The 72,089-nt window shown below is 38.1% G+C and overlaps 3 pseudogenes; all 3 read right to left on the bottom strand.

Annotated features, from left to right (window-relative positions):
* Positions 1-8,418: 8,418 nt before the first annotated feature.
* On the bottom strand, positions 8,419-10,412 carry LOC131900930 (transcription initiation factor TFIID subunit 4-like; annotated as a pseudogene).
* A 2,085-nt stretch (positions 10,413-12,497) lies between these two features.
* Positions 12,498-37,611, bottom strand: LOC131900931 (zinc finger protein 120-like; annotated as a pseudogene).
* A 22,931-nt stretch (positions 37,612-60,542) lies between these two features.
* Positions 60,543-67,914, bottom strand: LOC131900933 (zinc finger protein 431-like; annotated as a pseudogene).
* Positions 67,915-72,089: the final 4,175 nt, after the last annotated feature.

The following is a 72,089-nucleotide window of genomic DNA, read 5'->3' on the forward strand; positions in this document are numbered from 1 at the left end:
ACTAAAATAACATTTTTCTAAAAAAATTTTTGTGTAGAAACTCTGGATTTTGAGTTACTTCCAAGTTGCTGAGCCATAATGAGACTAGAGTGCTCCAATTAATAAATACTTTTTTCTGGGCTGGAGAAATGGCTTAGAAGAGCACTGACTGCTCTTCCAGAGGTCCTGAGTTCAATTCCCAGCAACCACATGGTGGCTCACAACCATCTGTAATAAGGTCTGGTGCCCTCTTCTGGTCATACATGCTGTATACATAATAAATAAATCTTTAAAAAAAATACTTTTTTCTGCATAATTTGACTTCTTTGTATGGGTCCCATTTTCTAGTTCCAGTATTATATTTCGAACATGTATGAGGTTGTTTGCTTGTGAACACATGAGCATGGATATGTACATGTGCTTTATAGAAAACATTCTTGATTGTTCATCTTATTAACTGAGTCAAGATAAACACACAGCTGATCAAGATAGCTAATCTTTCTGTCTTTCAACATTCTCTGTTGGTATCCATGTGTAGTGGGTAGCCATTTTCTCCTTGATCTGGAAGTTTCAATGCCCATTGAGCCTTTGGTAACTGTCATGCCTACAAGGCGGGGCAAAAGAGGACCTTGATGACTGGAGATCCCGATGCGCTGTCACTCTTGGTTCCTGGACCCTGGACGCTGGAGGTAGACTGAGCAGAGTTCTCCAGAGACCACCACCAGACTGCGCCACTCCTTTCCTAGACCCTACCACCTACCTATCCCTTCATTTGTAAGTTACACCAATAAATAAACCTCCCTTTTAACTACGTGGAGTGGCCTTAATAATTTCACCAATGTCCATGTCTCTGCTTGTAAGATCTGAATTGCAGGCTGGCCACCACACCTGGCATTTATTTGGGTTATGGTAATTTGTACTCTGCTACTTTGTAATTTCATTTGTTCCATTTCCCATTGCACTTATATAAGTCTACTCACTTGTTGCCTTTTCAATTTTTCCCAGGCTTGATACACATTACTTCTAACACTACAAAGTTTATCAACTTCCCCATTTCTGTCTAAACATTTTTGGACTATTTCCATTATCCTAATTTTAATGAAGTCAGACACCCCTTAATTGTTAATTGTTGTTTCACTGCTTGATGAGAACATCTTGATTTAGTTTTGCTGAGTCAACTGACATTGTTTCCTCTTCCTTTTAATTTTAAAACTTTCCTTATGTTTGATGTACATGAGTCTTCTCTGGTAACCTCTATTTTTTTTTTCATTCTCTACACTTTGTTTATAACTAGCATGCATTGCCAAAGATTTATTAATGACATTTTCTTACATTGTGCATATTATTGATTATCCTCCTTTTAATGGCTCCCTCTTCTTTTTGCTCAGGAGCCTGTAATACTTTGGAGTTCCTTCTAAATCCTTAGTATTTTCTGTATTCCTTTTCCATTCTCTTTCCAATCACTTCCTTTGAGAATTCTTCTTTCCATTTGACAGAATATTTTCTAAGTTCATGAAGTATACTAAATATCTTCCCTCATATCCACATGCATATATAAATGAAAGTAAAACATCCATATGTGATAGTCAAAAGTTATTCAGTTTTTGGAAAAACAGTCATGCTTTTTAAGAAAATTATTTTCAATTGTGATGATTCCCCTACAACTTTCATGATTTAAGTTTTCATCAATGGTGAGTGAATTGCATTGCTTACATCACATTTTTAATCATTTTCTGTGGAGAAATTTATTAATAACAGGAATATTTTCTTCCCTCTAGGGGCTTAAAGAAACTTCATGTAACATTTTTGGTGATGAAAGAGTAAAGTGTAGTCTAAATATATGTTATGGAATTCCTAAAAATAATATATGTCCTGTTAAAGTACAAATATTTTCCAACAAACTCCTTTAGAACAAAGAAAAATGAAACATAAAAATGAAAAGTAATTCATCAAGTATTAGTAAATAAAAAGCTGAAGAAAGGGAGGACTGTACAAGCTGGAAGGTCAAGTTCATTATGGGGAACCCACAGACACAGCTAAACTGAGCTTGTGGGAACTCAGATACTCTGAACAAATGGTTAGGGAGCCTACATGGAACCATCATAGACTCTCTGCTTGTGTGTGTGACAGTTGTATAATTTGGTCTGTTTGTAAGGCACCTAGCAGTGGGATCTTTACCTGTCCCTGGTGCTTAGCTGGCATTTGGGAACCTGTTCTCCATGCTGGATTACCTTGTCCAGCCTTGATGCAGGGAGAGGAACTAAAATCAGACTTAACTTTATGTGCCAGGCTTTGATCAAGCCCATGAGAGGCTTGTCTCTTTCTGAATGGAGATGGAGCAGGAGTGAGGAGGGAGGTGGGGTAGATGGACAGGCAGGAGAGAAAGTGTGAGGAGAGGAGAGAAAAGAAACTGTGTTCAGTATGTACAATAAATAAAAAATGAAAATAAAATAAATCATTTACAAATTTTTAAGAGGATAAAGAAGAACAAATCGTTGTTTTGAGTATGGTGGTATCTTAAAAATGAGAGACAGTATAATTCACTCTGTGAATCTACTAAAAATCAAACAAAATCACCACCCTGGGTTTAGTATATGGTCTTACTTCATTGAGGCTAATATGTTCTGCTGTTTGGAATTAATGAAAATATTTGAGTGATGATGCATGGGTGCAGGTGTCTCCAACTCTTCCATCTTTCCTTCATTACAAATATTGTGCAAATTTAGCTCAGACCTCCTTTTCTCTAACAACCCAAGTGGCACTTTTGGGCAACTAACATAGAACAAATGGTTTTTCCTCATACTTGCTTCAAGCTGTGATGCAATTTACCTAGCTATGGAGTACTCTTCTGCCCTGCCAGAAATGAAGACATAAGAAAACAAAGGCAGTTTTATTTTAGTGACTCATAGACTCTCTTACATAACAACTTGTCAGATTGTAGTTTGTGCTCATTTATGATAAAGTTGTAACTTGTCACCTAACCACTAATAAAGAAATATTTTGAGCACTTAAATTCACTTTCTGACTTATTCCAGGCCATATGTGACCCCACTACCTTTATTCATTCCCCTTTTGGGTGCAAATGAAGCTGACTCAATGTTCTTATGGGGACCTTGAAAGCTTTTGCATTATATTGTAAAAGAGTGGCTACTGCTGAGGTTGTAGACTGGTTCTGTGACAGGACTGGCAGAATTTTGTCACAGAAGAATAAAGTGGGTAGAACAAAGAGCTCAGTATGCTTAGAGTTTTTTCCCTCAGATTATTCTCGCTGATGGTAGCAACTCTTCTGCAGACCCTGGGAAGGAGACTGTTGGAGATTGGACCCCTAATAGTTTCCATTAATGAGGCATTTAATGTTTATGATATTCCCTTCTATTAAACTTTTTAACATTAACATTGTTAAATTTTGTTGACAATACAGCACACATTAGGAGTACATCATCAACCCATAGACTTGTATTCTGGAAAGAGACACATGAGGATTTTGAGTTGAAATGTATCCCTGAATCATTCCTGACATCCAAGTCAGGATGAATAACAAACAACAAAATCTCAAGGGTATATGTGAAAATATGAAAAACAAAACCAGCAACAACTACCCACCACCTTTCATAGATAACCTTACTTGAAAAGTATGATCACACACTGACTGATATTTAAATAAACAATAGACCACTGAGATGAATAGGATCTCATTCTATCCATTACAGCAGAAAAACACCTATCACTAAGTAAAAGCACAATAGTAGATGAACAAAAGCCACAGAAGCGATATAAAGATCAAAAAATAAACTTCACTAAATGGATTTGCCATACATAGAGCGTACTTGAGTATCTACCTCAAATGTTCCAAAATAGAAATCACAATGCAGTGATCTCAACCATATGTCTTGGGTGAACATGGTAAGTAATTTACTTCCTCCAAGGCTACAATGAAAAAGAAATGAAATGTACTTTTTTTTTGAAGCTGAAGACAGACAACTGTGGTATCAAAAATCTTTACCAAATGATTTACACAAATAGGGTTCTTCTCTTGTATGAGTTTGTCCCCATTTTCTGACTTCAAAATGATAGAAATAGTTTTTAAAATATTTACAACACTAGAGGCATAGCTGAGCAGTTAAGAAATGTTCATTCCCATGACCAAGGTCTGATTTTTGACAATTTCCTGTAATTCCTGCTACAAGAAGATCCAAGTGTTTAATGTTCTCACCTGCTACCCTAGGTGGAGGAGCCTTCTCATTTCAATCATCAATCTTGATGTTGTCAAGATTCTTTAGTTCTTTATTATCCTGAGTGAGTCGAACATGGTATGACAAACATGGTATGTACTCACTTATAAGTAAATATAAGTAGTTCAGTAAAGTACAATCACAGTAATCACAGTTAATCTCAGTGCAATCCATAGATGCTGTGGGGCTAAATAAGAAACAATGGCTTTAGGAGAGATTTTCGTCTCTCCCTTGGAAGAGGAAATAGATTACATTTTTTGGGTGCACAGATGGCAAGTTGGGATGGGAACAGCAAGGATCAGGTGAATAAGGAAGAGACAAAGGGGGGGGGTAAGGTAACTGGAATAGGGGAGCTTTTAGCAGGGGTTATGAAAATAGTGCAATATAAACAACCTGGAACCTGTGTTGGGAGATGGCTCATTGTTTAAGAGCACCAACTGCTCTTTGAGAGGTCCTGAGTTCAATTTCCGGCAGCAACATGGTGGCTCACAACCACTTGTAATGAGATCTGGTACCCTCCTCTGCCCTGCAGGGACACATGTGGATAGAATACAGGATAGATAATAAGTAAATATAAAAAAAAACTTGAAACCTATAAGGGTAACCCCAGTTAGGACTCCAAACAATTAAGAATATGGAGTAACTATATAAGGCTCCAGTGATGGAACTGGCACACCAAGCCAACCACAGAACATTCAACTGTCACTTGACCTGCCTACAAGGTATGCTAGGTCAAGGGTGCCAGGCCACCAGCACATGAAGTTTTCACACTCCCTCAATTCCAATCAGGCTTGTCTGTCTTCATTCCCAACACTTCAATTAGTAAATGCTTAGAAATTACAAAAATCACTCCTCCTTCTATAATCAGGTGCTTTTTTTAAATAATGGTGACTTCAGCAGCTTATTATCTACCCTGTTTTCCCCAGTAGTGTGCACAATAAACTATTCCTTCTATTCTGGTCTGAAGGTTGAAACCATGCTCCAAATTCAAGTCCTTTTCCTTTTACAACAATGGATATTAAATTAGATGACTCACAAGAGTAGTTTTTAAAACCTAGAGGTGATATGATCATTCAATTTAAGATTTTGCAGCTGCAATATAGAGGACAGTAAGATCACTGCCCTGGAGAGCAACACACTGGAACCACAGCCATTTGTGTCAACATAAGAGAGCTTGTGTCAGAATCATTTTTCTAAAAAGATTAAAATGCAGGTGTCCTAGAATCAATATGCCTCCCAAGGGAGAAAACACTGCACACAATTAAGAGATTAATAAGGAAGAATATCGTTAATGATAGCATGCATCCATCTCTGGCTAATGCTCAAAGACGAGCCAGCCCAGAAGAGATCTTGCATTCCACATATTCTGTCTTCCTAGTGATATTTGGATTCAGGTTCCAGATTACACTTTGAGTAATTGAAATTGGGACCAAATAATGCATCTCCACCCACATAGACAGATGGAAGACTTACACAGCAAAAACATTTCCAAGACTATTTCTTAAATAACCCAGTGATACAAAACAGTATGATCTTCTTCAGTGACAGGGTTCTGAGGTGAATGGGATGAGAAAGAGAGGACAAGTATAAGGCAGAAAAGATAAAAGTTTGTGTCGGGAGGTCTTGTACAATCTATGTCTCATGTCAACTAAGCTTTTTTAAAGGATTTATTTACTTATATATTTATTATTATTAGTAGTAGTATTGTTATTTATTTATTTATTTATTTATTTATTTATTTATTTATTTATTATGCAGCATACAGTATCCTGCCTGCATGTATGCATGCAGACCAGAAGATGGCACCACATCCTCTTATATTATAGAGGGTTGTGAGCCACTATGTAGTTGCTGGGAATTGAACTCAGGACCTCTTGAAGAGTAGTAGCCAGTGCACTTAACTTCTAAGCCATCTCTCCAGCCTCAACTAAGCTTCTTAAAAGAATAACACCTTGTATACTACTTCCAGGAGGGAAATTAAAGAAAATGGATGACTTTTATGAAGTCAGCAGAAACTATCACACAATGGCATAAATTCATGGTCTGAAGCAACCCCACCACAAAAACCCTAGCCGTAGACATTACCAGCTCTCCAAAGCATATTTATGGCTTTAGGGGAGGAGCCTTTCTGTTGTCAACACATCAGACCCTTAGGGAAAGCTCCCAAGGACTAGGTTCTAGGTTTTAACTACCTTCCCAAGAATTTTCCTCCTCCCTGCCTGAGGGCATAAAGGAAAGCCTTGCTTCATCAGGAAACTCTGTAACACAATAGTGTATTCCATTTCTTTCTTGCTAGCTTGCTTTTTTTTTTTTGAGACAGGGATTCTCCATGTAGTTTTTGGTGCCTGTTCTGGATCTCGATCTGTAGACCAGCATGGCCTTGAAATCAGAGATCCACCTGGCTAGGATTTAGGCATGCACCACCACCACCCATCTCTACATTTCTTTTTTTCCTTTTCTTTTCTTTCTTTCTTTTTCTTTTAAAGACATGTTTTCACTGTGTAGCTTTGGAACCTCTCCTAGAACTCACTACCTAGACCAGGCTGGCCTCAAACACAGAGATCTGCCTGCCTCTGCCTCTCAAGTGAGTGCTGGGATTAAAGGTGTGTACCACCACCACCACCACCACCACCACCACCACAAACGTAGTGTTTTACTTTTCAAATGTTTGTCACTTGGTGTCATTTTGCCCATGTGGCAGAACTATGCCTTTCTAAAGAAGAAATTGGAACTTTATGGCATGCCAGGACTTAAGGTTGGTTTGGAACCTGTAATGCCTCAATGCGCAGCTTGTTAGATATTCTTTGATATAGGATTAGGCCTAGTGGCTGGTTGTAAATGAGCAGTGTGTCCTTCGCAATGCTTTGGAGCCAAATGTCTGGACAATCCTGGTGAACAAATGTGTACCCTATTTTCCTAATCTCTAACAGGCCTGGCTAGAATATACTCATTTTTTTTTCAGATAAATTTGTTTTTAATAAAGGAGTTAATTTTCTTTCAATCCTTTATAAAACAATAGCAATTAAAAACTTCATTTTTGAAAGTAAAATATTTACAAATGAATGAGTAACTCTGCAAAATTTATGTTAAAAAATGGAAAGACAGGGATTTCCAAAAAGATGAAATGAAAAGTGTAACAGTTCTCAGGTGTTGGTAAAAAAATACTGATCAGTGTTCAGTTCACATGTGCAAATTAAAGTCTAACATGAGAATCCACACGGAGAAAGCCAAATTATTTACATTCATAAAAGTAGTATCAATAGACAATTTAATACAATAACCTCTGAGAATATAAAAAACCAATTAGTTTATTTGTAAAAAAGGGGCTTTGCCCTGGACACCTGTAAGGTTGGCCACAGCTTGCATACAGTCTCTTAGCAAAATAATTATAGTTTACATTGCCATTTCATGTTATGTGCCAAAAATTACGTACAATTGCTGACAAAATACACCAACCATTTCCAACACTGGATCCACACTGGGAAACAGTCTGTTGTTGATTTGTCTCAACTCTGATTTATTTCATCTAAGTTTTCATTCTGAGCTAAAAACACAGTGCAAGTAAAATATATTTATGCTGAAAAGGTTCTCATTTCCTTCCACTTTACAGCTTCCAAACTGCAGCAAATAAATTGCACTTGTACAGATGCTACATTCCAGCCTCCACTAGCAGAAATGCAACCCTGCTTGGAGGTTGTGTTCCTGGGGAATTTCATATAGAAGGGAGGTAAGGGAAAGGGTGGGCAGGGGTTGGTAGTCTAAAAATCAGTTTGCTTCACCAACTGACTGCTACAACAACAGTAAAGTCAGTGAAATGAGGTCATTGGCTGCAGATGTACACCTAGTGGGTGAGTCAGAGTGAACTGAACCAAAATGAACACAGAATGAGCAACTGCTAATTATATGCTAAGCGCTTCCTTCCATCAGTCTTTAAATATGGCTTGTTTGGCAAGAAGGCCACTCAGTCGAGGATGAGCTCCGGTGAGCTGTCCTGTAAGAGCATCCACAGGCCTTTGTATTCTATCTACTGAGGACATGCTTTCTGCCACACTGAAGAGCTGATTTAGAAACAGGAGTATAAAACTGCTCCATTGTAAAGAGGTGGCTGTTTTTAAACAATATCTCGTTTGCTTCTTACAAAAAGGCGTAATCTGCAAATATATAAAAAAGTCCGCAGGCATCCCAGCAGAAACAACGAGTCATCCTGTTATTTAAGGAATGCTTTGTAGAGCAACAGTGAATGCCTTGTCTCACGCTCATTTTCTAAACAAAATATGAGGTCCCTGAGGTTGACCCGCGTGATACTTTGCCGAGTGAACTGTCTGGGGGTTCCCACACCAGAGCTGCCTGGGAGCGCTGCGCCTGGGCCTGAGCCCTCTGCCCCTGATCCAGGCCTGGCACAGTCCACTTTCCTCTTTTTCCTGAGCCTGATCGCCACCAGTGCTGTGAGGTTGGCATCTCACTGTCACATCTGTGCCAGCTCCTGCTGCTGCATCTCTTTTGCTTTCTGCTTCAACCTCAATTGCTCTGGGTCTTCTTGTCTGGACTGAGATTTTGCTTCCCGCATCAACATCTCCCCTCCTGCTCATCTTTCCTCTGCTTTTCAATCTGATCAAGCTGTTCAAAGAATTTGAGCTGAGCCTAGACATCACTCACTTGCTCATATCTGTCGTCATCCTTATAAAAGAAGTTTTTCTGCTGAGCTGTTTCAGATATTTTTTCTACAAGATTCTGCAGCCTTTGCTGTGTGGCATGAGACACATGAACGTAACTAACTACATGTGGATGCAGTTCCGTGATGCCGTGCTTTTTACCTATTTCCAGTATCCTCCTCTGCAAAGGTGTGGGGAGGAGGAAGGTGTTGTCTTTACAGGCTCCTTTATAGTGTCCCCACCAACTCAGAGTTTGTAGCCAATATTCTTGCACTTTCTTCAGACAGATTTACTCCAGCCATTGACACAACATCATTGATGTCATCATCATCCAGAAAGGTGCCTCCCCCTGACTCCTTGAGCTTGTTTTTCTGTGCAGCGGCTGCTTGTGCAGATACAGTAGAAGAGGCTTTGGTTCCTGGTAACACGGTGGGTTTCACCACAGGTACTGGCTGCAGCTGGTTCAGTTGGATCCGCTGTGATGTGGGGAGCATGATCTGGTTGTGAGGCTGCCAAAATGCGACCATGGGTGCCTGCGTCAAGGTCACCTGCGGGGGCCGGATCAAGGCTCCAGGCTTCGGGGGCAGCTGGATCACCAGTGGTGTAGGTGGTGCTTGCTTGCCAGTGCAACCTGTGTGGCCTGCATGAGGCTGATGACCTGGGGCTAGAGGATACTGGCCACTGAGGCAGCTGTTTTCCCAGCTGTGCGCTGCACGGAGCTGCTCAGCACCACAGCCATGAGTGCATTGGTTGCCTGTGAGGCAGGTGGCTGTTGCTGCTGGTTCTGCTGGATAAAGGCCGCAAAGTCTGGGGTCAGCTGTCTCAGGCAGGTAGCTCCTTTTCAGGAAAGGTACAAGGGAAGGTTGAGGTGAAGGGTTCAGTTCTTGATATAACCTGCTAGTGAAATCTTCTGTTTCAGTTTTCCCATCCAGCAAGTTTTGTACTAATTCTTTCACATTAGCCACTGTCTCTGTAGACTTTTCACCAGAGGAAGCCAGTTTTATTAATGTAGATAGAAAACTTTTACATTTCTTCCCATTTTCCATAGTATCCATGGCCACTGTGGAGGTGGTGCTGGCCCCAGGGACTGTTTGTTGAGGTGTCCCTGTCTGAACAGCTGTGAGAGTTCTGAGTGAGGCTGTCTGTGCAGAACCACCCAGAACAAGCTGAGGCTGTACCCCAGGAGACCACTGAAGGGTTGAAGTGGGCTGTACCATCATCTGGGCCTGAGACACCTGCTTAATGATGGTAGTTGGGGTCCCCTGCTGTGCAATAATAGGTGTTCCTGGAGATGCACGGTGGAAATCTGGACAGGTGGAGCACCTTTGGAGGTTGCAGGATGGGGTACCATGGTGCTCTGAGGCTGGGCGTGGGCATGGGCCTGCATCTGGTCCAGGGCTTGCTGAGTTATCATTAACAACTGCCCCTTCTCACTCCACATGAAGATCATTTCTGGGGGCAACTGGATGTTCTGAATGTTGGTCAGGTACTGTGGCGGCGGCTGCTGTCATGGGGTCAGTACGGTGGGCGTCATTGTGGCCCCAGATAAGTTTTATTTGCTAGAGAACAAACAAAATATTATCACAGATGTTTGTTCTGTGACATCACATTGAGATCAGGTGAACTGAATATACTTTTTGTCTAGTGGTCACAAGGAATTCAGACAACCAGGAAAGAAAGCAGGAACCAGATCACAACCAAGAGTGTATGTCTTTTTCCTATCAGAAAGCTAGGTGATGGCTTCATTTCTTTAGGAGATTTAGTCCTAAAATTCAGAGCAAACTTTTAGCAAAAAATAATAATAAAGATTAGTCTTCATGGAAAGTTGAATGTTTTAAGCATAGTTGATCTAGGAAGGAAAGTATTTGCAAGCACTATTTTTAGCCAGGACATCTTCCTTCATGGGCAGATGTAAACAAAACAAAACACTGCATTATTCAAGGTTCTCTGCAGGAACAGGACTGGTAGAATGAACCTGCCATGTATGTAGAAAGCAGATTTATTAGAATGTCTCACAAGCTATGTTAGAGCTAGTCCAATAATGCTGCCTAACATAGAAATATGAAGAGTCCAGTAGTTATTCATTCCATGAGGCAGGACATCTCAGCTGGTCTTCAGTATACACCCAAATTCTAAGGAAGTAGCCTCTAATGCTAGTAAAGAATAAAGTTGGTATCCAGATCTTGGACAATCAGGGAAAGAAAGAACTTCTTTCTTTAATATCCTTTATATATGTAGGTTGACACCAAGAGTTGCTATCCAGATTAAAGGTGCATCTTATTCTTTGTTGTGAAAGGACCAAGCAGACATCATAACAAGCTACTCAGTTTTCTTTCAGAGATCAGACATCAAATTCAATTCCTTGAGACTTAAGCAAGCAGTTCCTGGGAGGGCTATGACTTAATCCAGTAGCTCCCTTTTTGCATATACTCTGACTGCTCAACAAGGTTCATTCAGTTATTTACTGTCTGGTACCTCTCACCAACTTAGAGCTTTGTGCATGTGTTATTGTTTTGTGCAAGGCCAGCCAGGCTCCATGGCAGCTCACAGACAGAGCCTGGGCCAGTGAGTCAGCTCCCACAGTCAGTATGTGCAAGGCCAGCCAGCCCCCAAGGGAGCTCAGTGACAGAGCCTGGGAATTAGTCAGGCATGCCCAAAAATGATAACTGTATTCCCCAACCAGTAAATTCAGATTTTCTCCATTATGAATTTGTCCATGTAACAGAAATCAAGCATGGAGACATGAAGTCAGAGAAATAAATCATATTCAGTCTGGAAAATCATTTGGGAATATTTAAGAAATGCTACCCTGCTAGAAGAAATCTGTCACTGGGGATTGGCCTGAGAGTTCACATCTGCATACCACTTCCAATTTACATATTCTGCTTCTTGCTGCAGTACAAGAATATGAATTCTTAGCCTCCTGCTTTAGCTGTCATGTCTGACACTTTTTTCCATGCCACTTTTACAGGGTTCATATATTGCTCTGGAACCAAGGGCCAAATTAAACCCTTTTCTAAGGTCACTTAGATACGATCCATTATTAAGGCAACAGAAAAGCCATGATACACATCTGTAAAATTTTAAACCAGAATTTATTATTTCATTATTTGAAAAGAAGTATGAAATCTAAGAGGGTTATCTTATCATTTAATTTAAAAGTCTTTTGTCCATATTAGTTTACAGGTGTAAATACAATAAAAAGAGATATTGTAATGCTTGAACAGATTATTTACACATTTTAAATTTTTTTCCAAAATAATTAATCTTGTGTAATTGAATTTAAGTATGTTGGCTGAAGATCATACCAATTCATATATATTCAGATTTGCTTTGGTATTAGTTTTTTTTTCAGATCTTCAACATCTAATGTTATATTCAAAGGCTTTATCAATTAAAGACCAATTACACACTAAAAGTTTTACAGTTATGAGTTTGCCGTGTTTTCACTAGGCATTACCACATTGATAATATTAATAGGGTTTCTCTTCAGTATGTATTTTTATGTATTTCAAGATGACTGGGCTGTGCAAAGTCTTTACCACACTGTATAAATTCATAGGGATTCTCTTAATTATGTCTTCTTTCATGAAATTGAAGAGCATTGTGATGAGCAAAAGCTTTACCACACTTATTACAAATGTATGGTTTCACCTCCAGTATGTGTTCTTTCATGCAACTGAAGAGCAGTGTGACGAACAAAGGCTTTACCACACTGATTGCATTCATAGGGTTTCTCTCCAGTATGTTTTCTTTCATGCCTTTGAAGATTACTGCGATAAGCAAAAGCTTTACCACACCTATTACAATCAAAGGGTTTCTCTCCAGTATGTGTTCTTTCATGCCCTTGAAGGTGATTATGATGAGCAAAAGCTTTACCACATTGATCACATAAATATGGTTTCTCTCCAGTATGTGTTCTTTTATGCATTTGAAGATTACTGTGACGAACAAAGGCTTTCCCACATTGATTACATTCATAGGGTTTCTCTCCAGTATGTGCTGTTTTATGTACTTGAAGATGACTGACCTGTGCAAAGGCTTTACCACACTGATTACATTCATATGATTTCTTTCCAGTATGTGTTCTTTTATGCAATTGAAGAGTAGTGTGATAAGCAAAGGCTTTACCACATTGATTACATTCATAGGGTTTCTCTCCAGTATGTGTTCTTTCATGCCTTTGAAGAGCATTGTGATAAGCAAAGGCTTTTCCACATTGTTTACATTCATAGGGTTTCTCTCCAGTATGTGTTCTTTGATGCCCTTGAAGATTACTATAACGAGCAAAGGCTTTCCCACACTGATTACATTCATAGGGTTTCTGTCCAGTATGTGTTATTTCATGCCTTTGAAGAGTACTGTGATAAGCAAAAGCTTTACCACACTGATTACATTCATAGGCTTTCTCTCCAGTATGTGTTCTTTCATGCAATTTAAGAGCACTGTGATAAGCAAAGGCTTTACCACATTGATTACATTCATAGGGCTTCTTTCCAATATGTGTTCTTTTATCAAATTGAAGAATTTTCTGATGGGCAAAGGCTTTGCCACCTAGATTACATCCATAACGTTTTTTAACAGTATGTGTTGTTTCATGCTTTTGAAGACAACTGTCTTGTGCAAAGGCTTTACTGCATTGATTGTATTCATAGGGTTGCTCTCCAGTATGTGTGCTTTCATGCCTTGGAGGATCATTGTGATTTACAAAGGCTTTACCACACTGACTATGTTCAGATGATTTCTCTGTAGTATGACTTCTTTCATGCCTGCAAGGATAATTGAAACATTTAATAGCTTTGCCACATTCATTACATTGTAGAGACTTTATATATGCATGGATTAATTTTACAATTTTGTGTGAATAGAAAGAGTTATGTTATCTTAAGGTTTTAATATGCTGTTTACACTCATGTTATTTCCCTTCGTTAAGGATGTCTTTGCATATTTGAACATGCCTGTGATAGTAAAATACTTTACTACCTGGCTCATATTTACGGCATCATTTATCTAAGAGATTTTTCACATATTTGAAGAGAACTGGGAGAATTCGGACATTTACCTCACTTATAGTATTGATAAATTTTCCTATACTGTGAGTAATGCTACATTTTCAGAGTGAACCAGGGGAAACAGAAGCATTTACACAGGCCTAGTACTCATAGATCTTTTCTGTGTTGTGTTTGTTGATCTGTTCCAAGTTAATCTGGAAAACCAACTGTTAGTAAATTTGAATCTCAGTCAAAAAGTTTACTCAACATGGGGCTACTACATGTCTTATAATTGTTCTGAGATTGACAGATATACATTACTCCTTTCCATATCCTTATGTTCATATGGCTGGTATCCAAAGTGACATGTGCTATAACTATAAAAGAAAGAATAATGAGAAGGTTTCCCCATTTTATTTACAGTTGGTCTTTCTTTCCCTGATCAACATGTGATACACGAATTAATATTTCTCTAAAACAACCTCCACTTAATTTTTGATGCTAACTACCTATCTAATTAAAATTAGCAAAGACAAAATAACTTTTTGAGTAACAATGCTTTTACTATGTACTATTTGCTTATCAAAAGTTTGTGTACATATTCTTATAATACATTCAGTGTGTATACGTTTCGTAATTTGAGTAGTATGAAACTAAATGGACTGTCACTTGTAAAGCATAGCTCTGATGAAGCTATTATTCAAACGATGATTTCTGTTAAGGCATTGGTTCCTTGTATTCCTTCTTAAAAGAATCACTTTTAAACACAATTCACTTACCTGCCATTGAGGTATATGTGTTTATGAGCATGTAATGATCATCAATGCATTTTAAGCAGTGATTATTTACAATGTTACACTTACTTAAAACTTCCATATAAGTTAAATATATCTAGAGGCCCATTTGTATCAGCTTGCACAATAAAATTACCTTCCATGTTTTTGAGAACTTTGACAATGTTCTTCAACTTCAAGATCTTCCCAATTGTAGCCTAAAATATCAAATAAGGAAATATATGAAATATTACAGGAAACTGAAAAGTTTGCATTGCTAACTTCAGTGATCCTTAGAACCAAGCTTTTTTTATGCACCTCATTCTCAATCAGAATTACAGAAGAGCATTAACAACCAAGAAACTGTTGTCCCCTCATTTAAAGTGTGAAGAAAAATTTACAGTATTACCTATATCAGTGAGTTTCATATAGGTCTCCAGCATCACATCTTTGTAGAGATTCCTCTGTGCCAGATCCAACAATGCCCATTCTTCATGAGTGATGTCAATATGCACATCACTATATGTCACTGTATTCTAAAATATGCCATATATAAATATGCCATCCACATGTATAAAATAAAAAGTATGATACAACATAGTAAATGTGTGCTTATTTGACAATATAGTCATACAATTCTGGTGATTGTTACATGCATTCTGTAACTCAGATATTTCAATGAAATCATCAAGTTACTTTACAAAGAAACTGAATAGGAGGTATACTTCTATTATTTCTAATGCTTTGAACAGGATATCACCTTGCAAGAGAAATGCCTATTAACAGATATAGGGAAACAAGCAAACACTTCAACAGTACTGAGCACACATCAGAGATATTGTATGAACAATTAACTACAAAGAAGATTTGTAAACTGAGTGTAAAGGCTCATGCCTTTAATCCCAGAAATTAGAAGTTAGAGGTAGGTATATGTGCTTCTGAGTTAAAAGTTAGCCCATTCTATCCAATCAGTTATAGTACAGCAAGAAGTAAATATTAAGAACCCATCTGCACTGAAAATTTCCATTCAAAAAAACAAAAAGTTAAGATGGATTCAGAGATTTTTTTTTTACTGAAGTTCCTACAAAGAGTTTGGCATTTACTCCAGTTCTGTATTCATCTTCCAGAAACCTGAATTGCTCCAATTTATACCGTAATTTAATGAGTCTTACTAAAAGAAACTGTGCATTTAAGCAGTTACAAAGAGAAAGAAGGTAACATTAGTAATATCAATGATGATCATAAATAATCAACACAGGGAAGGAGAGTTGGCTCAGAAGTTAAAGATCTCTTAGTGGTCTTGAATATAAATGGGCTGAATTGTCAGTACTTATATGGGAGAATCACACAACTGTTCGTTATTCCAAGCTTGTGGGTTCTAAGACTCTCTTTGGACTACTGTTAGAACAGGCATACGTGTGATACATATTCATGTATATAGACAAAAGAATCATATTCACTAAAAAACATAAAAAAATACAACAAGCAAGAAGTATGTCACACAATTGTAGTCTAATGGCTCAGAAGGCCCAGAAACTACATCCTGGAAGAGAACGGTATCTTCTGCTGAATTTCAAAATTGAAACTGGGGGGTAAAGTTCTGCAAAACAACACATGCTTGACATGTACAAAAACATATAATCTAGGACCATCACCCAATTTTATATATATATATATATATATATATATATATATATATATATATATATCCTGGAATGTTAAACAACCTTTAATTTCAGCATGTGGGAGAAAGAGTCAGGTGAATCTCTGAGTTGGAGGCTAACCTGGTTTATAGAGTTACTTTTAGCAGAGTCAGGTCTACTCAGCAAAAACTTTTCTTCAGAAGCAAAAATAGAAACAACAAAATTAAAAAAATTCAGGCAAGCAAAATGTCTTAGCATTGAATTCCAATTCTATCAATTGTATTTTATGTGATTTAGTGATACTATCTATACTGGTCATGAAGTCATGGCAGCGCAAGAAGGAAGCTGGCTGATTCATTTCAACCATAAAATGGTAGAAACTTAGAAAAGGAAATGGGTTGAGGCTATAAAAACACATATTACAACCCCCAATGATATATTTTATCCAGTGAGGTTGGACAAGCACCCCAAAGAAAGTAACCAAGGAGCGACACATGTTCAAATAACTCATCCTATCTGGGAGCTTTTTATTTGGTTGACTAGATTCTCACCCAGGTCACTATAGGCTCAAGGGTCATCCATGAAGAAAATGCATTTAGTCACTTCAATGATTCTCATAGTCTACAACAACCCCTACACTGTTGAAATGTCCAAAGTCTCTTTTGACACTCAAGACAAATTCTTGACTCTGGCATCTTCTAAAATCATTAAATAATTTAAATATTTCCAACATGTACATGGCACAGAAAACCCATTACCATCCTGTAGCTAGAGTTTTACTGCCTAGCCCACAGTCAGGACAAATCTCTCTCACCTGCCAGTCCCACAGCCGCTCAAACCCGACCAAGTAAACACAGAGACTTATATTGCTTACAAACTGTATGGCCATGGCAGGCTTCTTGCTAACTGTTCTTACAGCTTAAATTAACCCATTTCCATTAATGTATACCTTGCCACATGGCTCGTGGCTTACCGGCATCTTCACATGCTGGTTGTCATTGTGGCGGCTGGCAGTGTCTCTCTGACTCAGCCTTCCACTTCCCAGCTTTATTCTCCTCCTTGTCCCGCCTATACTTCCTGCCTAGCCAATGGCCAGTGTTTTATTTATTGACTAATTAGCAACACATTTGCCATACAGAACATCCCCAGTGCTGTGTGGATGAGTCAGAGAGACACTGCCAGCCGCCACAATGACAACCAGCATGTGAAGATGCCGGTAAGCCACGAGCCATGTGGCAAGGTATAGATTAATGGAAATGGATTAATTTAAGCTGTATAAACAGTTAGCAAGAAGCCTGCCACAGCCATACAGTTTGTAACCAGTATAAGTCTCTGTGTTTACTTGGTCGGGTTTGAGCGGCTATGGGACTGGCAGGTGAGAGAGATTTGTCCTGACTGTGGGCCAGGCAGGAAAACTCCAGCTAAAAATGGCGTCCAACGTGGTGGCAAGAGTTTCCACCTAAAACCTGAGAAAAGATTCTAAAACAGAGCTAAAAACAGCTTCTTAATTGTCTCTCTCAAATGAGCAGCAGCTGCCAGTTTGAGCTACTTGTGGGTTCCTAGCGTACATCTTATGGCGGGAATGAGGCCTCTGCAAGTGGCACATTAAGCTGTGTGGTGGATTTGGCCTTTATTAGTACAAAACAAAAAAAGAGGTTTCTGGGCTACACTCTGCTTGGATAAAAACATAGACCCACGATAGCTCCCAGAGCTGGCAGTAAACGTAGCCATGTTGGGAAGCTGAGGTGGGCAGAGCCAGCAGCCACAGCTGCTGCAGTTTAAAGCAATAGATTCACAATAAGACAGATTCAGGTGTAATAGTTTATAATGTGTGTAAAAATGTACGTAGGCTTGAAAGAGAAAGAAAAAGGAATATATACAGGTATATAAAGAAATAGTTTTTAAAAATAAAGTCTTTAAAGAGACAGTAAAGGTAGTATAAAAAATAAGCCATGTAAAAATTAATATTACACAGAGAATCTGGATTGTGTTGTCTTTGGGATTTTTAACTGCAGAAAAACATTTGATTGTAAAAGCTGTTGAGTTATGCCAAAATGTATATTTTAAAGATACCTTGACTTCAAAATTTGGATATAAGGATATGTTGCTTTGGAAAGGAGACTCTGCTTTTGTTCCCACAGAAAGCCAGAAGCTATGGATTTGTTCAAGATTAAGATACATCAGGTTTGACCAGCCAAGACCACCTGAAAGGTCTTTGATGACATCATGGTTCAGATGATCCAACATTCAGAACGATTTCAAGGCAACTGGCTCAGATGATACAGCCTCATGGACTACTCCATGATCCTAAAATTTTGTTTGTTTTCCGATAAGATACAGCGTCCCCCTCCAGCAGGAAGTAGTAAGAGAAGCTACGCCCAAATTCCCAAATTATATGTAATTTTACTTTGTTAAGGGTAAAATCTTCCTTTTTGAAAAAAAAAAAGGGGGGGAAGTGCTGTGGGATGTTCTGTATGGCAAATGTGTTGCTAATTAGTCAATAAATAAAACACTGATTGGCCATTGGCTAGGCAGGAAGTGTAGGTGGGACAAGGAGGAGAATAAAGCTGGGAAGTGGAAAGCTGAGTCAGAGATACACTGCCAGCCGCCACAATGACAACCAGCATGTGAAGATGCCGGTAAGCCACGAGCCATGTGGCAAGGTATAGATTAATGGAAATGGGTTAATTTAAGCTGTAAGAACAGTTAGCAAGAAGCCTGCCACAGCCATACAGTTTGTAACCAGTATAAGTCTCTGTGTTTACTTGGTCGGGTTTGAGCAGCTGTGGGACTGGCAGGTGAGAGAGATTTGTCCTGACTGTGGGCCAGGCAGGAAAACTCTAGCTATACCATCCCAAAGGAGAGGAAGTAAGACACAGTGAGGAAAGATTGGACCAAGGGAAGACTGAAACCCAGCAGGGCAACCATTGAATCTGGTAGCTCTATGTCAGAGACATGAGGCTTCATTTTCAAAGGACTTAGATGGCTCTCTCTCTACAACTTCCCATACATTTCTCTCTAGTTACTTCCACTCCATATATGCAGCTAGCTCTCCACGTAAGATGTCTCATAGCTTAAATATCTCAACATCTTATGGTCTCAAAATACAACTCAGGCTTCATCCTCATAGTATCATGCAATGAAGTTAGACAGTCTGCTCACTGGAGCTCTTATCATACCAAACACAGATGCCTACAACAGAGCTGACCTGAAAATGCAGACTAAAAATGTATAATCTTAAATTTTACATCATTCTGGTGTACAGAACCAGTTCAACATCAATCATTCCCCCAAATTTGGTTACTAAGTTGTGATGGCCTCTGCCATGCTTGGACCAGAGATGCAGCAGTCTTTGAATAAAGTTGCTTCCTAAGAATGGCAATCACTTTGCCTAATCCCTTCATTAACTGAGGGCATATAAGGATGGATTCTTACCCCAGGGGTACCTACCTAGGCTTCTGATATAGAGTAAGGGCCTTCTTTTAAATGGTGATAATCTCCTTGAACATTCCTGACTTTGTTCAGCATTTGATTACCTTCTGCAAATTCATAGTGCTGTTTTTCTTTACAGCCCATAGACTTTTCATTTATTTATATCCACTTCTTGATTTTTTTAATGTAGGACTGAATGAATCATAAGTAATATCTATCCAAGAAAGTCAATATTCCATGTAAAAAAACAGCCCCATTATTTTTTTAATTCTGCCTTACTCAATTTCTTGAGAGCATGGGAAAATAAGAAAAGTAAAAGTCCAAACTATCACATACATGTCCTCTATTTTAATTCCCACTGAAATCCTTTGACCTCAACCTCCACTGTTTGCAGTACTTTAACAGTATTTTATTCTCAGCACTACAAGAATAACCAATTAAGTTCTATATGCAGCTTTATATGTCTTTTGCCATCTAAATTTTGATATGTTCAACATTCCCCCTAAAGTCATCATTCCCACCACCTTTGAACCACAAAATCACTTTTGGTTTACCACATTCTGTTATAACTTGCTTTTTTTTTCTCTGATTCAATTCTCTACACAAAAGCACCTCAGGTAACAAAGCTGCTTATATGGCTCATTCTACCAGACCACAATCCATCATTGTGGGTTTTTGGATAGAAATTCAATCTAGCAACTGAAGGTAAAAACCATGAGGAATAATTGTTTCCAGGCTTTCTCTCTGACATGGTTATTGTCTCATGACAAGCTTACTGTCTTATGTATTGCAGGCCAAATTTCTTAGGGATGCTGCATGCTCAGTGGAAGGCCATCATCTGGAAATCATCAATCAACAAAATCTGTGAAAAACTTAGCAACTAGCTACTCTGAATGGGGCACATCCTCAACAGATGTTCCCAAAGGTGTCTGTGGTCTCTGAAATGTTGACATCTGGAAGTAACTAGGACACAGAAACAATAATATATGAATTTAAACTTAAACCCAATGAATCACCTACATCAATAATTTAAATAGCAAAAAAATTGATAATGATAACAAGTAGCAACACAGATACACCAAGAAATGAAGAAATACAAGTTTCTAAGATCAAGAAGAAAAAATAAAATTGTTCCTCCACATAAAGTCTCCAAATCAAAAACCTGAGAAATTCCTAACATAATATAGCAATTTTCCATACAATAAAAATAACTGAAGTTCTATCATTTGCCAGAGAAACAATATAAGTATATCATAACTAATAATAAAAAAAACTCGCAGCAAACAGATGGTACTATTGATAATAGGAGACAGAAAGACCGACCTACAAATATAATATTGTCCCTTGAAAAAAGTTACAAGTATCTAATGAAAATCAAAAATCAGAGAAATCACTGAGCGCCACTTACCCTGGTCACTCCAGTTCCTTTGTCACCAATAAGAGAAAAATGGGTTGGGTGAGGAGAATGTTCCACCAAAATTGGAATCATTCATTTGAAGCCTGATATTTCTACATTGTAGAAAATAGTTTTGGTTACTATTGCTATTTCATTCTCCTTTTATAAGGAAAAGGATGTCTGTTAGAAAATTTAAAAACAATTTTGTTTTCTATGATTAAAGATTAGATGTAGACCTGTATCAGATTAAGGAAATAAATAATTTTAAAACAAATTAAAATAATAGATTTTTAAATAATCATTGTGTGATTCTATTATATACTTCAACCAACCCAATTACCTCTAATTGCTTTATAAGTCTTAAGAGCTTTTGCAAACAAGTCTAGACACATTTTCTGTGTATATTTGTATATATAAGAAAGAATATTTTCCATGTGTGTATAGGTGACACAGCAAAGACCATGTCAGATCCATTGGATCTGGAATAGCAGCCTCCCAACTTGGGTGCTGATATCTGGACTCCCACAAAAAGAATAATTGCTGAGTGATATTTGCAGCCCACATACTTCCAACAAACTAAATGCTTTTTACAGATTAGCCACAATAGAAGCCTAAATATGAAAATAAGTAAATAAATGATCCTTGGGATCCTAATGAATCTGTATTAAGATGTTGGGAATGGGACCAGGAAGACTATCCACAGACCTCACCCACTCTCATGGTTCCAATACTCAGAGTTGCCCTGATGGCTGAAACAGAACTTCAGCTATAGCCTCTCCTCTTCCATTTCATGTCTCATGTGGATTTCAAAGACCATCTCCACTTACCCTTTCCTACACTTCTCATACCTAAGTCCCATCACCCAACTGGGGCAGATACCCTCTGGTCAATTACTCATCAAATCTTCCAGAAGACCAGCTAGGATATCTGCAGCTCAACCACATTGTCTCTTACTCCACACCTGATTTTAAAAGTTGCTCCTATCAGTGGAGTAGAATTCCAGAGGCATCATCCCCTCTTTCTTCTGCATGCCTCCAGTGCATCTGAAGATCATCACTCCTGGGTTCCTCTTCCCCCAGTTTACAATACCACCAAGCATTCTCCCTTAAACACACAAGCCAAGACAGCAGGGAAAAAGGCAACGGTCATTTAACATGCATTCAGAAACTCCAGAGAAAAAACACAAAACCAGGAACAAAACTCCCATGCAAAAAAGATGAACTTAGAAACCAGCACCTAAATCTATTACCACCCTAAACCTAGATGCCTGGCAGTGAAACATAATTAATAACAGGCAGGGAACTATGTCACCACCAGAATCCAGCTATCCTACCAGAGCTGGCCAAAAATACTCAAAAATAGTTGAAAAATAGTTTAAGGGGAAAAGTCCTTAAAACCAAATATATGTAGATGATACAGGCCCTTGAAAATGAATAAACACCTTACATAAATTCATGAAAGCACAAACAAACATACAATGGGAGGAAACCCATAAACTCCTCCAAGAAAGCTAGGAAAGCACAAACAAGTGGAGTAAACCAAACAACTTAAGTAAAGCCAAGAAAATCAAGCAAATTATCAAAGGAAACAAATACAACTGTTTAAGACCTGAAAATGTAAATAAAAACACTTAAAAAACAGAAACTGAGGGAATCCCAAAAATGAAAACTTCAGGATTACAAAGAGGGATTACAGAGGCAAGGCTGACCAATAGAATAGAGAAATGAAAGAGAGAATCTCAGGCACTGGGGATACAAGAGAAAAAATGGATACATCAGTCAAAGAAAAAGTTAAATATAAAAATTTCTTGATGCTAAACAACTAAGAAATCTGGGACATTATGCAGAGACCAAACCTATGAATGACAGGAATAGACAAAAGGCAAAAAACCCAAACAAACCAAGAAACACACTTAAACACCAAGGATGGAGATTACTAAAAGGTAAAAGGCTGGGAAACATATTTAAAGCAATTGGAACTAAGAAGCAGGCTTGTGTAGCAATTTTATTATCTACCAAATTAAACTTCAAACAAAAATTATTCTAAAGACATAGGAAGAACACTCATTATTTGTCAAAGAAAAATCCACCAATATGACATTTCAATATTAATACCTATGCCCCCAACAAAAGGCCATCCAATTTTGTAAAAGAAACACTTAAACAGATTAAATGGCACAGTGACACTTTCAACACAGCTGTTGACTATAGGGCTAATCGAGGCTGGCGTTTCTCTCACCCTCCACTTCACTGCTCACCCAGTGCCTCAATTTCCCATTAGGACTATACTCCAACACTCCCAGATATCCTTCTGCCTCTCACCTGAGTGGATTTGTTACAGGGTCCATACTGCAAGAAATGAGCAATCGAGTATGTGATGTAATTATACCTGTGCTCACTTAACTATTGATTTGGATGCAATTGAGAGATAAAACACCACAAATTTACAGAAGTTTAAGGGAAAGGATGGCATCAACTGGAGGGACACTTTTAATCCCAAGACCCGGGGAAAGAGCCATCTCCATGGGTTGAGGCCAGAACAGGTCTGTCTGAGGCCAACCCAGGGAGCAGCTGCTGATCTCGTGAAACTCAACAAATTGGAGGTTTTGGTGAGATTATCCTACTAAACAACCTGCTCAGCTGAGATTCATTCAGGAGAGGATTCAGAACCCTACATTCTGCAGTCTGAGGAAACAAGACCAGCTGAGGAGTTGACAAATGAGCAAAACATGACCTGAGAACACAAAAGAAGGTGCTGCCCAGCCACTGAACCAGATCACCAAAATCATAAGCCTACACTACAACAACTGGGAACAGGTAAGCACCCATCCCTAGACCATGAGATCAGGTCTCTAGCTCCTAGTCCCTAGCTATCAGAGTCCCAGGAACTGGACAGCTACCTTTCCTTGCTCCCCCAATAAAAAAAAAAAACATGAATCTAACAACCACTAAAACCATAAGCACACCCTGCACTAACTTGGAAAAAGTGGTCCCTGAGACAAAAACAAATAACACTGATTGGATTAAGCTGCTCCCCCAAATAAAAGAGCCCAACAGCACTGATTTAACCAAGAACTCCTAGTGGACCAAGACTAACAATTAGAATAAGAGAGGCATCTTCAGACACAGACACAAACCTACACTGAGCAGAGGAAGTGATGAGTAGATGCCAGTGCAAAATACGGGCAACAACTTAAAGACCTATATGACAACATCAGAAGCTAACGATTCTACATTTGCAAAACTAAACATACCAAGACAGAAGAATCAGCAGAAATGAATCCTAAAAATGACTTTAAGAAGATGATAGAGGCCCTTAAAGAGGAAATAAAAAACTCCCTTAAAGAGAAAATAAAAAGTTCCCTTGAAGAAATGGAAGAAAGAACAAACAAAAATTTGGAAAAAAATCAAAGAAAGTCAAGAAAAAGTAATTAAACAGATGAAGAAAACAATTCAAGATTTGAAATTTGAAATTGAGACAATAAAGAAAACATAAACTGAGGGAATGCTGGAAATAGAAATCCTGACTAAATGACAGGAGCTACAGAAGCAAGCATAACCAACCGAATGTAAGAGATGGAACAGAGAATCTCTGACACTGAAGACACAATAGAGAAAATAGATTTGTCACTCAAAAAAAAAAAAACACTAAAGCCAAAAAAATCATAACACAAAACGTCCAAGAAATTTGGGAAACCATGAAAAGACCAAACCTAAGAATAGTAGGGATAGAAGAAGCAGAAGAATACCAACTCAAAGGGACAGAAAATACATTCAACAAAATCATAGAAGAAAACTTTCCTAACCTAAAGAAAGTAATACCTATGAAGATACAAGAAGCTTACAGAATGCTGAATAGGTTGGATCAAAAAAAAAAGTCCCCTCACCACATAACAATCAAAACACTAAACGTTCAGAACAAAGAAAAAATATTAAGAGCTGCACAGGAAAAAGACAAAATAACATAAAAAGGGAGACCCACTAGAATAACATCAGACTTCTCAACAGAGCCTATGAAAGGTAGAAGGTCCTGGTCAAATGTTATGCAGAAACTAAGAGACCATGGATGGCAACAAAGACTATTATACCCAAGAAAACTCTCAATCACCATAGACTTAGTAAACAAAATATTCTATGATAAAACCAGATTTAAACAATACCTATATACAAATCCAGCCCTACAGAAAGCACTAGAAGGAAAAATACAACCTAAAGAAATTAAACACACCAGTGAAAACTCAGGCAATAGATAATCCCACATGAAAAAATACCAAAGAATGAAAATGCAACATGACCACAAAAAAAAAAACAGGAATTAACAATCACTGGTCCATTAATATCAATAGTCTCAACTCACCTATAAATAGACACAGACTAACAGAATGGATAAGAAAACAGGATCCATCCATCTGCTGCACACAAGAAACACACCTTAAATTCAAAGACAGACATTACCTCAGAGTAAAGGGCTTGGAAAAGGCTTTCCAAAAAAATGGACCTAAGACACAAGCTGGTGTAGCTATCCTAATATCTAATAAAGTAGACTTCAAACTAAAATCAATTGAAAGAGATCAGGATGGACATTACACATTTATCACAGGAAAAATCCACCAAGATGAAGTCTCAATTCTGAACTTTTATTCCCCATATACAAAGACACCCACATTCAAAAGAAACATTACTAAAGCTTAAAATGCACGTCAAATCCCACACATTAGTAGTAGGAGATTTCAACACACCATTCTCACCAAAGACAGATCTACCAGACTGAAACTTAACAAAGAAATAAAGGACCTAACAGATGTTATGACTCAAAAGGAATTAATAAATGTCTGCAGAACATTCTATCCTAACACAAAAGAATATACCTTCTTCTCAGAAATCCATGGAACCTTCTCAAAAATTGACCACATGCTTGGTCACAAAACATATCTCAACAGATATAAAAATAATGGAATAACTTCCTGTATCATATTAGACCACCATGCCTTAAAGTCAGACTTCAACAACAACAAAAATTATAGAAAGTCTATAATCTCATGGAAATTGAATAATGCCCAGCTGAAACACCAATGGGTCAAGGAAAAAATAAAGTAAGGAATAAAAGACTTCCTAGAATTCAATGAAAATGAAAGTACATCATACCCAAACTTATGGGAACACTATGAAAGCAGTGCTAAGAGGAAAATCCATAGCTCTAAATGCACACATAATGAAGATGGAGAAATCTCATACCAATGACTTAACAGCACAACTGAAAGCTCTAGAACAAAAAGAAACAAACTCACCCAGGAGGAATAGATGCTAGAAAAAACAAATTGAGGGCTGAAATCAATGAAATAGAAACCAAGAGAACAACAACAACAACAACAAAAATGAAACAAAGAGTTGGATCTTTGAAAAAATCAACAAGACAGACAAACTCCTAACCAAAATAACCAAAAGGCAAAGAGAGGGCACCCAAATTAAGAAAATCAGAAATGAAAAGGGAGACATAACAACAGACAACAAGGAAATCCAGAGAATAGTCAGGTCATACTTCAAAAACCTGTACTCCACAAAACTGGAAAATCAGGAAGAAATGGACAATTTTATGGATAGGTACCACATACCAAAGCCAAATCAAGAGCAGATAAACTATTTAAATAGACCAATAACCCCTAAAGAAATAGAAACAGTCATCAAAAGTCTCCCAACCAATATGAAAGGCCAGGACCAGATGGTTTTAGTGCAGAATTCTATTAGACATTCAAAGAAGAATTAATTCCAATACTCTTCAAATAGTTCCACACAATAGAAATAGAAGAAACACTACCAAACTCTTTTTATGTTGCTACAATTACCCTGATACCCAAACCACACAAAGATGCAACAAAGAAAGAGAATTACAGACCAATCTCTCTCGTGAACATTGATGCAAAAATACTCAACAAAATATTGGCAAAGCAAATCCAAGAACACATCAAAAAATTGTCCACCATGACCAACTACATTTCATCTCAGGGATGCAAGGATGATTCAACATAAAAAAATCTGTCAATGTAATACACCATATAAACAAAATGAAAGAAAAAAAAACACATTGTCATCTCATTAAATGCTGAAAAAGCCTTTGACAAAATCCAAAACCCCTTCATGTTAAAGGTCTTAGAGAGATCAAGAATACAAGGAACATTCCTAAACATAATAAAGGAAATTTAAAGCATGACAACATCCACAATAAAATTAAACAGAGAGACACACAAAGTGATTCCACTAAAATGAGGAACAAGACAAGGCTGTCCACTCTCCCCATATTTATTCAATACAGTATTTGAAGTTATAGCTAGAGCAATAAGACAACAAAAGGAGATCAAAGGGATACAAATTGGAAAGGAAGAAGCCAAACTTTCATTATTTGCAGATGATATGATAGTATACATAAATGACCCCAAAAATTCTACCAGAGAACTCCTATAGCTGATAAACTCTTTCAGTAAAGTGGCAGGATAGAAGATCAACTCAAAAAAATCAGTAGACCTCCTACACAAAAATGATAAAAGGGCTGAGAAAGAAGTCAGAGAAACATCACCCTTTACAATAGCCACAAATAATATAAAATACCTTGGGATAACACTAACTAAGCAAGTGAAGGTCATTTTTGAAAAGAACTTTAAATCTCTAAAGAAAGACATTGAAGAGGAAATCAGAAAATGGAAGGATCTCCCATTTTTATGGATAGGTAGGATTAACATAGTAAAAATGGCAATCTTACCAAAAGCAATCTACAGATTCAATGCAATATCCATCAAAATCCCAACACAATTCTTCACAGATTGGAAAGAAAAATACTCAACTTCATATGGAAAAACAAAAGACCCAGGAAAGCTAAAAGAGTCTGTATAATAAAGCAACTTCTGGAGGCATCACCATCTTTGACCTCAAGCACTATTAGAGCTGTAGTAATAAAAACAGCTTGGTACTGGTATAAAAACCGGCATACAGACCAATGGCATCGAATTCAAGACCCTGACATTAATCCATGCACATATAAACACCTGATTTTTGACAAAGAAGCCAAAACTATACAATGGAAAAAAGAGTCTTCAACAAATGGTGCTGGCATAACTGGATGTCAAAATGTAAAAGATTACAAGTAGATTCATATCTGTCACCATGCACAAAACTCAAGTCCAAGTAGAGCAAAGACTTCAACATAAATCCAGTTACACTAAACTTAATAGAAGAGAAAGTAGGAAGCATACTTGAACACATTGGCACAGGAGATCACTTCTTAAATATAACACCAGCATCATAGACACTGAGCACAACAATTAATAAATGGGACCTCTTGAAACTGAGAAGCTTTTGTAGGGCAAAAGACATGGTCAATAAGACAAAAAGACAGCCTACAGAATGGGAAAAGACCTTCACCAACCTGACATCTGGCAGAGGACTAATCTCCAAATTATATAAAGAACTCAAGAAACTAGATATCAAAATACTGAACAATCCAATTTAAAAAATGGGCTAAAGAGCAAAACAGATAATTCTCAAAAGAAGAATCACAAATGGTTGAAAGACATTTAAAGAAATGCTCAACATCCTTAATTATCAGAGAAATGCAAATCAAAACCACTCTGAGATACCACCTTAAGCCTGTCAGAATGGCAATGATCAAAAACACTAATAACAGTCTATGTTCGAGAGGATGTGGAGCAAAGAGAACACTCCTCCACTGTTGGTGGGAATGCAAACCTGTACAACCACTGTGGAAATCAATATGGTGGTTTCTCAGAAAATTGGGAATCAATCTACATCAAGACCCAGATATATCACTCTTAGGCATATACCCAAGGAATGCTCAACATACCACAAAGATTCATAGTCAACTATGTTCATAGCAGCATTATTTGTAACAGCCAGAAGCTGGAAACAATGTAGATGCCTATCAACGGAAGAATGGATTAAGAAAATGTGGTACACAATGGAGTACTACTCAGCAGAGGAAAAAAATGACAGCATGAAATTTGCAGGCAAATGGATGGATCTAGAAAATATCATCCTCAGTGAGGTAACCCAAACTTAGAAGGACAAACATTGTATGTGATAACTCATGAGAGGATTCTAAAAATACAGCAAAGAACAATCAGACTGCAACCCACAGAACCAGGGAAGCTATATAGCAGGGGGGAGTCTAGGATGTCTGTGGCTTTTACTAAGTTTTGATTTTACTCAATTACAGGGCAAGCCTCAATGAAACATTTCACTATTAGGCTAAGAATTTATACTCTATCAAGCTGATAATAGAATATATATGAACAGGCTACCAAACAGCCTTATCACTGAATAGCAATTGCTTCTACTATATGTGGTGTTGATAGAGTCTATAATGATGATGAAGGCATTGTAGAATAAGAAGGAAGCTGGCTGGTTAGTTTCAACCACAACACAGTATACAGAACAAACAGGAAATGTGTTGAAATTATAGAGATACATATTACACTCCTAGTGAGGAATTTTATCCAGAAAGGCTCCTCCTAGTAAAGGTTTCAAAACAATAGAAAGAAATAACCAAGGAGAAACATGTATCCAAAGACAGTATCTTATCTGGGAGGTTTTTAATCAATTACATTCTGACCGAAGTCATTAAGGCTCATGGTCATTCATGAAGAAAATGTATTTAGTTACTTCAGTGATTCTCATATTCTGCAACAGCTCTTACACTGTTCAAATGTCCAAAGTCTCTTCTGACACTCAAGATGATCTTTTGACAGTGATATCTTGTAAAATTAGTAGAGTTACATCTTTTGAACACACAATGGCACACAGTCCCATTCACATTCCAAAACAGTGAAATGGGGACACAGTGAGGGAAGGTTGAACCAAGAAAAGACTGAAGCACAGCAAGAAAAACAGCAAATCCTGTATCTCTGTCACAGATGCAAGGAGCTTCAGTTCCAAAGTGCTCAGATGGCCCTTTCCCTGCTACTTCCCAAACATTTCTCTCTATGGTTACTTCTACTCTCTATATGCAGCTAGGTCTACATGGAAGATGTCTCATAGGTTAGGTATCTCAACATCTTGTGGTTGCAATCCAGGTGTGTGGAATATTATTTTTAGATGTTTTATATTTGTGTATGCTGTGGAACATTTGTTTTATTGATGCAAAGGTGTGTTGCAATCTTTTATGTTGCATTTGTTTAACTCTGTGAAGCTGTGATACATTGCCTGTCTAAAATACTTGATTGGTCTAATAAAAAGCTAAGAAGACAATAGCTCAGCAGGAAAGGATAGGCAAGGCTGGCAGTCAGAGATAATAAATGGGAGAAAAATCTTGGCAGAAAAAAAAGGAAGAAGCAGCAAGACGGAAAAAAAAAGAGAGAGAGAAGACACCAGGTGCCATCTGCTCACCTACACAGAAAGCAATGAAGTAAGAAGTAAAGAAAGCTATACAGAATAGAGAAAAATAAAAACCGAAAGGTGGATGTGATAATTTAAGGTGAGAAAAGCTGGCTAGAAACAAGCCAAGTTAAGGCCAGGCAATAATAAGAAAGAATAAACCTTTGTGGGTGCAATTTATTTTAGAACTGGGTCACAGGACACCAAAAGAGTAAAGAGTTAAAAAAGAATAAAAAAAAACCCACCAAGCCTCATCCTTACAACTTCATGCAATGAACTCTCCCAATCTCCTCACTTGGATTCTGTCTCTGCCAATCATACATTCCTGCAAAAATGCTGAACTGTAGCCAGAGGCTAAGAATCGATGACCTTAAATTTTGATTCTCTCTAGTTTCCAGGACCAGCAGATGATGGGGGATCCTGCAAAGTTTGACTTCTTGATTGGGATGGACACTAATATGCTTGAACCACAGGTGAAGCAGGTTTTGTATGAAGTTGCTTCCTGAGACTAGAAATCACTGTGCTTACTCATTTCATAATTTGAAGCACTAGCTAGATAGAGAATTAAACTTAGGGCACTTTCTATTACCCTTAGGGCTTCCATGTTCTGCATAGTGGTGATAAAGTCTTTGAAAACCTTTGCCTGTTTCAGCACTTCACTGCCCTCTGAAACTACCTTCTCATTTTCATTTGTTTCTGCCTCACTTGTTTTCTTCCATTATTCACCTGAATGAGTCTATAAAAACCCTCCAACAGATTCAATATTCCATTTAAGAAACTAGCCCATTATTTTTTAATTCTGCATTAATAAATATCCTGGGCATTGACAGAATAAGAAATGATTTGGAGCCAAAATATGACACAAATGACTGTTAGCCTAATTTTTACTGAGTCATTTTTACTGAAATGCTATAGTCTCAATCTCCACTTTCTGCCGTTACCCTTAACATTCCCATCTTCCTGGTCGTACCCGATACACCAATAATGTTCTGTGTGTAACTTGCTATGGTTTTTGACAACTAAGGTTCTGATATCTTCCACATTCTTCCAAAACACAACATTCTCAGGTTCTACCAAGCAACAAAATCACTTTTGGTGTTACATTTTTTTTGTTCTAACTTGCTTTTATCCTGCTGTGATTAAAACCTCTAACCAAAAACAAAGCAATGAATGGGTTTATTTGACTGATTGTGTCAGATCACACTCCATCACCTTGGGAGATCAGGATAAAAACTCATGCTAACAATTGAAGGCAAAGCCCATGGGCAAAGATTGCTTCCTGGTGTTCTCTCTTGCCAGTAACTGTCTCAGGCTCAGTTAGCTACCTTTTCTAGCCCAGGCCCACTTATGGTTATTGTCACTATAAGGAACATGTAAGACCTAGGGATAACAGGAGTGATTAGCAATAGAATGACATAAGTAAACTACAAATGGAGTAGTGATAAGCTATAAGCTATGTGTGTAAGTAGGGATAAGACTAGAAACCTAGCCAGAAGGGGATATAAAAATGAAGCCTCAGACCTGACCAACAGAGCTCATCAGACTCTTGCATGAGACATGAGATCCTGAACCCAGTGAAGACATGGCTGACCAGAGGAAGGCTTATCCAAGATCCATAGGAACAGATGTGGTGTGTCCAGACCTATATACCTGGAGAGGTACTCCTGCTTCAATTTGGAAGACAGGATAAATATTACTTGTAATCTTACTGTGTGAATAAATGAGTGCAATACCATGTCTGAATCAAGAGTGATTATTCCTCCCCCATAACTAGAGTATGTTCTTGCTACAGTCACCCTAGGTGGAATAGCCATTCCTGCTACCCTAGGTGGAGGAGCATTCTCATTTCAATCATCAATCAGAAAAATCTCTATCAGATATAACAGTTTTGGGCTATTATAAATAAAGCCACTATGAACCTAGTTGAACAATTGTCCTTGTGGTAGGGTGGAGGACCATCATTTGGGTATATGCACAAGCTGGGTCTTGATGTAGATTGACTATCCATTTTCAGAGGATTGCATATTTACTTTCCACAGTGGCTGTACAAGTTTGCACTTGTCAAAGCAATGACTCCCACTGCTCCATGTTCTGGCCAGCATTAGTTGTCACTTGTATTATTGATCTTCTCATTCTGACAGATATAAAATGAAATCTCAAAGGAGTTTTAATATGCATTTCCCTGATGACTAAGAATGTTGAACATTTCTTCAAGTGTTTCTCAGCAACTTTATATTCATCTACTGAGAATTCAGTTTAGAGGTATATCCCATTATAAATGGATTATTTGGTTTGATGTCAAGATTCTTTAGTTCTTTATGATCCTGAATGAGTCAAACATGGTATGACAAACATGGTATGTACTCACTTATAAGTGGATATTAGTAGTTCAGTAAAGTACTATCACAGTAATCACAATTAATCACAGTAAAATCCGTAAATGCAGAGAGACTAAATAATAAAAAATAGCCCTAGGAGAGATTTGCGTCTCTCCCTTGGAAGGGGAAATAAAATAGATTTTTTTGGTGCACTGATGGCAAGTTGGGATGGGAACAGGAAGGATCAGGTGAGTAAGGAAGTGACAGAGAGGGAGAAGGTAGGGAAAAATAACTGGAATAGGGGAGCATATAGCAGGGGTTATGAAAATAGTGCTGTGCAAACATCCTGGAAACTAGACTGGAGAGATGGCTCAGTGGTTAAGAGCACAGACTGCTCTTCCAGCGGTCCTGAGGTCAATTTCTGGCAACTACATGGTGGCTAACAACCACCTGTAATAAGATCTGGTGCCCTCTTCTGGCCTGCAAGGACACATGCAGACAGAACACTGTATGTATAATAATAAATAATTAAAAAAAAAAGCCAGAGGTGGTGGCACATGTCTTAAATCCCAGCACTCGGGAGGCAGAGCCAGGTGGATCTTTGTGAGTTCAAGGCCAGCCTGGGCTACCAAGTGAGTCCCAGGAAAGGTGCAAAGCTACACAGAGAAAACCTGTCTCAAAAATCAAAAAAAAAAAAAAAAAGAAAAATAAAAGAAAACAGTGCAATGTAAACAACCTGGAGCCTGGGCTGGGAGATGGCTCAGTGGTTAAGAGCACGGACTGCTCTTCCAGAAGTCCTGAGTTCAATTTCCGGCAATTACATGGTGGCTCATAACCACTTAAAATGAGATCTGGTGCCCTCCTCTGGCCTGCAGGGATACATGCAGGCAGAATACTGTATACACAATAAATCTTAAAAAAAAATCCTGGAATTTATAAGGGTGACCCTAGTTAGGACTCCAAACAATTAAGAATATGGAGGCTGAAATAGCAATTTTCTATAACTACATAAGGCTCCATTGATGGAATTGGGACACCAAGCCAGTCACAGAACATTCAACTGAAACTTGACCTGCCTATAATGTATGCTGGGTCAAGAGTGCCAGGCCACCAGCACATAAAATTTTCACACCCCCTCCATTCCAATTAGGTCTGTCTTCATTCCCAACACTTCAATTAATAAATGCATAAAAATTACAAAATCACTCCTCCTACTATAATCAGGTCCTTTTTTTTTAATAATTGTGACTTCAGCAGCTTATTACCTACCCTGTTTTCCCCAGTATTCCTTCTATTCTGGTCTGAAGGCTGAAACCATGCTCCAAATGCAATTCCTTTTCCTTTTACAACAATGGATATTAAATTGGATGACTCAGATGGGTAGTTTTTAAACCTGAAGGTGATACAATCATTCAATTTAAGATTTTGCAGCTGTAATATAGAGGGCAGCAAGATCACAGACCTGGAGAGCAACAGACTGGAACCACGGCCATTTGTGTCAACATAAGAGAGCTTGTGTCAGAATCATTTTTCTAAGAAAATTAAAATGCAAGTGTCCTAGAATCAATATGCCTTCCAAGGGAGAAATCACTGCACACAATTAAGAGATTAACAAGGAAAAATCTCTTTAATGAAAGCATGCATCCATCTCTGGCTAATGCTCAAAAAGGAGCCATCCTAGAAGAGATACTGCATTCTACATATTCTATCATCCTTGTGAACATTGGATTGAGGCTCCAGATTACACTTTGAGTAATTCAAATTGGGACCAAATACTGCAACTCCACCCACTTAAACAGATGGGAGACTTACACAGCAAAGACATTTCCAAAATTATTTCTTAAATAACCCAGTGATATGAAACAGTAGGATCTTCTTGAGTAACAGGGTTCTGAGGTGAAGGGGATAAGAAAGAGAGAAAAAGAATGAGGCAGAAAAGGTAAAAGCTTGGGTCAGGAGGTCTTGTACAATCTATGTCTCATGTTAACTCAGCTCCTTTTTCAAAAAAGGATTATTTATTTATTTATTTATTTATTTATTTATTTATTTATTTATTTATTTATTATGCATCATACAGTATCCTGCCTGCATGTATGCATTCAGGCCAGAAGAGAGCACTAGGTCTCATTATAGATAGCTGTGAGCCACTATGTAGTTGCTGGGAATTGAACTCAGGACCTCTGGAATAGTAGTAGCCAGTGTTCTTAATCTCTAAGCCATTTCTCCAGCCTCTAATAAGCTTCTTAAGAAGAATAGCAACTTGTATACTACTTCCAGGGGGAAAATTGAAGAAAATGAATGACTTTTATGAAGTCAGAAGAAACTATCACACAATGGGAAAATTCATGATCTGAAGCAACCCCACCACAAAGGTGCTAGCCCTAGAACATTACCAGCTCTCCAAAGCATATTTCTGGCTTTAGGGACAGAGCTGTTCTATTGTCAACACATCAGACCCCTAGGGAAAGCTCTCAAGTCCAAGGTCCAAATTTTTTACTCCCTTCCCAAGAATTTTCCTCCTCCCTACCTGACGGCATAAAGGAAAGCCTTGCTTCATCAGGCAACTCTGTAACACAATAGTGTTTTCCCTCTTTTTCTTTCTTTTTTTTTTTTTTTGGTTTTTCAAGAGAGGCTTCCACTGTGTTGCTTTTGAGCCTCTCCTGGAACTCACTCTCTAGATCAGGCTGTCCTCAAACACACAGAGATCTGCCTGCCTCTGCCTCTCAAGTGAATGCATGTACCACCACCACCACAAGCCTTGTGCTTTACTTTTCAAAAGTTTGTCACTTGGTGTGATATTGCCCACCTGGCAGAACTATGACTTTCTAGAGAAAATTTTTTTTCAAGACAGGGTTTCTCAGGGTAGCTTTCACCTTTCCTGGAACTCACTCTGTAGCCCAGACTGGCCTTGAACTCACAGAGATCCGCCTCTGTCTTCCCAGTGCTGGGATTAAAGGTGTGCACCACCACCGCCCAGAACTATGCCTTTCTAAAGAAGAAACTTGGACTTTATGGCATGCCAGGATTTAAAGTTGGTTGAGAACATGTAATGCCTTAATGAGCAGCTTGTTATATATTCTTTGATATTGGTTAGGCCTAGTGGCTTGTTGTAAATGAGCAGTTGTTTTGCCCAGATTGTGACCCCCAGAGAGACCACCAAAGACGATCATGCCGGAATGCAAAAGCAAGGTTTAATTCTGGATATCCAAAAGCAATACAAGCCTAGGCAGGGACTTTGTCCAATACATCCAATGCAGTGGAGCCTGGAGGAAGTGCCTGTCTGTCTGCAAGCTCAGTTTTAAAAGGGAAAAATCACAAGGTTATATCATTAAGGGGTGCTAGTAAGGGTACAATTCTGATTGGCTCGCTTCTAGGAGCTTTCTAGAAATCATGGCTTAATCTTACTTCTAAGGGAGTGGTTGCCTGCCACCATTTCTCATTGACTGCCCTCAGGTAAGCTACCCTGGAAACCAGGGAGAGGACATTCCATAGTCCAGCAGGCATTACCTCGTGACTATCTTGTAACTCTGTACTTTTATACTTCCTGGTTTCTGGAATCTGAACTGACTAGTTTCAGTAACTAATGGCCTATTCCCAAAAGGAGGAATCTTAGGCCTTATTTTTAGGGGGAAAGCATTTTGGTCTTATTTCTAAGATGGCTTATTTTGGTCTCATATTGTCTTCTTTGTAATGCTTTGAAGCCAAGTGTCTGGACAATCCTGGTGAACAAATGTGTATCCTACTGTACTAATCTCTAACAGGCCTGGAGAATATACTTATTTTGGTTTTTTAGGCAGTCCTCTCTCAGCTAAATTCTATTTTGTAAGACTTACTATCTCCAAAGAATTATTTAATCCTTTATATCACTAATTCTACTCTTCTAGATCACACCTTAGTAGTGGAGTGCTATCCAACACACAAGATGCCTTTTACAACTTCCACAAAATTAACAATGAAGGATCTTAAACATGAATGTTAAATGCAAAGTGTTGAATCTCTAGAAGGTAGTGGAGAAACTAGGCCTCTTTTAGTTTAACAACATGCTGTTGTGGAAGTGCCCCCAAACAACATGACCACACAGCTGCATGACAGGCTTAGAGGCCCAGAAATAAATTCATAACTGGCTTCCTAACAAGCAACCTTAAGATTCAGGAAAAGACACTTATACTGCCCAGGGATCCACCCAGGAATGGGGAAGCACCTAACATCCCAAACATTCCAAGAATTAGATAAGGTGTCCAAATATCCCTGAATCTAGCACACACCTACTTTTGTTTTTCAGACACCCCTACATAATTGTCAGCCAATCAGGGTCCTGAATTCTGGAAATTTCCTCACCCCAACCGCTGCTATTTTAAAAACCCAATCCCACCTGAGCTCAGGGTTCTCTGCTCTCCCTGCTATGTGGGACAGACAGACCAAGCCCCAGAGCTTGAAAATAAAGTCTCTTTGCTGTCACTTATAGGATACAGCCTCTATAGTGGGTTTTTGGTAATCCCCTCAATCTGGCCATAAAACTTTCAAACAAAAAGAATGTTGAAGTTGATTACAAATATCTTTCTACACACAGCTCTCTGCTCCCAATTCTGTGAGCAGAATCAGCCCACAGAGCAAAGTTATGCAGAGGCCTTCCCTGGGACTAGGAAGTTTCAAGGACCACATGGGACCTCACAGGACAGGGATTCTGGCTGCAGGTTCCCACCCATACCTTGGGAGGCCCCACCAAACTGTCTCCTGCACCTCAATGATCTGCCCCACCCCATCTGGGAACAGCAGCCCGAAACTCACCATGTTGTGGGTTCCCAGCTTGTCCATGCTCTCTGCTCAGCTCCCTGCAGCAGCACTCACAGCATAGCACACAGAATCAATGGCATGTTCTCCTCTTCGAAGTTAAGCCTGAAGCTGGCTGCTAGAAGGACTCTGAACCACTTCTGACTGGTAGGTTGCCTGGACAGCCTGATTGGCTAGTGAGGCCTGAGTGAAAAGAACGCCTCCCATAGGGTTACACTATGCTCAAAAACACAGTACAATGATTCCTAAGCCTGCCTTTCCCCACACACAAAGATATTCTCTAAATCAACAGATATATGCATTTCAATAGCGTTTGCCCCTGGCTCCAATACAAACCCAGCTATCTTATTGCACTCCATAGGCACTTTCCCTTCTTCCCCCTCTACACAATATCACTAGCTAGGGTGCACCGCCCACTGTACTGTGTGGTGTGGAGTTATTCCCTGTCACACAGGTGGAAAGGTTTCCAAAATATTAACAATTAAAATAGACTTAAAGATAAAAAGGAGATGTTAGTAAAAAAATTGCTAAACTGTCATATTAATAAAAATCCCAGAGCCAGATATTGGGGAGAAAACTTAAACATCACTATAGCAGAACAAGCCACAGCCAAGCTCACCTCACCAACTCCTCATATGATCCTGTTTCCACAAATCCTCACACTGAAAGCCTGTGAATCCTCACTCCTGAGGGGCTCAGTTGAACTGCTTAAAAGCATCTAGTTTCTTGTCCTCATTCCTTTTATACCTCTCTGCTTCCTCCTATTGCTTCCTGGGATTAAAGGTGTGTGTCCTCCCCAGGCAAAAACATGTGACCATAGGTGTCAGGATTAAAGGTGTGTGCTATCATGCCTGCCTCTGTTTGCAGTGTGTCCTTGAACTCACAAAGATCCAAATGAATCATTGCCTCCTGAGTGACAGGATTAAAGGTGTGTGTCCCAAAACAGTCTGGCCTCTATGTCTAACTAGTAGATGGCTCTGTCCTCTGATCCCCAGATAAGTCTTATTTGCTAGAAAACAAATAAAATATTTTCACAGATGTTTGTTCTGTGACTTCACATTGAGATCAGGTGAACTGAATATACTTTTTATCTTGTGGTAACAGGGAATTCAGACAACCAGAAAAGAAAGCGTGAACCAGATCACAAACAAGAAAATAGGTCTTTCTCCCATCAGACACTTGGGAGATGGCTCCATTGCTTTAGAAGATTTAGTCCTAAAATTCAGAGCAAACTGTTAGCAAATGAATAATACTAAAGATTAGTCTTCATGGAAAGTTGAATGTTTTAAGCATAGTTGAGCTAGGAAGGAATGTGTTTGCAAGCACTATTTTTAGCCAGGACATTTTCCTCCATGGGCAGGTGAAAACAAAACAAAACACTGCATTATTCAAGATTCTCTGCATGAACAGGACTGGTAGAATGAACCTTCCATGTATGTAGAAAGTGGATTTTTTAGAATGTCTCACAAGCTATGGTAGAGCTAGTCCAACAATGGCTGCCTACCATAGAAATATGAAGAGATCAGTTGTTGTTCATTCCATGAGGCAGGAGATCTTAGCTGGTCTTCAGTATACACCAAAACTCTAAGGAAGTATCCTCTAAGGCTAGTAATGAATGAAGTTACTATCCAGTTCTAGGACAAGCAGGTAAAGAGAGAACTTCTTTCTTTAATACCCTTTGTATATGTAGGCTGACACCAAGAGCTGCTATCCAGATTAAAGGTGCATCTTATTCTTTGTTGTGAAAGAACTAAGCAGACATCATAACAAGCTACTCAGTCTTCTCTCAGAGATCAGATCTCAATTTCAATTTCTTGAGAATTAAGCAAGCAGTTTCTGGGAGGGCTATGATTTATCCCTTTCTGCACATACTCTCACTGCTTAAGGTTCAGTCAACTGTTTACTGTCTGGGACCCCTCACCAACTTAGAGCTTTGTGCATGGGTCAATGTGAATGTGCAAGGCCAGACAGCCTCCATGGCAGATTAAGGACAGAGCCTGGGCCACTGAGTCAGCCTCCACAGTCAGAATGTGCAAGGCCAGCCAGCCTCCAGGGGAGCTCAAGGAGAGAGCCTGGAACTTGTTCAAGCCTGCCCCAAAATAATAACTGTATCCCCCAACCATTAAATTCAAAGGTGACACACTCTCATCCAATCATATGATGCCAAGGCTTGTACCACCCTGATTATGGTTTTTCCAATAAAAAGCCCCTTCCTCCCCATCCTCCTTCACCTGGCTAGCCAGTGTGTTGGACATGGACCAAGCTTGGGTTTCCTTGTTATCAATAAACCCCTGTTTGTTTTGCATCAGATATTGGCTTTATGGTGGTCTTGCTGGGGTTTCACTATGCGGCTACAACTGCTGATTGAATTTTTGGTGTTTTCAAGACAGGGCTTGTCTGTGTAGTCCTAGAACTCAGTCTGTAGACCAGGCTGAACTCAATTTCAGAAAATCAAATTGCCTCTGCTTACTGAGTACTGTCATGTGCATGTGCTTACTGATGTGCATGACCACCAAGCAGCTGAAGGTGGGTATCACCTGAAATGATCCAGATTAAAGATGGGACTTTGTTGTTGTTGTTGTTGTTGTTATTGTTTTCAAGACAGGGTTTCTCTGTGTAGTTTTTGGAGTCTATCATGGAACTCATTCTGTAGACCAGGTTGGCCTAGAACTCACAGAGATCCACCTTCCTTTGCTTTCTGAGTGCTGGGATTAAAGGTGTGTTATAAAAGGGTCTTCAATGGGCGGTGGTGGCACACGCCTTTAATCCCAGCACTTGGGAGGCAGAGCCAGGTGGATCTCTATGAGTTTGAGGCCAGCCTGGGCTATCAAGTGAGTTCCAGGAAAGGCACAAAGATACACAGAGAAACCCTGTCTCAAAAAAACAAAACAAACAAACAAAAAAAAAACAAAAAACAAAAAGGGTCTTCAACTTTAAATCTTTAATAAAAACCTCTTACATGTGCACCCAACTCTTTGGGTTTTAGTTATTCCAGACTAAGTCAGTTTGATTACCATGAATAGCCATCACAACAGATGGGACAGTTAAATTGAAAAAGATTTCTCACCTGCAGGAGGCAAGGTGAGAATGGGAGTTATTTTTAAAGCAATGCTTTTCCTAAACAAAAGAATTGTGAGGACATTAATTAGTTAATCTGGACATGTTTATGTAGAGTTCTCCCTCTTCCTCAGCATGCTCAGTTAACAAATACACTTCTGAACATTATCACAATGTACAAGAAAAGACATTGTTACTTCAAAGTCATGCAGAAACATATAAATTATAAAAATGATCAAAAGAAACGCCTCTGACATGTTCATCTTGCACCACAAGGTCTTACCTGAAAATCAAGCAAATGACACAGTGAAAATCGATTGTTTTGGAGCCTATGTGACTGTCAATCTTGATATTTAATCTAAAAGGTAACATACCAATGCCACAATTCTCCCGTATATGAAAGATAGAGAACACAAATACAGAAAGCATCAAGGAGAAGTCACCTAACAGCACTGTTTGCTCCGCTGCTACATGAACAGTTATGATGAGCTCTATTAACCTTAGAACAAAGGCTTGGGAGAAGGCCACAACTGCTTCAGTGCAAGACCAGAGGAGTTCACTTTAACTAGCCCTGGAAGCTGTCTGTCTAAGGGCTGTGACATTAGTGGAGAGAATCCCATGCTATGCTTTTTTAAAACTTTTACCGGGTCCTGTGCTCATTGCATGAGTCGGCTGTTTGAAACCTGGGGCCTATGCAGGATCGTTTGGCTCAGCCTGGGAGGAGGGGACTGGACCTGCCTAGACTGAGTCTACCAGGTTGATCTCAGTCCACGGGGGAGGCTTTGCCCTGGAGGAGGTGGGAATGGGGGTGGGCTGGGGGGAAGGTGAGGGGGGAGGGAGGAGGGAGAACAAGGGTATCCGTGGCTGATATGTAGAACTGAATTGTATTGCAAAATAAAAATAAAAATATTTTTAAAAAAATAAATAAATATAAATGAAAAAAATATCAATCCAGTGAAAAACCACACATCAGTTAAGCCAGGTGATACTTATATGAGATGGAAATAAGTTCTTAACAACTTCATCCATCTAGAAAGTATCCTCAAAATTAGAACTAAGGGGAAATAACCTATAAAGTTCCAAGCATATAGATTTTTGCCAAGCCTGACAACTTTTTTCAGACTATTAGCACAACATTATATGTGACAGATAACAGCTCTAATTAAATTAATCAGCTTTTACCTAGTAACTCTCAAAGTGGCCCTAAATAAGGACTACAGATTCATTTATGTATGCACTAAAATTAGAATCATCATCTTTTAGTAAGCAAAAAGATAGAAATGTCACCAAACTGGTAATTAAACTTCATGATAATTTCAGCTGGAGGCACATTCAGACAAATAAAAAAAAAACTTTTAAAAATAATTTTGATTACATGGTGTTTTGCCTGTATGTGTCTGTGCCCGGTAACTAAAGGACCAGAAGGCAGGAAATGCCTGGGACTAGATTGACAGCAAATGTTTAGCTACTTGTAAGTCCTGTGCATGGAACCTGGGACCTCAGTAAGAGAAAACCTAGTGCTCTTTTGTTTGTTTGTTTCTTTTTGTTTTTTGTTTTTTGAGACAGGGTTTCTCTTTGTAGCTTTGTGCCATTCCTGGAACTCACTTTGGAGACCAGGCTGGCCTCAAACTCAGAGATCTGCCTGCCACTGCCTCCCGAGTGCTGGGATTAAAGGCTGTGTCACCACCGCCTGGCTCCTAGTGCTCTAAATTGCTGAGCCATCTATCTATTCCCTCTTTTAATTTAAAATTATGGTGATATTTTATTTGTGCTGAAATGTGATTTTATTTGTATGTTAATAAATAAATTTTCCTGGGGGTCAGAGCTACTAGCAAGCCATAGCAGAAGCTGGGCAGTGGTGACACATGCCTTTAATCTGATCACATGGCAGGCAGAGTCTGTGTGTTCAAAGACATATCCAGCATGAAGACACACGCCTTTAATCTCAGTACCAACCATAGAGACCTGGAGGTCTGTATAGACAGGCAGTTAAGAGGAGGTCATTTGGTTGGGTTTACAACCAATGAAAGGCAAACATAAGTTCAATAAAAAGACAGACACACAGGAAGTAGGTCTTTTTCTCAGAAGAAGGACAGCAGTGGCAGCAGGTGGTAAAGATGCAGTCTTGGTCTCAGCTCTTAGCTAGTGTTCTCTGATCTCAGGGGCTTTTAACTCTGCATTTGGCTCTGTGTTTCTTAATTAATGAGACCGTTACATCTACATTATTACAATTATTTCTTTAATTTGTTAATTAAAACATATTACATCACATTTCTTCCCAAATCACTTCCAAATTCTTCCTTGTTAGGTATGAGTGAATAAATATTTTGAAATACATGAGTACAACATGCTGTTTCCATTTGTATTAATTGTACATATATGGATAATTGGCTGATCATGTTATAATGGATGAACAATTGAGGGGGCTACATCCTCCCTGGCTGAGAATCATTCTCTCAAATGAAGGAGAATTTCACTTTATAATCAGCATCAGCCTGGCTATGCTGTGTTGGATAAGAAAAATAATCAAGAATAGAAAACTTAGAGTGGAAAATATAGTAGCAGTTAAGAGTACTGAAGAATTTTTCAGAACATCCAGCTTCAATTCCCAGTGTATATAGAAGCTAACTAGTATCTGTAACTCCAAAATGACGAAATACAATATCTTCTGGCCTTCATGGAAACTTCCACAATAAAAATTATTTTTTTAGCTGTGTGTGGTAGTGCATTCTTTTTTTTTTTACCAGAACACCAGACACAGAGGTATAAAGATCATTGTGAGTTTTAAAGCCTGTGATACACAGTATACACACACACACACACACACACACACACACACACACACACACACACACACCGAGAGGAAAAGAACGAAAGTGAATAATGTACAAATAGGATAATTTTATAGTTGGGAAAACACAATACCTCTTAAAGTCATTTTCGGTCTCTGCCACTGATGGTAATAGAATCATTTTCAAAAATAAATATGGCCAAGCATGCAAGCACATGCCATTAATCCTAACCACTGGGAGAAAATGAACATTTGACAATGGTCCATCACCTTATCATGCAACATAAACTCATCAAGAGTTGGGTGTTGCCAGGAAACCAAGTCATGTTACCAAGACATCCAAGTCATAAAGTAGGACACACACAGCAGCATTCTGTTATCAAATGGAAGTGGAATACAAGTATTTGGGCCAGAGCAAGTCCTGAATGAACATGCAACCTACATGAAAGAGTTGTCCAAATGTATTTATTTTATTTCATTTCATTTCATTTCATGTACTAAAGCTACAGAGAAAGTCATCTGTGGAAATGGAGTCCACTATGTAATGATGCTCTAGAGAAAGGCAATGCTGGGTAATATAATTTGAAATATAATGATGCTCTAGAGAAAAGCATCCTGGGAAATGAAGTCCAGAATGTAATAATTTTATAGACATTGGGACTCTGGGAAATGAAGTTTCAAAAGTAGTCATGCTGCCGGGCAGTGGTGGCACACATCTTTAATCCCAGCACTCGGGAGGCAGAGACAGGTGGCTCTTTGTGAGTTTGAGGCCAGCCTGATCTACAGAGCGAGATCCAGGAAAAGGTGCAAAGGTACACAGAGAAACCCTGTCTCAAAACAAAACAAAACAAAACAAAAACGAAAACAAAAAAAAAAAAAAGTAGTCATGCTGTAGAGAAAGGCATCCTGGGAAATGAAGCCACAATGGGCTCATGCTATAGAGAAATTCAGCCTGTGTAATGGAGTTCAGGATGTAATGATATTCTAAAAAGGCATCCTGGTAAATGAAGTCTAGAATGTAATGATGCTCTAGAAATAGGGACCCTGGGAAATGAAGTGCTACATGTAGTATGCTATAAAGACATTCTGGGAAATGAAGTCCAGAATGCACAGATGCTCTATAGAAAGGCATCCTGGGAAATGAAATCCAGAATGCAATGATGCTCTAGGGAAAGGTGTCCTGCTAAATGAAGTCCAAATGCAGTTATGGTCTAGAGAAAGGCATCCTGGGAAATGAAGTCCATATGTTCTGTTGCTTATAGGAAAAACATTTATGGGGAATGAATTCTAAGTGTAGTGAAGCTATAAAGAAAGGCATCCTGGGAAATGAAATCCAGAATGCAGTGATGTCTTAAAGAAAGTCATTCTGAGAAATGTAGTTCAAATGTAGTGATACTGTAGAGAATAGCATCCTAGGCAATGAAGTCTAGAATATAGTGATGCTCTAGAGAAAGGCATCCTAGGAAATGAAGTCCACATGTATTGATGCTGTAAAGAAAGCATCCTTGGAAATGAAGTGCAAATGTACTGATTCTGTAGATAAAGGTATGCTCGGAAAGTGAAGTTTGAAGCATACGGATGGTATAAAGAGGAAACAGTAAGTTTCCTTCTGATCCAAAAGGAATGATGGGAAATGTAGTTTGGAATAAATGGACAATACAGAGAAAAGCATCCTGGGAAATGCAGTCCAACACATAGTGATGATATAAGAAAAAGCAACCCAGGAAATCATCCAAGAAGCATGATGGGAAATGGAGTTTCTAATACATGACTAATAAGGAAAAGCAACCTGGGAAATTAAGTCAAAAATGTAGAGACACATAAACCTAAATTAATCCTAACCCTAACCCTAACATCCAGAACATGACTGCCTAACCTTTACTCCTACACTCTCAATGCTGAAGCACCACAACCCTGCAGAATGTCAAGGCCACATATTGAAGGCATTAGACACATGAAAAAGAAAAGGTGAAACTCCTTATGAACAGGACACCTGGGAAATGGAGTCCAGAGTGTCATCATGATATAGAGTAAGGCATCCTGGGAAATTAAGTCAAGAATGTACAGATGATGTAGAGATAGGCATCCTGGGAAATTAAGTCCATAATGTAGTGATGCTGTAGAGAAAGTTGTTTTGGGAAATGATCTCCAATATTTATGATGCTGTAGAGAAAGTCATCCTGGGAAATGAAGTCTATAATGTAGTGATGTTCTAGACAAAGGCATCCTGGGAAATGAAGTCCAAATGTAATGATGCTATAGAGAATCATCTTGAGAAAGGAAGTCCTACATGTACTGATGCTGTACAGAAAGACATCCTGGGAAATGGAGTCCAAAACATTCTGATGCTCAAAAGAGGAAACAGGAAGTTTTCTACTAACTCAAGAACCAAGATGGGAAACGCAATTTCTAGTACAATGTCAATGAAGAAAGGCATTCTGGGATATGAAGTCTACAACTAAGAGATAACTAACCGTAATCCTAATGCTGACCCAAACCCTATTCCTAATATAACCCTAATCCTAACCCGAAATCTAAGCACTAACTGTACCACAAACTCACCCGAACCTAACCATAAAAGCCTAAAACCCTAACCATAACCAGAACTCACTGACTGTAACCTGTGACCCTAACACTAACACTAACCTTAAAAACAACCTAACCCTAAAGCCCTGACCCTAACCCTAAAAACTCGTAACCCTTAACCCTAACCCTAAACCCCTGACCTTATACCCTGGCCAAATCACTAAATGTAACCCTTAACCATAACAATAAACCTAACACAGTAACCCTAACCCTAACAACCTGATGTTAAATCCCTGAACATGATCCCTGAACCTGATCCGCAATATCACACGGCTGAGGCACCACAACCCTGCAGAAGGTCAGGTCACCTGCTGAGGCCCTACACCTGCTAACAGAACTGGACACATGCTGAAGAAAAGGGAAACTCCTTGGACTACAGGAAACTTGCAAAAAGAAGTCCAGAATGTCATTTTGCTTTGGAGAAAGGCATCCTGGGAAATAGAGTGCAGAATGTAGTAATGTTGTAGAGAAAAACATCCTGGGAAATGAAGTCCAGAATGCAATGATGCTCTAGAGAAAAGCATCCTGGAAAATGAAGTCCAAATGTACTCAAGCTGTAGAAAAAGGCATCCTGGGAAATGACGTCCAACATGTTGTGATGCTGTAAGGAAAGGCATCCTGGAAAATGAAGCCAAACATGTGGTGGTGCTGTAGAGAAAAGCATTCTAAAAAATGAAGTCCAGAAGTTAGTGCTACCAAAAGAAAGTCATTCTGGGAAATGAAGTCCATATATTGTGATGATCTAGGAAAAGTCATCCTAAAAAAGAAAGTCCAAATGTAGTGATGCTATACAGAAAGACATCCTGAGAAATGAAGTACAAAATGTCATGGTGCTGTTGAGAAAGCCATCCTGGGAAATGAAGTCCATATACAATGATGCTATACAAAAAGGCATCCTGAAAATGAAGTACAGAATGTTGTGATGCTGTAGAGAAAGGGATCATGGGAAATGAAGTGGATAATATTGTGATGCTATAGAGAAAAATATGTTGGGAAATGAAGTCCAAACTGTCACAGAGCTATGAAGAAGGGCATCCTGGGAAATGGAGTTTAAAGCATATGGAAGGTATAAAGAGGAAACAGTAAGTTTCCTTCTGATCCAAAAGGCATGATGGGAAATTTAGTTTGGATGGAAGGACAATTAAGAGAATAGTATTCTGGGAAATGGAGTCCAACACAGTGATGCTATAAGAGAAAGCAACCCAGGAAATCATCCAAGAGGCATGATTGGAAATGTAGTATATAATACATGACCAACACACAGAAAGGCAACCTGGAAAATGAACTCCAAAATGTAGAGACACCTAACCCTAAAGTAACACTAACCCTAATCTAACCCTAACCTTGAACCCCAGACCCTGACACCCTGACCCTGATCCCTACCATCACACTGCTGAAAGCCCAAGATACCTGCAGAAGGTCAGGGAAACCTAGTGAGGGCACTAGACACCTGCTAAAGAAAAGGGGAAACTCCTGAGGACACAGAACACCTGGGAAATGGAGTCCAAAAGGTCATGGTACTATGGAGAAAGGCATCCTGGGAAATGGAGCCCACAATGTTATGGTGCTATGGCAAAAGGCATTCTGGGAAATGAAGTCCTAAATGTCACGGTGTGATAGAAAAAGGCATCCTGGGAAAAAAGACCAAACCTAGTGAAGCTATAGAGAAAGGCATCCTGGGAAATGAAGCCTGTATGTACTGATCCTCTAGAGAAATGTATCCTGGGAAATGTGGTCCAAATGTAGTGATAGTATAGAGAAAGGCATGCTGGGAAATAAAGTCCATATGTACTGATGCAATAGAGATAGGCTTCCTGGGAAATGAAGTCAAATGTAGTGATGTGCTAGAGAAAGGCATCCTGGCAAATGAAGTCAATAAAGTACTGATGCTATACAGAAAGGCATACTGGGAAATGAAACCCAATATGCAGTGATGCTGTAGAGATATTCATCCTAGAAAATAAAGTCCAAATGCACTGATGCTCTAGAAAAAGGCATCCTGGGAAATGAAATAAATAATGTACTGATGTTCTAGAGAAAGGCATACTGGGAATGAAGTCCAACATGTAGAGATGCTGTAGAGAAAGGAAGCTTGGAAAAGGAAGTCTTTTTTTTTTCATTTTTATTTTTTTTTCTATTATCAGCTTGATACCATACAAATTCTTATCCTAATAGTGAAATTTTTCACTAAAGCTTGTCCAGTGATTGAGTAAAACCAAAACTTATTATAAGTCACCGTCATCCTAGGGTCCCCCCTACTATGTCACCTCCCTGGTTCTGTAGGGTGCAGTCTGATTGTTCATTGCTTTATATCTAGAATCCACTTATGTGTGAGTACATACCATGTTTGTCCTTCTGGAATTCGGTTACCTCCCACAGGATGATATTTTCAAAACTTAAATGAAGTCCAAAATATAGTGATGCTATAGAGAAAAGCATCCTGGGTATGGAAGTCCAGAATGTAGTGATGCTCTAGATAAAAGCATCCTGTGAAATGAAATCACACATGTAGTGATGATGTAGAGAAAGACATACAGGGAAATAAAATAAAAGTATTGATGCTCTAGAAAAAGGCATTCTGGAAAATGAAGTCCAGAATGGATGCGTACTTTAGAGAAAGGCATCCTGGGAAATGGAGTTCCCCATGTAATGATGCTGTAGATAAGGCATCCTTGGAAATGGAGTCCAAAATGGACTGATGCTATAGAGAAAGGCATCCTGGGAAATGGAAGCACACATGTAGTGATGCTGTAGAGAAAAGCATCCTAAGAAATGGAGTCCACAATGTAACAATGCTCTAGATAAAGGCATTCTGAGAAATGAAGTGATACTCTAGAGAAAGGAAACCTGGGAAATGAAGTCCCACAAGTAGTGATGCTGTAGATAAAGGCATCCTGGGAAATAAAGTCAGAGTGTACAGATGCTATAGAGAAAGGTATCCGAGGAACTGGAGATCAGAAGGTACTTATGCTATAGAGAAAAACATCCTGGGAATTGAAGTTTAGAATGTACTGATGCTCTAGAGAAAGGGATCCTAGGAAATGAAGTCCAAATGTACTGATGCTTAAAAAAAGGCATCCTGGGAAATGGAGTCCAGAATGTACTCATGCTCTAGAGAAAGGCATTCTGTGAAATGAAAGTCCTTATCTAGTGATGTCATGGAGAAAGCCACTCTGAGTCATGAAGTCCCACATGTGGTGATGCTGTGGAGATAGTCACCCTAGGAAATGAAGACCAATATGTAGTGATGTTATAGAGAAAGGTATCCTGGGAAATGTAGTCCCATGTGCAGTGATGTTGTAGAGAAAGGCATCTTAGGAAATAAAGTCCAAATGTCCTGAGGGTGTAGAGAAAGTAATCCTGGGAAAGGAAGTCATTATGTAATACCTATAAAGAAAGGCATCCTGGGAAATTAAGTCTGAATGTATTGATGCTGTAGAGAAAGGCTTCCTGGGAAATGGAGTTCAAAACATAGTGATGCTATAAGGAAAAGCATCTTACTAAACCATCGAAGAGGCATGATGGGAAATGTAGTTTCCAGTACCATTCTAAGGTACTGAATAGGAAATGTGAGAAATGGAGTCCAACCCACACGATGGTGTCAACAAAAGCATCCTGAAAAGTGACCCAAGAGGCATGATGGGACATGTAATTTGTAGTGCACTGGCAATGTGGAGAAAAGTATGCTGGGAAGTGAGTCCAACATGGAGTGATGCTCTAAACAGGGAACAGGATGTTTCCTCTGGACTCGAGAGCCATAATGGAGAATGTAGTTTCTAGTACACTACCAATGTAGACAGAAAGGCATCCTAGGAGATGAAGTCCAAAATGAGTAGAAAATACAGAGCAAGGCTTGCTGGGAAATGAAGTTTAGAGCGTAGAGACACCTAACACTAACACTAATGCTAACTCAACCCCTAATTCTCAATCCTAATCATAACCTAAGGCTAACACTAAACTAACCCTAAACTTACCCAGAGCATAAACCAAAACCTTAGCCTAACCTATCCCTAACAATAATCTAACCTTAACTCTTAATCTTCTGACACAAACTCAAAATGCTAACACTAACCTAACTTTAACACTAACCCTTACCCCTGACTCTGACCCTCTAACCCTAACCCCTAACACTGACACCTTGACCCTGACACCCACCCTCACACTACTGAGGCACATCAACCCTGCAGAAGGTCACATTAACCTGCTGAGGCCCTACACCTGCTGAGGCCCTGGACACATGCTGAAGAAAAGGGAAAACTCCTGAGAATACAGGGCACCTGGGAAAGGGAGTCCATGGTGTCGTGGTGCTATGGAGAAAAGCATCCTGGGAAATGGAGTCCATGTGAAATGATGGCTATAAAGAAAGGCAAGCTGGGAAATGAAGTCCATAATGTACTGATACTCTAGGGAAAGGCATCCTAAGAAGTGAATTCCATATGTAATGATGCTGTAGAGAAAGGCTTCCTGAGAAATGAAATCCATAATGTAGTAATGCTACTGAAAAAGGTATCCTGGTAAATGAAGTCCAGATTGAAGTGATGCTCTAGAGAAAGGTATCCTGAGAAATGAAATTCAGATTGTAGTGATGCTGTAGAGAATGGCATCCTGGGAAATGAAGCCCATATGAAATGATGGTTATAAAGAAAGGCAAATGGGGAAATGAAGTCCATAATGTACTGATACTCTAGGGAAAGGCATCATAGGAAGTGAATTCCATATGTAATGAGGCTGTAGAGAAAGATATCCTGGGAAATGAAATTTGTAATGTAGTAATGCTACTGAAAAAGGTATCCTGGTAAATGAAGTCCAGATTGAAGTGATGCTCTAGAGAAAGGCATCCTGAGAAATGAAATTCAGATTGTAGTGATGCTGTAGAGAACAGCATCCTGGGAAATGAAGTCCCATATATACTGATGCTTTAGACAAAGGCATCCTGAGAAAAGATATCTATATATAACGATGCAATAGAGCAAGGCATTTTAGGAAATGAAGTCGATAATAGAGTAATGCTGTAGAGTAAGTTATCTGGGGAAATAAAGTAAAAAATATTGTGGTGCTATGGAGAAAGGCATACTGGGAAATGGAGTTGAAAGCATGCTGATGTTATAAAGTTGAAACAGTAAGGTTTTTTTTCTGACACAAACGGCATGATGGGAAAAGAAGTTTGGAATAGAAAACAATACAGGTAAAAGAATCCCAAGAAATGGAGTCCAAAACAGTGATGATATAAGGAAATCATCCAAGAAGAATGATGGGAAAAGTTTTTAGTAGACGTTCAATATACAGAGAGGCATCCTTGGAAATGAAGTCCATCATAGTGATACTATTGAGAAAGGGATCCTGGAAAATAAAGTACAGAATGTCCTGATCCTGTAGTGAAATACATCCTGGGAAATAAAGTCCCACATGTAGTGATGCTGTAAAGAAAGGGATCCTGGGAAATGAAGTCCAAGTGTACTGCTGCTAGAGAGTAAGACATTCTGGGAAATGAATTCCAAAATTTCATGGTGCTATAGAGAAAGGCATCCTGGGAAATGGAGTTTAAAGCATACTGATGGTATAAAGACAAAACAGCAAGTTTCCTTCTAACCCAAAAGACATGATGAGAAATGTAGTTTGGAACAGAAGGACTATACAGAGAAATGCATCCTGGTAAATGGAGTCCAACACAGAGTGATGCTATAAGTAAAAGCAACTTAGGAAATCATCGAAGGTGTATGATGGGAAATATATTTTCTAACACACAACCAATACACATAAAGGCAACCTGGGAAATGAAGTCCAAAAAGTAGAGACACATAACCCCAACTCTGACCCTAAGCTAACTCTGTCCCTAATGTAACCCTAATGCCTGACACTAACCCTAATGTAACCCTAACTCCTGAACCTGACCCCCTCCCTGACTCTGAAAACCACCCTCGTACTGCTGAGAACACAACAAACCTTCAGAATGTCAGGGTCACCTGCTGAGCACACTGGACACCTGCTAAAAAATCGTTAAACTTCCAAGAACACAGGACACCTGGGAAATGAAGTGCACAATGTCATGGTGCTGTGGAGAAAGACTTACAGGAAAATGAAGTCCAAACCTAGTGATGCAATAGAGAAAGGCATCCTGGAAAATGAAGTCCATAGGTAGTGTTGCTGTAGAGAAAGGCATCCCAGGAAATGAAGTTTTTATGTAGTGATGCTATAGAGAAAGGACTCCAGGGAAATTTAGTCCAGAATGTAGTGATGTTGTAGAGAAAGACATCCTGGAAAATAAAATACTGATAATACTGATACCCTAAAAAAAAGGAATACTGGGAAATAAAGTCCAAAATGTAATGGTGAACTAGAGAAAGGTATCTTGTGAAATAAAGTTGAAATGTCCTGATGCTATAAAGTCATCCTGGGAAATGAAGTACAGAATATAATGATGCTCTAGAGAAAATCATCCTGGGAAATGAAGTTCCACATGTAGTGATGCTGTAGAGAAAGGCAGCCTGGGAAATAAAGTCCAAATGTACTAATGCTACAGAGAAAAACATCTTGAGAAATCATGTCCAGAATGGACTCATGCTGTAGAGAAAGGCATCCTAGAAAATGCGGACCAGATTGTACTGATGCTGTAGAGAAAGGCACCCAGAGAAATGAAATCCTACATGTAGTGGTGCTGTAGTGAAAGGCATCCTGGGAAATGAAGTACAAATGTAGTGGTGCTGTAGATAAAGACACCCTGGGAAATAAATTCCAGAATGTAGTGATGCTCCAGAGAAAGACATCCTGGGAAATGAAGTCAATATGTAGTGGTGCTATAGAGAAAGGCATCCTGGGAACTAAAGTTCAGAATATAGTGATATGCTCTAGAGATAGGCATCCTGGGAAATGAAGTCCAGAATATAATGATGCAGTAAAGAAAGGCATGCTGTGAAATAAAATGCAAATGAACTGATGCTGAAAAAAGGCATCCTGGAAAATGAAGTCTAGAATGTACTCATGATGTAGAGAAAGGCATCTTGGGAAATGAAGTTGACATGTAGTGATGCTATAGAGGAAGGCATCTTAAAAAATGAAGTCCTGAATTTATTGATGCTATAGAGAAAGACATCCTGGGAAAAGGAGTCCATATGTAATGATCCTGTAGAAAAAGTTATCCTGGGAAATGAAGTCTGACCAGTAGTGATGATGTAGAGGTAGTCATTCTAGGAAATGAGGTCCAAATGTACTGATGCTATATAGAAAGGAATCCTGGGAAATGAAGTTCCGAATGTAGTGATGTAGAGAAATCCATCCTGGGAAATAAAGTCCAGTATGTAGTGAAGCCATAGAGAAAGGGATCCTGGGAATGAAGTCTTAATGTACTGATGCTATAGAGAAAGGCATCTTGGGAGATAAAGTTCAAAAAGTACTGGTGCTGTGGAGAAAGGCATCCTGTGAAATGAAGTGCAGATTGTAGTGATGCTCTAGAGAAAGGCATGCTGAGAAATGAAGTCCAGAATTGAGTGATGCAGTAAACTAAGACATTCTGGGATATCAAATTCAGAATGTACTGATGCTGTAGTGAAAGGTATTCCAGGAAATGCACTCCAGAATATACTCATGCTGTAAAGAAAGTCATACTGAGAAATGAAGTCCCACATATAGTGATGCTGTAGAGAAAGGCATCCTGAATGTCATGATGCTGTAGAGTAAGGCATCTTGAAAAATAAAGTCCTAAATGTATTAATGCTATAGAGAAAGTCATCCTGGGAAATGGAGTCCAGAATGTAATGAAGCTCTAGAGAAATTCATTTTCGGAAATGAAGTCTGAAATGTAGTGATTCTCTAGAGACAGGCATCTTGGGAAATGAAGCCCAGAATGTAATAATCCTGTAGAGAAAGGGATCCTGGGAAATAAAGTCCCACCAGTAGTGATGCTGTAGAGATAGTCATCCTAGGAAATGAAGTCCAAATGTACTGATGCTATAAGGAAGGCATCCTGGGAAATAAAGTCCAGAATGCAGTGATGTTGTAGAGAAAAGCATCCTGGGAAATGAAGTTCAAAATGCAGTGATGCTGTAGAGAAAGGCATCCTGGGAAATAATTCATAATATAATGATGCTGTGGAGAAAGGCATCCTGGGAAATGATGTCAAACATGTAGTGATGCTTTAGAGAAAGGCATCCTGGGAAATGAAGTCCAGAATTTCGTGATGCTATAAAGAACAACATTCTAGGAAATGACGTCCATACATAGTGATGTTCTAGGGAAAGTCATCCTGAAAACTGAAGTCCGAAAGTAGTGATGCTGTACAGAAAGACATCCTGGGAAATGAAGTATAAAATGTCACGGTGCTGTTGAGACAGGCATCCTGCTATATGAAGTCTGTATATAATGACACTATACAAAAAGGTATTCTGAAAATGAACTACAGAATGTTGTGATGCTGTAGAGAAAGGCATCCTGGGAAATGAAGTGGATGTCTATTCATCCTATGTGAGTTCCAGAGATGAAAGCCAGGAAATCACTTGGTTGCCAGTGACCTCAATGGCACTTACTTGTGTTTTGAAATTATTTATGTATGTGCTGGCATGTGAGTGTCCATATGCCACACCAGAAGTGTAGAAATAAGAGAAAGATTTGAAGGAGTGATATGGGTTCCTGGAGTATGAACTCAGGACACCAGGCCTAGCAGCAGCCACCTTTACTCACAGAAACTCCTCTCTGAAATTCATTTGTTGTTTGGAGAAAGTGTTATGAAAAAAATGTCTGGTCCTAAGAATAAACTAACTCATTCAATATGAAAGAAAAGACAAAAAGAGATATCAGTATATAGTTTTTGTTCACAAATAGTATTTATTAGTCAATGTCTCCTATTTTCCATTATCTTTAAAAGAAAATGTTTTCAATCAGAAAAAAACAATATTTTACTGTTTTAATATTTCAACTAATCTTACTTCAAGATCAATGAGACAGTTCTTTTAGAAATGTCTGTGTTGTACAAGGCTGTGACCTTATCTTGATCACCATATGAAAATAGACAAAAGCAGACCCCACAAAGTTGTCTTCTATTCTTTACATTTCTGTCATGGCCTAAAAACGATAGTCACATCACACACACACACACACACACACACACACACACACACACACCAGATTTTTTAAAGTAAATGTCACTGCTATTACACTATCTGGCGCCTCTATAATTCTCTTTGAAGGCAATATTTCAAGATATTATGCCAAATGGATAACTGTTGAGGACATGAAGATGCATGAAACGTTAAATAATATATACATATACACAGTACACCAAGTTCTATTGTAAAATATTCAGTTGATTACTCATTAATTTAAATTATTAAATCTCTTCCAGATAAATGAAAATGTTTCTTTGGATACATACATAAGTATTTAATGTTTTTATATACTCTATTAATTATCTTAACATTAACATTGTTAAAATATTTTGAAAAAATAACAATTATTGGAAGTAAATCACGTACCCTTTGACTTGATCTCAGGAGACTGACACATAAAGATCATGAATTCATATATATATTCATGACTAATAACTGACATTCAAGATATTCTCTCACATTCATTTGTTGATCTGAAAAAATCTTATGAAAAATATTTGGTCATCAGAATAAACTAAATAAATTCACATGCAATAAAAGGAAAAAAAAAGATAGCAATATATCATTTTCATTTCCAAATAGGATTTATCATTCAATTTCTCGTACTTGGCATTATCTTTCAAGGAAAATATATTTACAATCTGAAAAGATGGTATTTTATTGATTTAATATTACAACTAATTTTATTTGAGCATCAAGGAGACAGCTGTGGTGGAAATGTCTTTCTTGTGCAAGTCTGTAATGTTATGTTGATCACCATATAAAGTTTGACAAAAGTAGACCCCACAAAATAAATCTCACTGCTATTACATTATCTGACATCTCTGGATAATTCCCTTAGAAGACAATACTTTGGGATGAAGTGCCAAATGCATAACAGATGAGGACATGAAGATGCATGGGACTTTAAATAATGTATACATATTCATAGCACATTAATTTTATTGTGAAATATACAGTTGATTACTGACTCACTTAAATTATTACATCTCTACCAGATAGATGAAAATGTTTCTTTGGATACATACATGAAGTATTTCATGATTTATTCTTTCTTAATTATTTTAAAATTAACCTCATTAAAATGCATTTGTAAGTAAATAGGTTGCAACAACTCTGAGTTTGGTCCCAGATTTTGGCACCAAAACGTGATTTTTGCAATTCTGAGGAAAGGTATCCTGACTACCTGAGAGTCAGAAAACACTTTGAGCTGCTTAGCACAGCTCTGATAGCTGAAACTGCAAATAGACAGATCAGTCATAGAGGGCAAGGTATCCCAGACACCTCAAGCTGCTTAAAACAACAACTCTGCCCTGAAGGTGTCTTGGACACTTGGAGCTGTTTAGCCCAACCCTGGAGGGAAGATTTTCTGACTTCTCAGGAATGTCAGGCCTGGAAGTGCTTCAGCAGCAAAGGATATCCTGACTCTTCGGAAAAGTCAGGCTATACCTAGTGTGATGGGTGATGGTCTCCTTGAAGGATATAGCAATCCTGCTCCTCTCCTGGAGACCCACTACAGCGGAGCATTGCTCAGCGCCCTCTTAAGGGGGCTTCCTAGCAAAGCCCTGCTTCTCTGGCCAAAGAAATTACAAAAATGTAGCAATCTCCTCTGGCTCAGGACAAAAGTGTTACTTTTCAGCTCTTTTGTTCTGTTTACTCAGCAAGGATCTTCTGCTCAGCTCCTCCTTGCTCAATCCACTTGAAACATCTCAGCAAGGTACTTTTGTTCAGCTCCTCCTTGTTGAATCCACTATGGTATATCTCAGTAAGGTTCTTCTATTCAGCTCCCCCTTGCTCAAAACAATTTGGGATATCCCAATAAGGTTCTTCTATGCACCAGTGAATGAAGGTCTTCACATCCAAAACAGTTTTGTGATTTTTATTTGGGAAGGAGGAGTCCAGGAGAGTAGCTGCTTCTACCAGGGTAGAGAGTACAACTCTCAATTGACCAGGCAGGCCAGTTTATATAGGATGTTTTGAGGATGGAGTCAACCAATTAGTTTTTTTTTTTCTGCCCAGTGTTTGGCCAGTTTTGTGGGCTAGGACAAAGATGATCCTGATTACAGGGATAAATTGTTTTTCTTTCACTGGCCTTTCTTGCCTTTTTGACACTACTTTTAAGGGAAGGGCATATTTATTGCATTGACTCTGATTCCAGGGACCAAGAGTGTTATTTTGGCACCAGTTTCAGAGTCAGGGCATGTTTCCTTTGTTCATTTCTCTGGCTCAGGTCCAACACCTAAGTTGTGTTTCTTTCCCTGGTTCTGGGCCCTAGGGACAGGATTCTACTATCCTATTCTGTGATTGGTTAGTTACACAAATTAGTTGGCCAGGGGCAGAGATGGCACTGATTTGAGCCAAACTGTGTTTTTTTTAAACTGGCCTTATCTGTGTCATCTTTCCTTAATTCTGGGCTGCAGGGTCATTGTGGTTTTATTTACCCAGCCCCGTTTTCCTACACTTTTTTACAAAACAACAATCATTGAAATTACATCATCTAACCTTAGACTTGTTCTTAGCAGACTGAAACACAAGAATCATGAATTCTAATGTATTCATGACTAATTATTGACATTCATACCAAACAGATAACACACAACATTTCAAGGGAATTTATGAAAAAAAAATTAAAAATAAAACCATGAAAATCCACCACCCTTTCACAAACACCCTTACTTGAAAAGTGTGATCACATACTGCCTGAGAGTTAAATAAAAATGAACCACTTAGATGATAGCCATTCCATTCTATACAAGGCAGCAGATAAATACCTTTGAATAAGTGAAAGTGCCAAAGGTGAACAAAAGCCACAGAATAAATATCAAGACCACAAAATAAACTTTAGTAATTGAATTTGCCTTATATCCCACACATCAGTATCTTACTCAAATCTTGCCAAATAGACGCTGCAATCGGATCTTCATATCAGTCTTCAGTGAACTTGGTTAATAATTCACTTACTTCAAATCTACAACAAAAAAGACTTAAACAAGGTTTTTTCCTTGAAACTGAAAACAACTGTGTTATTTAAAATCTTAACCAAACTGTTTACATAAATAGTTTTCTTTTATATGAGTACCAATCTATTTTCTTATATCAAGAGAATATAAAAAGCTTTAAAATATTGACAGGTATAGAGACATGATCAAGCCTTTAACACAATTTCATTACCTGGACCAAGATCAGGTTTTGGATGTCTTCCAGTAATTCTTGCAAGAAGCTTCAAGGGTCTAACCTTCTTGGGAACCAGAATGCACATTCATATACCCAGAGGAAGACAAACAGACAGACAGACAGACACACACACACACACAAACACACACACACACACACACACACACACACACAAACAAACATACACACACACAGCATAATTAAAATAAAAACAAATCTTTAAACTAATTTTTAATCATGAAGGTTTTTCTATTATAATTTTGGTAACATGGGTTTTGAGGCATCTATAGGATTACAGAGTTTTTCTCCATCATGAATTAGTCAATGTAACAGAAAGCAAGCATGTAGGCTTGAAGTCAGAGTACTCTATCATTTTCAGTCTGTGAAAAGATTTGAGAAGATTTAGAAAATGGTACCCTGCTGGAAGAAATCAGTTTTGAGGGTTGGCCTGAGTATTTACATGTGCACACCATTTCCAATTTACACTTTCTGCTTTCTGCTGCAGGACAAGAATGTGAATTCTTAGCTGCCTGCTTTGGCTGCCATGTCTGACACTTGTTTCCATGACACTTTTACAGGGTTCATGTATTGCTCTGGAACCAAGGGCCAAATTAAACCCTTTTCTCAGTTCACTTAGATATGATCCATTACAAAAGCAACAGAAAAGCAATGATACACATCTATGAAATTTTACACCAGAATTTATTATTTCATGTATTTGAAGAGAAGTGTTTTCTGGAAGTGTGTAGGTCAGTTAGCCTTCAAAAGCAGAAACTCAAAAAGATGTAAAGTGGTGGGCACGGTAGTGCACACCTTTAATGCCAGTACTCAGGAGTCAGAGTCAAGTGAATCTCTTTCAGTTTGAGGCCAGCCTGCTCTACAAAGTGAGTTCCAGAACAGCCAGGGATATGTAAAGACCCTGTCTCAGTTACCTTATCATTTAAATTTATAGGCCTTTTGTTCAAATTAGTTGACATGTGTAAACAAAATAAGAGACATTATTATGCTTGAACAGATTGTTGACACAGTTTAGATTTTTTTCCAAAATAATTAATTTTGTGTAATTGAATGTATGTGGCCTGAAATCATAACAATTCATATACATTCAGATTGCCTTTGGTATGAGTTTTTTTCAGATCCTCGAAGTCTAATGTTATATTCAAAGACTTTAAGAGACCAATTACACACTAAAAGTTTTACAGTTATAGGGTTGCTCTGTGTTGTGAGTAGGCATTACCACATTGATTACATTCTTAGGGTTTTTCTGCAGTATGTGTTATTTAATATAATTGAAGATGACTGGGCTGTGCTAAAGCTTTACCACACTGTTTACATTCACAAGGTTTCTCTCAATTATGTGTTCTTTCATTAAATTGAAGAACACTATGATGAACAAAGGCTTTACCACAGTGATATCAATTGTATGCTTTACTCCAGTATGTGTTATATTATAACTTTGAAGATGAGAGTGATGAGCAAAGGCTTGTAGAACACTGATTACATTCATAGGGTTTCTTTCCAATAGGTGTAATTTCATGCCTTTGAAGATGACAGTGTTGTGCTAAGTCTTTTTCTCACTGATTACATTCATAGGGTTTCTCTCCAGTATGTGTTTTTGTATGCCTTTGAAGATCACTATTACATACAAGGGCTTTAACACACTGTTTACATTCATAGGGTTTTTCTCCTATGTGTACTTTCATGCAATTAAAGAGCATTGTGACAAACAAAGGCTTTACCACACTGATTACATTCATAGGGTTACTCTCCAGTATGTGTTCTTTTATGTACTAGAAGATAACTAGGCTGTGCAAAGGTTTTACCACATTGTTTACATTCATAGTGTTTCTCTCCAGTATGTATTCTTTCATGCCTTTGAAGATGTGACAAGCAAAGGCTTTACCACACTAAGTACATTCATAGGGTTTCTCCACAGTATGTGTTCTTTTGTGTACTTGAAGATTACATGGCTGTGTAAAGGCTTTACCACATTGATTACATTTATAGGCTTTCTCTCCAGTATGTGTTCTTTTATGCCTTTGAAGATCATTCTGTCGAGCAAAGGCTTTACCACAATGATTACATTTATACGGTTTCTCTCCAGTATGTGTTCTTTCATGCTGTTGAAGAGCACTGTGTTGAGCAAAGGCTTTACCACACTGATAGCATTTATAGGGTTTCTCTCCTGTATGTGTTCTTTTGTGTACTTGAAGATGACATGGCTGTGTAAAGGCTTTACCACACTGATTACATTCATAGGGTTTCTCTCCAGTATGTGTTCTCTGGTGTACTTGAAGATTATATGGCTTTTTAAAGGCTTTACCACATTGATTACATTTATAGGGTTTCTCTCCAGTATGTGTTCTTTTATGCCTTTGATGATCACTCTGTCGAGCAAATGCTTTATCACACTGATAGCATTTATAGGGTTTCTCTCCTGTATGTGTTCTTTTGTGTACTTGAAGATTACATGGCTGTGTAAAGGCTTTACCACACTGATTACATTCATAGGGTTTCTCTCCTGTATGTGTTCTTTTATGTACTTGAAAATGACTGGAATGTACAAAAGCTTTACCACATTGTTTACATTCATAGGATTTCTCTCCAGTATGTGTTCTTTTATGTACTTGAAGATGACTGGAATATACAAAAGCTTTATCACATTGTTTACATTTATAGGGTTTCTCTCCAGTATGTGTTCTTGCATGCAAATAAAGAGCACTGTGTTGAGCAAAGGCTTTACCACACTGATTACATTTGTAGGTTTTCTCTCCTGTATGTGTTCTTTTGTGTACTTGAAGATTATATGGCTGTGTAAAGGCTTTACCACATTGATTACATTCATAGTGTTTCTCTCTGGTATGTGTTCTTTTATGTACTTGAAGATGAGTGGGGTGTGCATAGGCTTTACCATAATGATTATATTCATAGGGTTTCTCTCCAGTATGTGTTTTTTCATGCCTTTGAGGATGACTATGTTATTCAAAGGATTTACCACACTCAATATATTCATATGATTTCTCTGTATTATGACTTCTTTCATGCCTGCAAGAATAATTAAAACATTTAAAAGCTTTACTACATTCATTACATTGTTGAGTACTTATATCTTCATGAATTAATTTTACAATTTGGTCTAAGTATAAAGAGAACTGAGATCTTAAGGTTTTAACATGTTGTTTACACTCATGTTGTTCCCCTGCATTAAGGATTTCTTTGCATATTTGAATATGCCTTGATGGTAAGAGCCTTTATTACCTGGCTAATATTTGTGGCTTCATTGTTCTCTGTGGTTTTTAACATATTTGAAGAGAATTGGGAGAATTTGGACATTTATGCCCCTTGTTCCATTGATAAAGTTGCCTATATTGTGAGTCATGCTACATTTTCAATGTGAAGCAGGCCGAACAGAAGCATTTACACAGTCCTAGAACTCATTGGGCCTTTCTAGGGTATGTTTGTTGATATATTCTCAATGAAGCTGGAAAACCAATTGTTTGTAAACTTGAATCACATTCAACAAGTTTACTCAACATTGGACTACTACATGTCTTGTAGGTGTTCTGAGATTGAGAGATGTACATTGCTTCTTCCATGTACTTATGTTTTTATGGCTGGTATCCAAAGTGACATATGATATAACTATTAAAGAAAGAATAACACCAAGAATATTTCCACATTTCATTTACAGTTGGACTTTCTGTTCTTCATCAACATGTGGTATAGGGAATAATGTTTCTCTATAACAACCACCCCTTTACTCTTGACTCTACCTATTTAACTGAAATTAGCAAACACAGAACAAGTATATGAGTAACTATACTATGGATTATTTGCTTATTACAAGGTTGTGTATATATTCTTATCACATATTCAATGAGTATATCTTTTGTAATATGAAATAATATGAAGCTAAATGGATTGCCATTTGTACAGCATAGCTTTGATGATGCTATTATTCAAATGGTGATTTGTCATAGGCATTTTTTGTCTTCCTTCTTAAAAGAATCACTTGCAAACACAATTCACTTACCTGCCATGTGTCTTTATGAGCATTTAATGATCATCAATGCATTTTAAGCTGTAATTATTTACACTATTTCACTTAATTAAAACATCCACATAAATTATGTATATCCAGAGGCCCATTTCTATCAGCTTTTACAAGAAAATTACCTTCCATATTTTTGAGAACTTTGACAATGTTCTTCAACTTCAAGATTTTCCCAGTTGTAGCCTAAATTATAGGACAAGAAAATGTATGAAATACTACAGGATACTGAAAATTTTACATTACAATCTTTGGTGATTCTTAGAACCAAATCTGATTTATTCACCTTGTTTTTCCTCATTCTCAATCAGAATTGCAGAAACACATCAATAACTAAGAAACAGTTGTCCCTTTATTTAAAATGTGAAGGAAAATTTATAGTATCACCTATAGCTGTGAGGTTCATATAGGTCTCCAGCATCACATCTTTGTAGAGATTCTTCTGTGAAGGATCCATCAATGCCCATTCTTCCTGAGTGATGTCGACATGCACATCATTATAGGTCACTGCATTCTAAAATATGTCATACATAAATATGCCAACCATATGTATAAAACAAAAAGCATGATACAACATTGTAAATGTGTGCTTCTTTGAGAATATAGCCACATAATTCTGGGTAGAGCTACACGAATTCTATAACTCAGACATTACAATGAAATCAAATTACTTCACAAATAAACTGAATAGGAGGTTGACCTCTATTATTTCTGAATGCTCTGAACAGGATATCACCTTGCAAGAGAAATGCCTATTAACAGAGATAGAGAGACAAGCAAACACTTCAACAGTACTGAGCACCCATCAGAGAAATTATATGAACAATTATTAACTACAGAGAAGATTTGTAAGCTGAGTATATTGGCTCATGCCTCTAATCCCAGAACTTAGAAGGTAGAAGCAGATATATGTGCTTTTGAGACGAAAGTTAGCCTAGTCTATGCTAACTGCATCTGCACTGAATATTCCATTCAAACAAACAAAAAAGATAAGATGAACTCAGAGATATTTTTTTTACTGAAGATCCTACAAAGAGTTTGGCATTCACTGCAGTTCTCTATACATTTTTGAGAAATCTGAATTGCTCCAGTTTGAACTATACATTAATAAATCTAAGTAAAAGGAACTGTGCATTTAAACAGTTACAATTAGAAAGAAGATAACATTAGCAATATCAATGATGATCATAAATAATCAACACAGGGAATGAGAGATGGCTCATAAGTAAAAGATTTCTTACTGGTCTTGCATACGAGCTGAATTGTCAGAACTTATATGGGGGAATCACACAACACTTCATTATTCCAAGATTGTGGGTTCTAAGACCTTTTTTGGACTACTGTGAGGACAGGTGTACATGTGGTGCACATTCATGTATATAGACAAAAGAATCATATTCATTAAAAATCATCAAAACAAACACAAAAATCAAGAAGAATGTCACACAATTGTAATCTAATAATTCAGAAGGCCCAGACACTACATCGAGGAAGAGAATAGTATCTTCTGCTGCATTTCAAAATTAAAACTGGGGGATAAAGCTCAGCAAAACAACAAATGCTTCACATTTTCAAAAACATATACTCTAGGACGATCACCCAATAATATATATTTAAAAAACCTGGAATGTCAAACAACCTTTAATCTCAGCATGTGGGAGCAAGAATCAGGTGAATCTCTGAGTTGGAGGCCAACTTGGTTTACAGAGATACTTTTAGGAGAGTAAGGGCTACTCAGTCAAAGCTTTTCTTCAGAAACAAAAATAGGAAAAACAAAATTTTAAAAAAATTCAGGCTAGCAAATTGGCTTAGCATTGAATACCAATTCCATCAATTGTATTTTATGTGATTTAATGATACTATCTATACTGGTGGTGAAGTCATGGCAGCATAAGAAGGAAGCTGGCTCATTCATTTCAACCACAAAATAGTAGAAACATAGAAAAGAAAATGGGTTGAGGCTATAGAAACACATATCACCAGCCCTAATGAGATATTTTTTCCTGAGAGTTTCCACAAGTACCGCAAAGAAAGTCATCAAGGAGAGACACATGTTCAAATACCTCATCCATCTGGGAGCTTTTTATTCAATTAACTAGATTCTCACACAGGTCACTATAGGCTCAAGTGTCATCCATGAAGAAAATGCATTTAGTCACTTCAATGATTCTCATAGTCTACAACAACTCCTACACTGTTGAAATGTCCAAAGTCTCTTTTGACACTCAAGACAAATTCTTTACTGTGGCATATTATAAAATCAGAAAACAATTTAAATATTTCCAACATGTGAATGGCACAGAAAATCCATTACTATCCCAAAGGAAAGGAACTAAGACACAGTGAGGAAAGATTGGACCAAGGGAAGACTGAAACCCAGCAGGCAACCATTGAATATGGTAGTTAGCTCTGTGTTAGAGATATGAGGCTTTATTTTCAAAGGGCTTAGATGGCTCTCTCTCTCTCCACAACTTCCCATACATCTCTCTCTATGGTTACCTCCGTTCTCTATATGCAGCTAGCTCTCTATGTAAGATATTTCATAGCTTAATTATCTCAACATCTTATGGTCTCAAAATACAACTCAGGCTTCATCCTCATAGTATCATGTAATGAACTCAGACAGTCCTCTCACTGGAGCACTTACCATACCAAACACAGATTCGTACAACAGAGCTGAACTGAAAATGCAGACTAAAAATGTATAATCTTAAATTTTACATCATTCTGGTCTCCAGAACAAGTTCAACATCAATGATTCTCCCTATTTTGGTTTCTAAGTTGTGATGGCCTCTGCCATGCTTGGACCAGAGTTGCAGCAGATTTTGAATAAAGTTGCTTCCTGCAAATGGCAATCACTTTGCCTAATCCCTCAATTAACTGAGGGCATATAAGGATGGATTCTTAACCTTGGGACACTTTGCTAGGCTTCTGATGTAGAATATGGGCCTTCTTTTTAATGATGATAATCTCCCTGAACATTCCTGACTCTGTTCAGCATTTGACTACCTTCTGCAAATTCATAGTGCTCTTTTTCTCTACAACTAATAGACTTTTCACTTATTTATGATCCACTTCTTGATTTTTGTAATGTTGTACTGAATGAACCATAAGTAATAGCTCTCCAAGAAAGTCAATATTTTATCTAAGAAATCAGTTCCATTATTTTTTTAAAGATTTATTTTTTATTATGTAAACAGTGTTCTTTCTGCAAGTTTGCCATATGACAGAAAGTGGCATCAGATCTCATTATAGATGGTTGTGAGCAACCATGTGGTTGTTGGGAATTGAACTCAGGACCTCTGGAAGATCAGTCAGTGCTCTTAATCTATGAGCCATCTCTCCAGCCCCCATTATTTTTTTTTAATTCTTCCTTACTCAATCAATTTCTTGAGGACATGGGAAAATAAGAAAAGTTAGGGTCCAAAATATTACATAAATGACCTCTATTTTAATTCCTGCTGAAATCCTTTGACCTCTACCTCCATTGTTTGCAGTACTTTTAAGAGTATTTTATGCAAAGTATTATAAGAATGATCAGTTGAGCCCATAATGCAGCTTTCTATGTCTTTTGCCATCTAAATTTTGATATGTTCAACATTCCCACAAAGTCACCATTCCCACCACCTTTGAACAACAGAATCACTTTGGGTTTACCACATTCTTTTATAACTTGCTTTTTTTCTTGCTCTGATTCAATTCTCTACACAAAAGTACCTTAGGTAACAAATGTGCATATTTGGCTCATTCTGGCAGATCACAATCCACCATTGTCAGTGCTTAGTATAGATATTCAATCTAGAAACTGAAGGCAAAAACCATGAGGAATCATTGTTTCCAGGCTTTCTCTCTAACATAGTCATTGTCTTTTATGCGAAGCTCACTGTCTTATCTAGTGCTGGTCAACTTTCTTAGGGATATTGCACACTCAGTGGAAGGGATATCACCCTTCCATCATCAATCAACAAAATCTGTCAAAAACTTAGCAAGTAGCTACTCTGATGGGGCACATCCTCAACAGATGTTCCCAAAGGTGACTGTGAGCTTAGAAATGTTGACATTTGAAAGTAACTAGGAAACAGAGACAATAATATATGAGACTTTACAAACGAAAACATAATAATTCAACTACATCAATAACCTAAAGAGAAAAAAAATGATGAAGATAACAAGTAGCAATACAGATACACCAAGAAATGAAGAAATACAAGTTTCTAAGACCAAGAAGAAAAAAACTAAAATAGTTCCTCCACAGAAAGTCTCCAAATCAAAAACCTAAAGAACTCCTAACATAATATAGCAATTTTCCATAAAATAAAAATAAGTGAAGTTCCATCATTTGCCAGAGAAACAATGTAACTATATCATAACTAATAAAAACTCACACTATACAAATGGTACCACTGATAAAAGAGGAGAAAATAACAGAAAAAGACAGACCTTCAAACATAACATTGTCCCTTGAAAAAGAATTATAAGTTTCTAATGAAAATCAAATTCAAAGAAATTACTGACTGCCACTCACCCTGTGCACTCCAGTTCTCTCCTCAAATAATAGAAAATAGGTTGGGTGAGGAGACTGTTCCACCAAAATTGGAATCACTTACTTGAAGCCTGATATTTCTACATTGTAGAAAATACTTTTGGCTACTAATTCTATCACATTCTCCTTTGATAAAAAAAGGATGTCCGTTAGAAAATTTAGAAATAGTTTTGTTTCCTACGATTGAAGATTAGATGTAAACCTATATCAGAATGAGGAAATGAATTGTTTTTTATAAATAAATGAAAGACAATTGTTTTTAAAAGATATTGTATGATTTTATTATAGACTTAAAGCCACCTGATTTCTCTAATTCCTTTATAAGTCATAAGAGCTTTTGAAAACAAGTCTAGACCCATTGTATGTGTATATTTGTATGTATGAGAAAGAATATTTTCCATGTGTGTTTAGGTGACAGATCAAAGAGCATGTCAGATCCCCTGGATCTGGAATAGCAGTTGATTATAAGCCTCCAAACTTGGGTGCTCATATCTGAACTTCCCCAAGAAGAATACTTGCTAACTGGCATTTGCAACACAAATAGTACATTTTTTTCCAATAAACTAAACGTCTTTCAGAGATTAGCCACAACAGAAGCCTAAATAAGTAAATAAATAATCCCTGGGAACCTAATGAATCAGTATTAAGATGTTGGTTATGGGACCAGGAAGACTATCCACAGACCTTCCTCACTGTCAGGGTTCCAATACTCAGGGTTGCCCTGAGGGCTAAAACAGAACTCCAGCTGCAGCTTCTCCTCTCCCTTTTTATGTTTCCTGTAGATTCCAAAGTCCATCCCCACCTACCCTTCCCTATTCACCTCATATCTGAGTCCCATCACCCAATTGGGGCAGACACCCTCTGGTCATTTACTCATATTCTGGAAGATCAGTTAGGATGTCTGCAGATCTACCACATTGTCTCTTACCCCACAGCTGATTTTAAAAGTTTTTCCTATCAGTGGAGTAGAACCATCAAGCAGCTTACTCTCTTTGCTCTCCATGCCTCCAGTGCTTCTGAAGATCATCTCCCCTGCATTCCTCTTTTCCCAGTCCCTAACACAACTAACATTCTCCCTTGAATACACCAGCCAAGAAGGCCAGGAAAAAGGCAACACTCATTCAACACACATTCTGAAACTTCAGAGAACAAACACAACTGCAGAACAAAACCCCCATCCAACAAAGATGATATTATAAACCAGCACTTAGACCTATTATCACCCTAAATCCAGATGCCTAGCAGAGGAACATAATAAAAGTCAGGGCACTATGTCACCACCAGAACCCAGGTGTCCTACTGCAGCAGACCCTAAATACTCAAAAATAATTGAAATGCAAGGGAAAAAAAACTTGAAACCAAATATATAGAGATGATAGAGCCCCTTAAAAGATGAATACATACTTTACATAAATTCATGAAATTATAAACAAACAAACAATGGGAGGAAATCAATAAATTCCTCCAAGAAAGCTAGAAAAATGCAAACAATTGGAGTAAAACAATAAACCTCTTAAATAAAGCCAAGAAAAAACAAACAGATTGTTAAAGGAAACACATACAACTGTTTGAGACCTGAAAATAAAAAGAAAAAAAAAAACCAGAAACTGAGACTTAGGATTACAAAAAAAGAATTACAGAGGCAAGGTTCACCAATAGAATAGAGAAATGTTAAATGTTAACCTCAGAACAAAACTGCTTTTTTCTCTGAGCAGGCTGGATTAGCAAAGGTCACAGCTGTTTCCCTGCAAGACCAGCAGGAGTTCATTTGAATGAACCCTGGTTTGTTTTCTGGCTCAGGGCCGTGACATCACTGTAAATAATTGCATTCTTTCCTTTTTATAATTTTTTTAAAAAATTTTATACAGTGCTTTGTCTGTATGTGTCTGTTTGTTGTGCCTACCAAGGCCAGAAGAAAGCCTGGGACTAGAGTTACAACAAATGGTTAGCTACCATGTAGGTTCTGGGAATGGAACCTGGGTCCTCTATAAAAACACCCAGTGCTCTTAATTGCTTAGCTGTCAATCTAGCTCTTTTTTTATTTAAAATTTATTTTCATATTTTTTTAAGTAAAATATATTACATCACTTTCCTCTTTTATCTCTTCATTCCATCCCTTCTCAAATCCTTTCCAAATTTTCCCTTTTTAAGTGTGGATCAATAAGTATGCTGAAATACATAAATACAATCTGCTGCATCCATATTTGTTGGTTTTATGTATATGGATAATGGGTTGACCATGTTGTATTGGCTAAAGAATTAGGGAGCCCATCTTTGTCTGAGGTTAATTCTCTCAGGAGAACTCTATTTTTAATCAGCATCTGGTATCTGACCCTGACTCGGCTACCTTGGACAGGAAACATAATCAAGAACAGAAAACTTAGGTTGGAAAATACCTTACCAGTTAAGAGCACTGAAGATTCTTTCAGAGCATCCAGCTTCCAATCCGAGTACATACAGAGACTCACTGATTTCTCTAACTCCAGTATCAGGAGTCCTGACACCATCTCCTCACATGTCCATCATAAGAGGAGACTTTGACCATAAAAATTATTTTTCAAGCTGCGAGTGGTAGTACATTCTTTCACTGCCAACAAACTGGGCACAGAGGCAGGAAGATCATTGTGAGTTTTAAAGCCTGTGCCACAGTCTACACACAGACACACACACACACACACACACACACACACACACACACTCACACTAACTAACTTCCGAATGAAGAATAAAAAAAACATCTAGCCCAATGATTATCTACTAGTAAGCAAGAGCTGCATTTGTTAGGTGATTTCACATTTGCTGCAATACACAATTATTTAATAAGACATTTATGAGGGGAGAAAATAACTGGAAAATAAATGATAGTTTATTGGACACACAACTGTAATCCCAGCTCTTGGAAGGTAGTAGGATTACCCCAAGAATGAGACTAGCATGATCTGTATTGATGAATTCCAGGAAAGTTACCCAACAAAACGAGCTGAGATATATTGATTAATTCATTATTTATAATTTTAAAAACAAGCTAAATATAATTTAGCTACAAAATTTTTTAGGCTTTGTGACAAAATTAAAGACAATTCCTTACAGAGTCTCAATATTATCCACAAAAAAACATGAATCTTTGTTCAAAGACAAGATATATGAAACAAAAAGCTTTAAAAACTGAGAAATAAAGTCATCTAATTGCAAAATTTTCTACAATAAGAAATGTAGAGGATGTAAAATCTCATACAAAAGATTTACTAAGCAAAGAGCTTTATCTATTTACTGAGATCATACCAAAAAAAATGTCCAAACATCACACAAGTATTTCTAAGGAAGAAAGCAGCTCAGTGGTAGAGCAATGCTTAGCATGAGCTCTGCCTGGGTTTCAATCCAAGATGAAATTGGCTGGAATAATAAATCCAAAATATGCAAAAGGTCATAATTCTAAGAGCAAATAAGATTTTTAAAAGAAAAGCTGAGTAATAATGATGATTTAGAACTAATTTGTGAAGACATGGACCGCAAAGGACAAACAGCAAACAGAAATCAAGCAGATGTGAATGTAAAACAAGATTATTCTTTAACTCTAAACCAAAACCTGTGCAGTATGAAAAAAGGAGCAACATTGTCACAGTTTATATGTTTAAATCATAAGCTGGGCAGTGACTTGTGTGGGGCTAAGAGCTACAAAAAAAGGCCATCCTTCGGTGAATATGGAATTAAAAGCCACCTCAGCCTACTAAAACCAGGTCACAAAATAAGTAAGTCTGGCCCAAAATTTTTAGCTAAATTGATTTATTCTGCTTTTTCAAAATAAAACCTACATTGACATTTAGTGGTCATATAAAGAATATCTCAGCCAGGTGTGGCAGAACAGACTTTAATCCCAGGACTCTGGAGTTCAAGGCAACCAGATCTCTGAGCTTGACACCAGCCTGCTGTACTTAGAAATGCCAGACCCATCAAGCATATATATTGAGACTCTTTCAAAGAACCTAAATGAAGGCCAGACATGCTGGTATAAGCTTTTATTCACAGCACTTGTGAGTCAGAGGCAGGAGGATCTGTGTTTAAGTCCAAGGCGGGCCTGGTCTATATGAAAGTTCCAAGACAGCCAGTGCTACAGAAACAGAATGTGTCAAAAATGAAACCAAAGCCAAACAAAGTGTATTTTTATTAGATCAAAATAAAAAAAATATTTTATTACTTAAGCTTCAAGAGTCTTAAAAATCTCAGTGTCTCCAAGACTAACAACCATTTTTTAGCATTGATTTATTTTTAACATTTAAAAATATTTTTTTCATCTTACATACCATCTTACATACCAACCACAATTCCCTGTTCTTCCTCTTAACCTGCTCAACCCACCTTCACTCACTCCATCCCATCCACTCCTCAGAGAGGGTAAGGCCTCCAATGCAGATTTGTCAAAATCTGGCATATCAAGTTGAGGCTGGACCAAGCCCCCAACCCCTCTGCATCAAGGCTAAGCAAGGTATTCCTCCATTGACAAAATGCTCCAAAATGCCTGTTTATGCAATAGGAATAAGTCCTGGTCCCACTTTCTGAGTTACCACACACTACAGAAGCCTCACAACTGTCAGCCATATTCTCAGGATCTAATTTGGTCTTATTGAGGTTCCCCATCTGTCAGTCCAGAGTCCTTGAGCTCCCACTAGCTCAGCGTGGATTTCCCCATTATGATCTTGTCATGTAATCACTCCTCCCTCTCTTTGACTGGATTCCAAGAGCTTAGCTATGGATCTTTGCATCTGCTTCCATCATTTACAGTCACAGCCTCATATGGTACTGATAAAGATTCAAAATCATTCTTCTAAACCACTAATATTAAATGCAAAATATTTTATGCAACTTCTCCTCATAGTAGCCAAAGTATTCCAAGTATCACACTTGCCAAATATTTATGTTATGGCTACTAGGAATGACTACTTTTATAGGGTAAGTCATTGTCAGAACATGCTGTTATGTCATACAAATAAAAAATAACAAATCAAAGAAAAACATCCAGTTCTTTGTAAATTTATTCAACACATATCTGAAGTGTTCTTTAAATACTTATTCTGTTTAAAAAGTTTCTTTGTGGGTATATGTATGTATATGTGTCTGTACATGTCTCTGTGTGAAGTATGTGTATTTGTGCATGTGACAGTGTGCATGTGTTTGTGTGGTGTTTGTGGTATATGTGATCTTTGT

The sequence above is a fragment of the Peromyscus eremicus genome, unplaced genomic scaffold, assembly GCF_949786415.1.
Source record: "Peromyscus eremicus unplaced genomic scaffold, PerEre_H2_v1 PerEre#2#chrX_unloc_1, whole genome shotgun sequence".
Lineage (NCBI taxonomy): Eukaryota > Metazoa > Chordata > Mammalia > Rodentia > Cricetidae > Peromyscus > Peromyscus eremicus.